The 71,769-nt window shown below is 44.5% G+C and overlaps 1 protein-coding gene and 1 pseudogene across 2 annotated transcripts; one reads left to right on the top strand and one right to left on the bottom strand.

Annotated features, from left to right (window-relative positions):
* The first annotated feature begins 27,264 nt into the window (after nucleotides 1-27,264).
* On the top strand, nucleotides 27,265-32,557 carry LOC104668595 (annotated as a pseudogene).
* A 23,835-nt stretch (nucleotides 32,558-56,392) lies between these two features.
* NRN1 (neuritin 1) lies at nucleotides 56,393-65,790 on the bottom strand. 2 transcript variants are annotated; one of them, XM_010371345.2, is made up of 3 exons: nucleotides 65,090-65,790; nucleotides 60,718-60,862; nucleotides 56,393-57,601 (listed from the first exon to the last, which is right to left on the bottom strand). In XM_010371345.2, the coding sequence occupies exons 1-3, from the start codon at nucleotides 65,142-65,144 to the stop codon at nucleotides 57,373-57,375; spliced, it is 429 nt and encodes a 142-aa protein (XP_010369647.1). In that variant the 5' UTR covers nucleotides 65,145-65,790; the 3' UTR covers nucleotides 56,393-57,372. The 2 variants fall into 2 exon arrangements, with proteins under 2 accessions (XP_010369647.1, XP_030785363.1); XM_030929503.1 differs by lacking the exon at nucleotides 56,393-57,601 and adding an exon at nucleotides 57,736-57,958 and having other exon boundaries at nucleotides 65,090-65,389.
* Between the last annotated feature and the right edge of the window lie 5,979 nt (nucleotides 65,791-71,769).

Below are 71,769 nucleotides of genomic sequence, written 5' to 3'. Positions count from 1 at the left end.
TCCAAAGGGAAAGAAATTTTAGGAGACCATAGCCAAGTGTTTGGAAATCAGCTTTCTTTGTGGATAGATTTTTGCTCTAGTTAATGGCCTTAGAGGATGTAAGGTTTATTTTTTATTAAGTACATTGGAAATTTCCTATGCAGAGATGAATCACTCTTATAGGAAATGTCAAAGAATCATTCTGCTTTCCAGCATCTATATTTTCATGCCCCAAAGTGAATTTCTCATTTTCGCTTCAAGCCTGCTACTCCTCTCATGTTCCTATCTTAGTTTTGACATCACCATCCAGTTAGTGACTCAGGATGAAAACCTCAGAGTTGTGGTCAACTCCTTCCTCTCTCTCCTTCATCCCCCTCTCTAACTCCTTAATACTGTATTCAAATATTTGAAGTTTTGATGAGCAGTATTTCAAACTGATGCTCCATGAAACACAGGAGATGTTACTGGAGGCATTACGAGAACAGTAGTCTTTGGCCAGTAAGTTTGGGAAACACTACAAGTTGTTTCTCTCTCTTTTAGAGATTTTCGGAGTACCTAATCATATTAAATGCTTTGAGAGGTTCTGCAATTTAGAAACCTGTTTAGCTTCATCAACCACAGAATTTTCCACATGTTAAAAAAATATAAAAATTATCAGCATTTCTGTTAGTGGTCTGCATAAATGTGGTTCAGTACTAACTGCAATTTGGAAAATTCTGTTAGAAATGTACCCCTGCAAAGTCTCTCCCAGAGGCATTTATTGCTCATTTTTTTTGAGATTCCCTTCTTACCTAGACACTTGCACCAGTATCTTAACTATTCTCCCTGCTTTCAGTCTCTACCTATTTAAGTCCATTTTTTCTTCATTTACAGTTATGTCCTCTCAAAATACAGTTGTGCTTAAACTTCTCTTCTACTCAAAAATCTTCCATGGCTTTCACACTGCCAGCAAAATAAAGTTCTAGCCACTTACCATTTTGAGGGCTCAGGTCAATGCAGACTGAAAACTGACTCCATTTGCCAAGTTCTGAAAGAGGGTTAGAAACCAAATTTCTTAGAACATCTGGAGTCAGAGATAGTTCAATATAATAAACAAGGAGAGAAACAAAGGCCAAGAATTTTCCAGTATTGATGAGAGACAACAAACGTAGATCCATGAAGTCCAGAAAACACCAACACACTTAAGTATATCAAATTGAACTTACTGAAAATGAAATACAAAGGGAAAATCTTGAAGGGGGAGAAAAGAGACTTTATTTATGGAGGAACGCAGATAAGTATTACAGCAGACTTCTCAACAGAAATCATGAAAGCTAAAGGCAATGGAACAACATCAAAATTCTATACCCAGTGAAAATATCTTCCAGAAATGCAGGAAAAATAAAGACTCTCTCATACAAACCAAAACTGAGAGAATTCATTTCCAGAAGGCCTACCATGCTAGAAATGTTAAGGCAGACAGAAGATGATAACAGAAGGAAGCTTTGATCCACACAAAGATATACAGAATGCTTTTAAATGGAATAAATAAGGAAAAAGAAATCCATTTTTCTATTATTTTTAATTACTTTAAAATATAAAGTAAAAGTGTTTGGGGAGAAGAAGGGAAAGAGTATGTAGCTCTCATTTTTGGATAAGGAAGGCAGATCAAGAATAGATTAGGCAAATAAGGATTAGGTTGGTGCAAAAGTAATTGTAGTTTTGGGGCATGAATTTTAAGTCATTATAACTAGGCCAAACACATCTTTATTAGTCAAAATAGGAACCATTACATTCAACACATTTTTCCCAATGAGAGAAATAAGTTTGTTTATTTCTGTAGCATAAAAATCCATTCTTCAGAATTTGGTGAACTCTTGGAAAGCATTTCTACCTTCTGCTGGTTTTGAAAATGTTTTCCCTGCAAAAAGTTGTTGAGGTGCTTGAGGAAGTGGGAGTTGCTTGAGGAGAGGTCAGGTGAATATGGCAGATGAGGCAAAACTTCGTAGCACAATTTGTCCGACTTTTGAAGTGTTGGTTGTGTGATGTGTGGTCAGGTGTTGTTGTGGAAGAGAAGAGAATTGGCCCTTTCTGTTGGCCAATGTTGGCTGCAGGTATTGCAGCTTTCAGTGCATCTCGTTGATTTGCTGAGCAGACTTCTCAGATGTAATGGTTTTTCCAGGATTCAGAAAGCTGTAGTGGATCAGATTGGCAGCAGACCACCAAATAGTGACCATTGCTTTTTTTTGATGCAAGTTTGGCTTTGAGAAGTGCTTTGGAGCTTCTTCTCGGTCCAACCACTGAGCTGGTCATTGCCGGTTGTCATATAAAATCCACTCTTCATCGCATGTCACAATCAATTGAAATGGTTTGTTGTTGTTGTGTAGAATAAGAGAAGATGTCACTTCAAAACAACAACTTTTTTTGATTTTCACTCCGCTCGTGAGGCACCCACTTATGGAGATTTTTCACCTTTCCAATTTGCTTCAAATGCCAAATGACCATAGAATGATCGAGGTTGAGTTCTTTGGCAATTTCTCGTATAGTTGTAAGAAGATTAGCTCTGATGATTGCTCTTAACTGGTTGTTGTCAACTTCCGATTGCTGACCACTATGATCTTCATCTTCAAGGCTCTTGTCTCCTTTGCAAAACTTCTTGAGCCATCACCACACTGTATGTTCACTAATAGTTCCTGGGTCAAATGCATTGTTGATGTTGTGAGTTCTCTTTGCTGCTTTATGATCCATTTTGAACTTGAATAAGAAAATCACTCCAATTTGCTTTTTGCCTAACATTATTTCCATAGTCTAAAATAAATATAAAATAAACCGCAAGTAATAAGTCATTAGCAAAAAAAGATAAAGTGAGAAATGCACATTAAAATGATGTATAACATGACCACATTTATTTAAGACTGTATTCCAGTATCAAATGGCAAATTTCAACAATGCAGAAACTGCAAGTACTTTTGCACCAACCTCAAAACTTGGGACAATTGTCAGGTCAAGATTTTGTCTCAAACAATGGCAGAAGCTGAGGGATCATAAGCATTTGTGTGAGGACCGGTAGGCTGGTTTAAAGCCAGAGGACCCTCTCTCAACAAGATTCTCCACTTGTGAACTCCAGCCCTTCTTCCTATCTATGCTTCTTGCCACTTCTCTTCCTTTACCAGCCCATGATTTCAGACATAAGGATACCCTGTTGGAGCCCACATAACTTGCCCTTTTTTGGGTGCTACATATTACTCACCTGTTTCCCTCCACCTCCATCTCTACCTATTATATTCCCTTCGTTTTTCAGCATCCAGGTAAAATGATGTTTCCTCTAAGAAGCACTTTGTAGTCTGCCCAATTAAGGTAGATTTCTCCCACTCTTGCGACCCATGACAATTTTATTGTCAACATAAGCCATAATAATCTGACTTATGTTGAACTTAGTTATTTATGAGGTTATCTCAAGTTCACTGTAAGCTCCACAAAGCTAGCCACCATGATTTAGTCATGTTTGAATCCTCCCTTCCTAAACGCTCCCTATATACCACCTAGCCCAAGTACTAATTATTGATGGTTTGTGACACAGACAGGCTCAGCAAAAGTTTCTTGAATGCGATTAAGACTAAGGAACTTTGGTTTCTTTGATGCCTATGTTCTTTGAGGTAAGGTAAAAAATGAAACTGATTTGGTTGCAGTCACTGGGGCTTTTTTTCTCTGGTGTTTGATCTAAGCAGGGTCTGTCCTCCAAGAGTTTTTTAGAACCAGTCAGAGTGTCATGGCCATTCCAGCAAGGGAACAGAAGTGCTAGTCAGGAACCAAGGGAGACTTGTGTAAAGAGTCCTGAACCCCTTCCACATGGTAAGAGACAGGGATAGCCTGTGGCCAGACCGTTCCTTCCAACTGTCCAGCTCCTGGACTTATAACCACAGTGGACATAGGGTCCTCATGTTTTCCTTCCCTGGACTGTGTGCTCAGTCATTTGGCAAGGCTAAGGCTAACTGAGATGGCTCACATTCAGCAAATTTCACTCCACAACAGAAAAACAAGGCAAACAAAATAAAACAAAAACAAAAAAGAACGAGGTTAGGAGATCGAGACCATCCTGGCCAACATGGTGAAACCCCATCTCTAGTAAAAATACAAAAAAAAATTAGCTGGGTGTAGTGGTGTGCGCCTGTAATCTCAGCTACTCAGGAGGCTGAGGCATGAGAATCGCTTGAACCCAGGAGGTGGAGGTTGCAGGGAGCCGAGATCACACCACTGCACTCCAGCCTGGTGACAGAGTTGAGACTCCGTCTCAAAAAAAAAAAAAAAAAAAAAAAGTGTCAAGGTGAAGCAACAGTTAACAGAGAAGGGGAACAAGAGTTGGGAGCAGGAGATTTGAGGACAGGCAATTGAGCTCAGTCCTGAAGAGCGAATCAGTCTCAGCATGGCAGAAAGTATACATATTCCAGGAGCATGACTAAAGTTCATAGACCAATGAACTCAATGTTCGGACTGGTAAGAAAACCAGAGTGATAGGAGGAGCTGTTCTGTCATGCAGGAATCAGAGAAAAATAGTAGGCCCTTGCTGTGGAAGTGATAGTGCTGGTGCTAATTGGATAGGAGTTGCTATGGAGTGCTGAGGACCTCAGTCCTTGAAAAACCTTCACCCTTCAGCTTGAGCACTGACTGACAACTGGAAAGGGCTGTGAGTATCCACACCCTTATGAATATAAGGTCAGCAATGTCACTGTCTTCCCAGGATATAGGCACAGGCCATCATGGCTGTAGAAATCTGCAGTGACTTGATGCTGAAGCAGAAAGTAATATATATCTTATTGCTTTGAGAAAATAATCAAATCATTTTCTACCCTGGATTGTTCTAGATAGAATTTTAATGTGAACAGAATCTAAATGTGTCCACCAATCTTACTCCCCTTTTCTCACAAGAATATGGTTCCAATGATCCCTGTTTTAAAGAGGATTTCTAGTGTAATTATGGGAGTATTTGCCCAACTAATCCTTTTCTTTGCTTCTTTGGCAAGGTGCTCAGTTATCATTGTTTGAGTTTAGTTCAGCTGTGGAATTGTCTTCTAACTGTACTTGGGCCCTGGAGAGGCAGAGCCTTAATGGGGGCTGCCTTCTCCACATCCTGCAAGGATTGCAGAGATCCAATAAGTCAACTTTTACAGAATGCTTGGGGATCTGAAGGGTCTATTTGGGCTATAAATGTGCCAGGAAAAAAATCCTTGGATGTTCATTACTAGTGTGGTGGCTCAATGTACATCCCATTTTCTACCTTGATACCTTATTAAAAAGTTGGAAAATCTCTATTGGGGTGAGAAAGACAACTTTTACTTGTTCGGTGGGTGGTTTTTAAAAGCCTTGGAGATTCATTCCTAACACAGGTCTATTCCAACATGTCAGAGGCATTTACCATTCACCCACACATGCAGGGAAGGCAGGAGACAGAATATAGAAGAAATTAGAGCCTCCAGGGTGAAAGCAGAAATTTTTCTTTTTTGACTGTAAGGAGGTCCTTTAAACACAGCAGCTGTGGGTGATGTCAAGGGACAGCTATTGCAGCCCATCTCTCTACACCCACTCAGTGCGGAGCCAGATACAGCTCAGGAGTTTTCAAACGTTCAAGTTTTCACTAAAAATCTTTATTAATTCAAAGCATTCAGCATGACTTATATAGGGCAATCACAGTTACTGATTGTTTAGAACTTGTAGAGAATTCAGGATTTGCCACTCAAAACCAAAAACTATAAAGCAGTTGAATAACTGTTCAATTACACAGGAGGAATTCTGTCTCCAAACCCAAGCACCTACTTTGAATTTTGACTCTTAGGACTGATAAGATGTTCAGGTTATGTTAGTATCATTGATGTCCAGTCATTTGCATTTCCAGCTAACATGGTGGGGTCATGGAAACGCGTCTATGAAATCATTGCCTTAGTTTTTTACCTTCTTCACATTGCTGGGGACCCTTGTGGGAGGCATCATCAAACTCTCCATCTACTGACAAGCTGAGGTGATGGCCCAAGGCAGACCTTCCTTCCCAATCAACACTTCACCAGTTTCATTCCAATTTCATTCCAATAAAACCCAACTCTTTTCTCCAGACTCTTGATCTCCACTTGTTGCTTTCCTGGAGCTGGTGTTTGAACTCAGCTTTTCTTCCCTCACATTTTCACTTAGCTAACCTTTTTGCCCTGAGCATCACTTGTTACCTGTAAAGGTAGAGGATTCCCTGCTTTAAATCTGGCCCTATAGAAAAAGACCTTTGATCTTAGCAGCTGTCTTAATCCGTTCGTGTGGCTATGAGACAATACCTGAGACTGGGTAATTTCTAAAGAAAGTAAGTTTCTTTGGCTTATGGTTCTGCAGGCTGTACAGGAAAAAATGGCACCAGTATCTGCTTCTGCTGGCAGGCTATTTCCACTCCAGTGGAAGGCGAAGGGAACCGGCATGTGCAGAGAACACATGGAGAGAGAGGAAGCAAGAGAAGAGAGGAGGTGCTAGGCTCTTTTCAACAACCAGCTCTCCTGGGCACTAATAAAGTAAGAATCCATCTCCACCCAGGCAGGGTATTCATTGATTCACGACCCCTCCCATTAGATCATACCTCCAACACTGGAGATCAAACTTCAACATGACATTTAGAGAGGTAAAAAAGCAAAAACAAAACAAAACAAAAAATTATAGCAGCCGCCCAGCCTCCAGCCCAATAAAGAAGGAAGAAGGACAGTGGCTATGTATGTACCCGAGTAACAGAGGTAGACCCTCTCTCTTTTCCCTCCACTGTCTCAGAACATCTTCTTTTGTAGCGACTAACTATAAAATCGAACAACGAGACTGTAAATACTGAGACCACCCAAACAGGTTGCCTCATCCTGACTTCGTCAGTGAATAACCCCAAGATTCTAGTGTAAGGCATCATTCAATGCCTTTATGCTGGTATTGTCACCCACCAAAAGGAAAAGATAATCTAGATTTTGTCAAGCTTTCCATACAAATGTACCTTTATGCTGAGGAGACATTTTGTTCCCAAAGGGTAATTTATTCAAAAAACTGCAATTGTCTAGGAAGAGGGACTTATAATGATGATGCCTTTGTAACCATCACTACACTGTGTCCTGACATTTATAATGAAGCCTAGAGCCAGAAATAGATTCTTCAGGAGCATGGGATGTGTCTAAATGATAGATTAAGTCTATTCTTCTTGAATGTACCTCTGCCTAGGAGGAGTCTGGGGGCTTCCATGTCAGGGGGATTCAGTGGGCTTCTGGAATTGCCTTTGGTTTACTCATGAGCTCTCTTGATGATGCAGCAGTGGCCAAGCTGAGACCACAGACACATGTACTTCCTTTCACAGGCAACTCAGAAAAAAAATAATTACCTCAATTTCTAAGCAAGGCAGAATGCTAACCTTTCGCTATCTGTTTTATTCTCCCTTGAAATTATATTGATCTGGTCTTTCACTTTGTGATGAAGAGAGAATTTTGTTAGGAGCTGAGATGTGCTGCTCTTATATTTTTCATTGTTATTGAATCCACCTTGAAATCCTTGGGTAGAGAGTTGGAATGTTTTGGAAAATTAATTAAAGGAAGACTTAAAAGTTTTTACAGCTTGAAGAAACTGAGAAGGGTCACCGGGGGAGATCGTAGGCCCTTCCATATTCAGTAGAAAACTATTAGACATTTTCAGAGACAGAGAATTGTAAAAAACAAAACAAAACAAAAAAAAAAAAAACACAAAAAACTTGTGAAGTAGGTGTGAAAAAAAAATCATTGTATAATTTTGCTTAAAAATTGTGCTTTTCCAAATGTCTTCTAAAGAAAACATACCACTTCAAGAAATCATTTAGTATAAACTGGAGATGCTAGGGTAGAGAATAATCTTTAGAAACTTGAGTGTATATGCAAAATCATTTGAAATAAACTGAGATTTAGAAGCCACAAAGAAAAGTGGATGGGAAGGTGGCTGGATGGTGGCCAGAGAGACATTTTTCTGCTTGAAAAGCAGCTACCACAGGGTTTTATGCTGACACAGAGAGCGGTCTTCTCACCTATGAGGACATATGGAATGAGCTGCCACAGAGATGGAGGGAAGAGACACATCAATTTCACTTCTCTTGGCAGAGGGAAAGCTGTGCACAGACAACAATTACACGGGGTAGAGTGAGGCCATCATTCATGCAAAGAGAGTGCAAAGATGGAAGGCAGGATGGGGACTAAGTGTCTCCAGCCAAGCCAGCAGTATAAGCGAAGGCCCAGGCCCAGGGGTTGTACTGGAGAATTCATGTCCAACCTGCATGGGGCAGCATAGCCAGATCCCCGCCAGTCATCATAACCTACAAATATAGGGTTGGAGTAGCCAGATCTGACATTCCAAGAAAAGCCAGAAAACTGGATTTTGATTTGAAATTTCCCCTACTTTAAGAGGTCAGCAATACAACTAAAACTTTTTTAAAATGTTGTTCTGAGGGCATAGAGATTTTCATGAATGCAATAGACGAAGGGAACGGGTTTCTTACCATTGAAGACAGAGGGAAATTGCAAATACAAGGCACTGGCAAAGGCTTTTATGGGAAAACTCTTCTAAAGCTTCAGTGTTGAGACCAAATACTGACAGTATGTGTGCATCCCTGAAGTTTCTAACCTTAAATATGGAAGTTAAAACCAGAGTTACATTAACTAGTGATTAATAACAGTTGAAGCTGAATACAGGATGATCACTTCTACACAGCAAGAGGTTAAATATGTATGCTGTTGTTTGAATCAAAAGTTATACTCTGGTGGAAAATTCATGAATGACTGAATTATGTGTTTTGTGTCTGGTCTCTGTGATTTGCATGCTTAACCATGTGATCCACATGATCATAAATCAGGTAGCACTGCTCACCTGGTGGCAGCTGTAGAAATTTTGGACATAACGTCTGGAAGGAAATGAGTCCTTGTAGGGCAAGCCTTGCAACCTCTAACTTAACACAATGAAGGAAATTTTCAGTGCAGTTGGAATTTCTTTCCACACTCTATTGAGTTCGAATGTTGCTTCATCTCACAGCAATTGTGCTTGCTGTAGGAAGTTTATTCTTTCTGTCTAACTTCACAACCTATGATAATGTACCCTGTAGAGTTGTGTAGCAGGACAAAACACTTCCATTGTATCCTTCTATTACAGCCTCCACTCTCTCTCCTCCGATCCATGTTGCATCTTGCTTCTCCCCCGGTGGCCCCCCCAGCTTTAAAACATTTCCACAACTTCCTGTTTCCTTTCAAATAATGTCTAGCTACCCTACCAAGGCTTACATGGTCTTTGTGATCTGGTCCCTGATTCCATTGCTAACATCTCTCATCACCTCTCCCCTAACCTACTCCAACCTTTACATGCTGCTCTATCAGCTGCAGCCCTGTCTCTCTGGGCCTTCACACTGTTTCCCAGGTGGGGCACCACCCTCATGGCACCCTTCTCTCTTTCTGTCATTGCAATTCTCACACTCACAATGGGTTTATGAAGTGGTCTGAACTCAGAAGAAAACAAGAATGGAGGTTTTTTTCTATTGCCTCCCCAATTAAACTATGCTAAATATCCTTTCCTTCCCCATATTGACAAAGTGGGCAGATCCTATCACTATTTAATAAAATTCTGTTATCAGAAACCCATTCAGGTTAAAACTCCAATCTCAAACCTAATTCCAATTTCTTTCCCCTAAGACCCAGCAAGGCTTCAACATAAAGATTTCAGAGTGTGGGAAACCTGTTGATCTGACCTTAGAATGGAGTGGGTGGAGTGCATTGTCTGACTGTCTGCAAAGGCCCTCTCTTTTGGGACTCTGGGTTTTCCAGAGTATTGGGCTGGGGCTGATGAAGACAAGGAAAGGGATCGGTATGTCTTACTTAAATGGCATTACAGTCAATGCCCTCATGTAGCAGACATCCAAATGCTGATATTTTTGTGGCACATAGTGTGGATCTATGGGAGGCTCCTTTAGGGGAAATATCTACCACACATTTCCCTGACAGGGTCCATATCTGGTTATTTCCTTCTAACTCCCTTGGTCTCTGCCCCATTTCCCTCCCCACCCCCACCACTGAAGTACCCATTGCTTCTGGGGTCTTCTCACCAGTAAGCTGCTCTACTGGATGGGGGCACCCATAATTTTAGCCAAATATTTAAGCAACTCTACTGAAGTCATTTTTTAAAAGGCAGCTAGACAGTATTGTTACAAATTGTTTTTGAAGAGTAGATTCTGCTTTTAAAAAGTTTGCTGGTAAACTGGAATAGCAACAATCAAATCATTGATAAGTTAATGGCTCTAGTTGTATTTTTAAATCAATTCTAGAATAATTTGGTCATTCATATCTATCCCTGCCCACATTTAAAAAGTTTTCCTGATGTAAATGAATGGGAATGAGTATTATGGATGGTTTGTTTTGTTATCAAACATTCTTTAAAATACCTAAAGTAGTGAGTCCTAATTCCAGCAGTCTCTGTAATCTCTAAAACGCTGTGAAAGTAGGACAGGGTGTTCAAGCCACCCTACAATGGCAGCCACCTAAGTCATAAGATCCCTGGCTGGGGAAATAATACCTGGCTCTTCGCCTCTCAGATACCGGCAGATGAAACAAAATACAGCAACTTTTGAGTGTTTTGTTCTGTGCACAAGTGGAATTACACCAGTACAAATTGCCAGACCGCAAGGCCAACTGCTTCACCTGCAGGTTGAAGATGACGTTCCACTAAACCTGTAAGGAAGAGTGTATTCAAATCCATCTATCTGCCAATCCACTCTCTTTTCATCTGGCCAGGGGTCACCCACCTCCCAGCTACCCACATACTGAGATAGGCCCCTGTCTAACTCATGCTTCCCAGACGTGGGACATTTTGTCTTTATCTTTTGGTTCTCTCAGAGTGATAGACTATGGAGTCAAACCCCAGCTCTGTCGCTTACTACTTGAGCAATCTTGTTGAGCCTCAGTTTCCTCATCTGTAAAGGAGGTGTAATACTAGTGCTTACCTCAGTATTACTGTGAAGACTAAATGAATCAACACATGGTTTGCAAATTTTTCTCCCATTCTGTAGCCTGTCTCTTCATTTTGTTGATGGTTTTCTTTGCTGCCAACCCTTTTAGTTTGATGTAGTCCTGCTTGTTTATTTTTGCTTTGCTTCCTGTGCTTTTGGTGTCACTTCCAAAAAAATCATTGCCGTAACCAATGTCAAAAACCCTTTTTTCTGTTTTCTTCTAAAAGTTTTACCATTTCACATCTTAATTTAAGTCTTTAATTCATTTTGAGTTAATTTTTATATGGTGTAAGACAAACATCTAATTTTACTTTTTTGTGTATAGATGTCCAGTATTCCCAACATCATTTATTGAAGAGTCTTGCCATTTCCTATTGAGTATTCTTGTCATACTTGTCAAAGATTGGTTGACCATACACATGTGAGTTTATTTCTGGGCCCTCTATTCTGTTCCATAGGTCTATACGTCTGTTTTTATGCCAGCACTACATTGTTTTGATGACTATAGCTTTGTGACATAGTTTGAAATCAGGGAGTGTGATGCTTTCAGCTTTCTTTCTTTCTGAAAATTACTTTTGCTTTGAGGGTTATCTGTGGTTCCATACAAATTTTAGGGTTATTTGTTCTCTTTCAGTGAAAAATGCCATTGGAATTTTGATAGAGAGTGCATTGAATCTGTAAATTGCTTTGGGTTGTATGGACATTTAAAATGTTTAATGATTCCAATTCATGAATACAGGATTTATTTTCATTTATTTGTGTCTTCTACAATATTTTATAGTTTTCAAGGTACAGATCTTTCACCTCCTTTGTTCAATTTATTCCTAAATATTTTATTCTTTTTGCTGCTATTGTAAATATAATCATTTTCTTAATTTTTTGGATTTTTTTGTTAATGTATAGAACTATAATTGATACTTGTATGTTGATTTTGTGTCCTGCAACTTTACCGAATTCATTTATTAGGTTTAGCAGTTTGTTTGTTTGTTTTTCTTTTTGCTGGATATGGTGACTTCGCACCTGTAATCCTAGCCAATTGGGAGGTTGAAGTGGGAGGATCACTTGACCACAGAAGTTTGAGGCTGCAGTAAGTTATAATCATACCACTGCACTCCAACCTGGGCTACAGAGCAAGACGCTGTCTCTAAAATAATAAAAATAAATTAAAAAAATTTTTTATAGAGTCTTTAAAGTTTTCTATATTTAGTATCATGTCATCTGCAAACAGAAACAATTTCTAATTTGAAGTCCTTTTGTTTCTTTTTCTTGTCTAAATGCTCTGGCTAGGACTTTCAGTACGATGGCGAATAGAAGTGGTGAGAGTGGGCACCCTGGCCTTATTCCTGATTTTAGAGGAAAAGCTTTCAGCTCTTCACCATTGAGTGTAATGATATTAGCTGTGGATTTGTCATATATGCCCTTTATTATATTGAGACACATTCCTTCTACACCTGATATGTTGAGAGTTTTCTTTTTATCATGAAAATATGTTAAATTTTCATTAAATGCTTTTTTTGCATCTATTGAGATGATTGTATGATTTTTATTGCCAGTACTAGAAAGTAATCTCATGTATGTACCTGAAAATATGAGAAATGAGCTATGTTTTAAGCAATTCATTATTAGAGCATTGCTTGTAACAGCAAGAGATTGGAAACAGCTTAAATGTCCATCCAGAGGGAAGAATGTAATAAATTATGGTACATACAAGGGAATTGAATGGCAGGCATTAAGGAGAATGAGGCATCTCATTTTGTAGTGATACGGATTATTTTTAAGATGTCTCATTAAGAAAAATAAATAAGTAATAAATATACATATTTGCTTACATTTGCATAATATATATCTGTCAGAAGACCAAGCAATTGTAACAGTTGTCTTTAGGGAGGTGAACTGGGCTATAGGATAAGAAAAGATTTTACAATATGCTTTTCATTTTCCAATGTTTGAACATGTGAAATGTATTTCTTATTCAACTAAATATATAAATACATTGTTAATGAAACCGTGCAAAAGCCTGAGCACATCTCAAGTGAACACGTGTGATTGGACAAGATCAGAGAACTTGCTCATGACTCCAGCATGCAGTTTATGGCTTGGCTAAAATGTCTAGTTGCCCTGAGATTTTTTTGACCATTGTGCCATATCACTTGTTTGTAATCTTACTCAAACACTGTTCAGTTATTCACACAGTGGCCATGGGCCAGAAGGCATAAGAAACTAATGAAGAAATACAGCAAATTAATGAAGAACAGATATAATTATATACATTCTGCAAATGTGCCTCAAGAGAATCTATACCCGGTCTAAAGTTGTAGTCATCTTATCAAAATTCTTCACAATACATCGAGAGATACTAAAATGAAACAGAAAGCATCTAAGTGATGATCTTATCCGGTTTGGCTTTTCACTTATTGGGGTCTGACTGGGCTTCCTCATGCTGCACAGCAGAGTATTATCCATCATGAAATACATAAGTCCCTGCTGCTGATTACCCAGGAGCTACACTGAGTTCCCCAGGTGAGAAGTAGCTCCACCACAAATTAACTTTAGCAACTGGGTGCATTTGTTCTATTGATTTTTAATTTGGTGCTTATATCTAAAAATCATTGCTTTTCTATTTTCCAGTCCAGTACATCCTAGTGCTTACAACGTATTACTTCTGCCTGATGTCACAGGATCCTCTAACTTGACTTGTCTCCACTGCTTGGGAGAATGTCTGATTCTGTTAGTGGTTCTTAGGTGCCCACATAGAAAATGGTTTTGCCATATAAACTATATTTCAGGTTATATTATCTCAAACATACCCTCTATATTTGGTGAAAATCCATCTAGTTATTTGCATATGATGCAAGAGCAGACACCCCAATAAACACAATCTTTATTTGTATAGATGTCTACCATCCACCCTACAATGCATTATTTGTGGCAAAGAACTTATAAGCAGAAATCCATAATCCTTTCTCTTTTCATTTAGAAACAAAACAATAAAATTATATAAATAAACCCATTTTGTTTACTTTAATGCTGCACACATACATTGTAATATATGTTGATATGAATTCAGTCTAAAAACAAACATATTGCAGATAATTTCATAGTTTTTAACACATAATTGCATAATTCATGTAAAGAAGGAAGTACAGAAAGTTTGTTATTAAATGAGGAAAGACAGTATTTTTTAAATTGTAGTAAAAATCACTTTTCAGTTATTTACAAAAATATTTTGTATTAACAGATTAAAATCATTTTTGTGTTATTCTATGGAAAAAATGACAAAATGACGTTAAATTCCTAAAGATCATTTTCCTGGGATTACGTTTTTCTTTTAAAAGAATTTGTGAATCAGATACAAAAATGCACAGTGAAAGGTGCCTCCCTTAGGAAACCAAGAAACATGCCCAGATTCTGAATTTCTGACGACATCCATGGGAGATGAATGGCCTCCTTTCTGCCTCTTCTCTCCATTGTCTGCCTTTTTCACACCTGCTCAAAGCCAACAAAACACTCAGTGTTCTCCAAAGTAGTTCTTCGAAGTTTGTTGCTCTTCTAGGGTTTCACTCGTCTCAGACACTTATCAAAGAGCAATTATAGTTAAGCATGGGCTGTGTGTGAAAACACGCAATACGTGGGCAATAATATGAATAATCATATGAATGACAACAGTCCCTGCTATCACCCTTAAAAACCTCCCCCTTGTTAGGCCGGGTGCAGTGGCTCACGCCTGTAATCCCAGCACTTTGGGAGGCTGAGGCAGGTGGATCACGAGGTCAGGAGATTGAGACCATCCTGGCCAATACGATGAAATCCCTCTCTACTAAAAATACAAAAAATTAGCCGGGCGTGGCGGCATGTGCCTGTAGTCCCAGCTACTAGGGAGGCTGAGGCAGGAGAATTGCTTGATCCTGGGAGGCGGAGGTTGCAGTGAGCCAAGATCATGTCACTGCACTCTAGCCTGGGAGACAGAGCGAGACTCCATCTCAAAAAAAAAAAAAAAAAAAAAAAAACTCCCCCTTGTTAAATAGATAAATAAGCTGCTATGCTAGTTCAGTCACAAGAGGAAAGCAGAATTTGTGGCAAAAATGAGTCAGCTGAATGCTATCTTATGGGAATTAGCAGGGTCCATTAGAAGAGGAGTGACAGGTGTGTGAGCCTCTCCATCCTAACCTGCTTCAAGACCCCTCGGCACAACAGCTGGGGGTCCTTGGGCACACTCAGCTCTAAACATGACTGTGGCCACCCCATTCTAGAACTTCTTCATGGAAAGATGTCACACAAATGCCAAGCAACACTTTGTAGATCTGTAGACTTGAACTCTTAATGAGGAATCTGTCCTAGCTGCAGCCTCACAACTTCCATGTGACTTTGTAGGGGGCGGTGTTGCACATTTGTTAGAGGGCAGAACCTTCCATCACACCCTTAGGCAAAATGAACTCTGCTGTCATCCTCTCTGGGGCTCACAGAACTCCAAAGAGCTGGAATTCTGGCCCTCTGGGGAAATCTCTGTGGGTCCAGTCAGTAGACTGAGTTGCTGCTGTTTCTGGGTGAAGGGGAGGCAGGAGTAAAAAATGGGTTTTGCAACTGAAAAAAAAAAAAAAGCCCCAAAAAAACCAAAATCAAAAAACAAACTTAAAGCCTTCTTTAAGAAATGATTGTTTGCTGAGTTAATTATTTAAAATTGTGTGTACAGACACAAAACAAAGGGGAAATGTAACTCATCCTTTGGAATTATTAGTCCAAATTCTGAACACTTAGAAATGGCCTCATTTACTTCGAGTAATTTTCTCTAAGTGTACGTAAGCCTCAAAACAAAATTCTACTAAATGCAATGTGGGATCCTGGATAAGATCCCGGAACAGAAAAAAAAAAAAAAATACCTATTTAGGGGAAAAACTAGGGAAATCCAAATAAAGTCTGGAGTTTAGTTAATAGTAAAGCACCGACATACCATGGTAATGTAAGATGTTCCATTAGGGGAAACTGGGTGAGAGATATATGGAAACTCTCTGTACTATCTTTGCAACTTTTCTGAAAATATGAAATTGTTCCAAAATTAAAAGCTTATTTAGAAAATAACAGGGTAATTCTGGAAGTTGCTTTCCCCTTGTACGTGTGCAGTGAGATGCCTCACTCGCTCTGCACAGGGATGGGGGAGGCGTTCTGAGGCATCCACGGGCAAAGCAAAGCAAAGCAACTTCGGCTGCAGAGCGGAGAAGTTCGTTGATGTGAAGAGCCAGCCAGAACTGCTTAGTGTTGGCATTTTGGAAGATTTGGCTTTCTAGATCCTCTTTCCTTGCAATGATAGGACTTGAGTCTGCATGATTCTGAATGAGGCAGCAAACCTAGGTCAGTTGGGTATGTCTGTGGGCACAGTGCCGGCACACAGAGGGCTATCAATACATGTGTGCTGAAGCTATGAACAGTAAACTACGTCAATTGATTTTTTTTTTTTTTAGTGACTCCTGAAACACGCTATTGTTCTCTGTACGTACCTCTCTCAACTTTCTCTACCTTCATATTTGCCATCCTTTCCTCCCTGTGTGCTTTTTCTCTTTGAGAGCTTGGCCAAGCGCATTCATTGGTTCCCAGTGACCCCATCATAAACTGCAAAGAGGCTTCTTTGAGGATCTTGCATAAAAGAAATGCCTTCGTAGCGAGGCTGGTCAGGCTACACGGCCCTGTCGTGTCTCTGAGATACGAGACGTTCCCCTTAGTTACCAAAGTAAAACGGTGACAGCTGAGAGACCGAAGCAGAGAGGCAAAACCACACAGGGACAAGATGGCCAAGAGCTATAAATTCAGTTGAAGGAAAAGAAAGTATGGGTTGCCGAAGGCAGATGACAACCTGTCTGTCTCTGCCTGGCTGGGAAGAATTCAGCTTTTTCTACCAAACTGCTCGCACATTGCAGGTGGGGAGCTTGGGATCCAGAAAGGGACTCTGTGCGTTTGTTGTACTTCCCAGGAGGGGTGGTCTGCTCACAAGGTGTTCCTAACACTGGGCTAACACAGAATGTGATACCCAGGTACGCAATATATAGGAGACTAAGCTAAGCTCTGTGGAGAAAGCTGGGAAAGGTTCCGCAAAGTCACAATTCTCAGGCTGTAGTCTCCAGAAAATGCTTTAGAAAGGGTCCTGTAAGTGGCGGAGGTTGCAGTGAGCTGAGATTGCACCATTGGCCTCCAGCTTGGGTGACAGCGAGACTCTGCCTCAAAAAAACAAAAACAAAAACAAAAACAAAAACAAGAACAAAAACAAAAGAAAGGGTCCTCTAAGCATGGGGTAGCAAATTTTGCAAATCACCTCCCGTGACCTTCCTAAGCTCCTATAGAATGATGCACTCCTTCTCTAACGAAGGTGGTGCCAGTCACCACTTCCAAGGAGAGCTGCTTCCCCTGGAGTAAGAAATTTGTAGTTAATTAGATGAGCTCTGAATCATGACACATCAATGGAGTGGAAGGCGGGAGGAGGGATAGGAAAGGACCTGGATCTTCCTAATGGAACTGGGGTTGGGGGGCAGTGTCAAGAAAGGATTATCTAAGAACTGACATGTGAGAAGGTTCTAGAAGAAATTCCCCAGGTGGAGGAAAAAACAAGCCAGTGTGAATAGGAGAAGGGATGCCTCAACATTCCTTAGGGGTTAAGGGTTAGCGGTTTTGAGTTCTGAATCCAAGTTGTGCCTCTGTCATTGGAAACTTTAAGACTTCATGACCTCACTTGACTTCTTGAACATCTCTGTTTTCTCAGGTATAAAACCAGACTCCCTAAGGCAGCTTATCTTCTATTTCTAACATGTTATGAATGAATGTGTTGGATTGGACTGGAAATTAGATAACTTGGGTTTATGTCTGAGCTCTCCTACTAACTTGAGTAAGGCACTTTACTCTTCTGATTTCACTTTTTCCTTCCATTAAAATGAGCAGTTGAGTTTTTAGTCTAAGAAAGAGCGTTTCTGGGTTGATTTACCTTTGACCTTCGTCCAAGGCCACAAAAATGTTAATTTTAAAGGAAGGAGTACTTCCATTATTTTTTCCTGTTCTTTCTCCCTGATGCCATCTGAAACTGGGGCAACTGACTGGTTTCACAGGTGGATCCTGGGGATACTATTCCATACATAGGACTACTTCACAAAGTTCCCTAAATGCATTATTCTAAGTATCTAAAGTTCTTTGCTATTTTGGCCCTGCCGACCTTTTACATCTCATTCCTTCTTCACACCCTACATCCTAGCCACACTGAAGAATCTCCCAGTGTCTGTGTCCTGCCAGGCTTCTCGTGTCCCTGGCTTTCTTGTGCTCTTCTCTCCGGCTAAAGCATCCCTTCTCCTATTTATACCTGGCTTGTTTTTTTCTCCCCCTGGGGAATTCCTTCTAGAACCTTCTCACATGTCAGTTCCTGGATAATCCTTCCTTGATGCCCTCCACCCCTAGTTCCATTAGGAAGATCTAGGTCCTTCCTTATCCTTTCTCCCCCTTTCCACTCCATAGCTGTATCATAATATGTACCATAGAACATTGCAGCTCACCGCCCCCGGGGGCCCTTCTGACTGACTGTCAGTTCCTTCAGGGCAGACTGTGTGCCCTGGCGTTTATCACAGTATCTAGCCCCTCTACCTGTAATGAAAATATGAGTGAATACAACTTACAGTGAGTTTGAGAAAGTGAAGCTAAGGGACAGGGAAGCCAGGAGCCAACCTGCCCGAGGTGGAGCAGGGCTCCCACGGTGAGATTCCCCAAACGGTGCTGTAAAAAATCTGTCCATGAACCACATGAGCTCAAGTCCTTCCAGTGCTGCTTTTTTTTTCTTGAAGCAGTGCATTTTGGAACAGAGTAGTGGAGCAGATGCCTCTCTTCCAAACCCCAATATGGCAGGGGCAAGTGCTGGACACATCCCAGAAACAAGAGGCATGTCATGCACGTGCTGTTCCATGTGGTGGCTCCAGAGATGGTGTTGTTGTGTGGCTCATGGTGACATGGCCCTGTCTGTCACTCTGTGGCCCCAAACGGCATGTACCCAATGACAGACGTGTATGTCAAACCACGAAAGACAGCAGCCTGGGGGAGCCTGGGGCAGCTTCAGCAGATCTGAAATAAGATGTCAAATTCAGCCCCTGGAAGCTGGGTATGTTTTTCGCCTCACCATCCTGCTTCTCCAGGAGTCAGTTCTCAGCCAGCTCTGTGCCGCCACACTGGCAGGCCACTCTGCTAGGCCTGGCAGGTGTGAGAAGGGCCTCAGAGCCTTGTAAGGGGTCAGGACATAGGGCACCACATCCTCCAGTACCCCGCTGTCTTATCTGGATCCTCTGGGGGCTCACATTAAGGGTAAGATGGTGGAAGAGGAACTGTCCGCTTTGCAGTTACTCTGCCCAAAGCTCCCTACACCTAGGAAACCCCTACACATACACCTACACTCTATGGCACCTTCCCTTCATAAGAGTAATTACCAGTATATTGCAGTGGCTGAAATTAACTGAGAACATATGTGTCAGGATCTGTGCTATGCTATTTATAGGATTATCTGATTTAATTATCACTATAATCTTATAGAGTAGGTGCGCTATTTTTTTTTTTTTTTTTTTTTTTTTTTTTTTTTAGGATGGAGTTTTTACTCTTGTTGCCCAGACTGGAGTGCAGTGGCATGATCTCACTCTGGGATTACAGGAGTGAGCCACTGCGCCCTGCTGAGTAGGTGCTATTATTGCTTCTATTTTGAAGATGAGATGATCCAGTCTGAATTAGTTCAGTCACTTGCCCATGTTTCCTCAACTAATGAGTGTTGAGGCAGAGACTCAGACACAAGCTGTCCCATGCTTTTAGCCACACTATACTGCATCATGCAAGACCTGGAGAGACAATGGGAGCAAGGACAAGTGGGATCAAATGGAGCCAAGTGATGCAAGGGTACCTGTGGGAGCCCCATCACAGGGGCCTCCTGTTCCTCCCTTGACCCGGACAATAAGAAACCAGAAGAAACTAGCTGGGTCATTTCTCACTCCACTCCCTTAGACTGAGTGGAGGATCAGGCTCACATAAACAGAGTTCTCTTGGCTACTGAGGGGCACTATCTGAACTCAAGGAAGGAGTGTGTAACCATAACAATAATGATATAACCCAATCTCTACCCCCGTAGAAAGAAGAGAGCTTTATGTTAAAGAACTATTTATCTCAAATAACTATTGAACAGGATAGCTTACCACTAACATTCAACTTGGGCAGCAAAAAGCAAGTGGAAAAATTTGGTGGCTGAAATATTTTCCTTGACCACCCACAGTCTGGGTGTAGTATGCAAAGGGGACACCATGGGTCAGACAGCTCAGGCCCCCCACCGAGGAGCCATCAGGGCTGGGGTCAGTAGGTTTGCCATCTGTCAGCATCATTCCGTTCTCTAATACCCTTGGGAGGGTTGCCATGTCACATCTATTGAAAGCTACAATCTCCTTCCTCTTGCACTGCCTCACAATGTTAGTAAGCAAGCAATTTAAGAAATGAATTATACTAATTTTGCTTATCCTTGAAGTGTGAAATTTTAGAAGATGGTGCCAAATGAATGATCATGTATATTTCTCAGTTTGTTCATGACTTTTTAAAAATTTGTTCATTCTTAAAGATACTTCCACGCTGTGTAAATTTAACTAGAGATGAAAAATGGAAGATGAAAACAATTGTGAAATTATCTAAAAGTACAGGTTTCAGATGCTGATAACAAGAAAAAGAATTTCTATGGCCTTGAAACTATAGATCTTTTTGTCCAACGAAATTCTAGGCCTGTCATTCATTACCTAAATAAAAGCCAGGATATCAACTGCAACACATTGTCACAAATTTTACTTATGAAACAAGACTAAACAAAGTTGTCATTGAAGGCAGGGTGGGATCTCATTTCATTTGTGAATTTGAGACTAAAGCTAGTGCATGGATTGTAAAAACTGAACGTGGTCAAAGTGATCCCTGAAAATTATTTAATTACACCATAAAGAACAGTGTCTATGATTTGACATATGCAACCTGTATCAGGTAGCTATTGTTATAATTTTGCTGCATTATGAATAACCTCCAAATCTCTGTGAAAAACAATAAGCATTTATCACCCATGTGCCTGTGGGCCTCTGGGTTAGTTGCAGCATCTCTGTTCCTTGTGCTTCATTCTAGGGCCTGGGCTGGAGAGACATTGGCTATCCAGGGCATATTCTTCCCATGGTCATGGCAGACGCTCAAGGGGACAAGCCTAGCCCTGTTAGTGTGTTTTTAACCTCTTCTTGCAGCAGCATCTGCTAACAGCCCATTGGTCAAAGCAAGTCACATGACCAAAACCCAAATCAAGGGGCAGGGAAGTACATTTCTCATACCACAAGGCCGTGGCTAAATGTGGTTGTCTAGCACACTAGCAAAGACTAAAGAAATGGGACGAATCTGTCCCAAGTTAAATCTGTCCATGATGCTGTTTCCCCATGAAGACACTCCATTTACTTTATTTTTGAGGGGTCTGTTTCCTTGTTATATGTGCCATCTAATGGTCAGAGATATCTTTAAGAACTGACCCAGTAGTCCCAACAGTCAACACCCCCATGCGGAGACTCCCTTAAAGGATTCTTCTCTCTACTAGCAATTGTTTGATGACTTACTAGGATCTGCTTCTCCATGCTGTCCTGATCCTTGCAGACAACCCAAACTTGGTTCCATTCCTGCTCTCCTCCCCCTTCCCTTTGACCCCCTGTTTTTGGGCTGCCCAGGGTGCGACTTCCATTTACCCTTGGGCGTTGGACAGCTCTGTCACGACCCCGTATTCCAATACTGCCAGAACCCTGGGACTCAGGCTCATCTGGAGTGAGGTTGGTGAGGATAGTCTAACAGTCAGGGTTCATTCAGGCAAGAAAAGAAAAGGAGAAACCAAGCATTTTTAGCAGAAAGAGATCAAATCCAAGGAAGTACATGATCATTGAGTAAGCCTGGGATTGTCAAGGTCGGGAAATCTGCTCTCACTAAATCTAGAACAGTAGGAATTAGAGGAAGCTGCCACCCAGACTCCAGCTGCCCTGGAGTACTGAAGCAAGAGATTCTCAGGAGGGCACCTCAGAGCCAAGGGCAGCTGCTACCAATAATTTCAGCTGCTTGCCTGCAGTATGTGGTTCTTGGGGGCTATTCCCCCCAAAAGCAACAGCGCATTATCTCATCTGCATGACAGAATTATTTTCTTCCACTTTTCATTGGGAAGCCCTAACTCTGAAGCACACTGGGAAAAGAAGTTGCAGACTTTGCTCCAGCAATGCAGAATACAGTGCGGCAGGGGTCAGGGAGGATGCTGGGTTTACACAGACCAAGCGGAAAATCCATCACACCCCTTTCCCACATTTAAACTTCCAAACAACCACCACTACTACCCCACACTCTGCCTAATGTGATCCCTGTTACATTAAAATGCACCAATTCTGTCTACCCAATGGGAGAGGAACACAGTCTCATAAGTCATACTAACAGACTAAGACAGAGGGTGACTTTTAAGATATTATCCAGATAATTACATGAATTTTAAGATTTGCTTGGCACCAGTTGATTCATTTTATATTCATTTATCTAAATGAAGGCTCATATTCATAGTTGAGGGATTATTTTATTTGAATACTATATCTTTTAAAATATTTGCTGGGGTTATTATGTCAACAGAACTCAATAGAAGGAAAACTGAAGTTTTTACAAGTCTCTTCTTTATGGTAGAACCTGAAAAGACTCTTCAGTTCTACCTAAGTGAAGAAGAAAAATTCTTCTGGCATTTATTTCCCTCCCATATGGTTTCCTGCCTTTGTTCATGTACCATTTTCTTCCAAAGAAAGCCATATTCTCTAATCATAAGTCATACTGGAAACATCAATAAATATAAACAATTATTCTCATCCCACTCTCTTCAGTATAAGAAGAAACTATAAAATGTATACAATATGTTTGTAACATAAATAAGAGAAATATATGTATGTGTATGTGTGTGTGTGTGTGTGTGTATAGCCTTTAAGTAAATTCAGTGATTCTTATATAGTGGTTCTTATAAAGCTAAGAAATTTGAATTCAAAGGCCTTTGGGGTCCTGGAATTCAACCATTCATCATTTACTCATTTATTCAACAATCACAGATTAGTGCCTGCTGTGTGCCAGGCAAATTTGCTTATGGGTCCTCTCCACAGGGTGCTCCCAGTGGAGCAGAGGAGTTCACAGTTCTGTTACCAAAGGCTTGAAATTCCCATACTCAAAAAACAACTAGCACACAAAAATTCTCCTCCCCTAATTGAGTTGAAAAAACTACCCATGTCACCAAATAATTCTTAGCTTTCCTAAAAGAATCACTAAAGAGCTCTTTCAAACTGGTAATGAGATTGGAATTCCTAAAAATAAAAATACACTCCACTGCATACGGAGAGCAACACTGCCAGCAGGTGGCTCCGGCAAGGCCGTCTGATGGATGGGTGAGTCAGGTGCTGGCAGTCCAGGGCTGAATGTGCTTGGGTCTCCTCAAAGTTGCCTGGTTTTTTGTTTGTTTGTTTGTTTGTTTGTTTGTTTGTTTTATGAGACGGAGTCTCGCTCTGTCACCCAGGCTGGAGTGCAGTGGCGCGATCTCGGCTCACTGCAAGCTCTGCCTCCCGGGTTCACGCCATTCTCCTGCCTCAGCCTCCCGAGTAGCTGGGACTACAGGTGCCGCCACCTCGCCCGGCTAATTTTTTTTGTATTTTTAGTAGAGATGGGGTTTTACCATGTTAGCCAGGATGGTCTCTATCTCCTGACCTCGTGATCCGACGGGGTTTTACCATGTTAGCCAGGATGGTCTCTATCTCCTGACCTCGTGATCCGCCCACCTCGGCCTCCCAAAGTGCTGGGATTACAGGCGTGAGCCACCGCACTCACCCTTTCCTGGCTTTTTAGGGTGATCAGTGGAGTCTCCAGTGGTCAGAAATGCCTGAGTTCTGCTGATTTTGTTTTGTCAGTAACCTCTTATTGAATTGACTGTTACTTATTTTTATTAACAACAGGTTGATGCTAATGATTACCATAGACTGGGAAACACAGGTTCTGTGTAATATAGATGGGTTCCTATTTTAAAAGAGTCTTCTGTTGTATCCAACAACAAAGCTGTAAAATCATGGAACCAGACGACTCTTCAGAGAGTTGCTAGTGCACTGCCAGCAGCTCGCCAGAGACAGTCACAGAAGGCTGGCGCTGCAAGACATCTTATATTTCAGAGCAGAAAACAGAGGCCGGGAGCGAACACTTATCCCATGCCCCACACCGGGTTGAAGGCTGAATGAACCCTCAGTTGGTCACGGGCTGCCCAGGTGACCAGTATCCCTGCTGCACTACACAATAAGCAAAGACATAGCCATGGACATAGTGATGACATAGCCATAGCAATGATTAGAGAATCATTTCTTCTCAAGATCCCAAGAAGAAATGATTCTGTAATCATTGCTCCTTTGCTCATTAGCTGTCACTGAATGAAAATCTAATTGAAACATACCAGTGACGTCATTTTACAAAAGATAGAGTTAAATGGAAATATTACAATGCTATCTATAGGAAAAACCTGTCAAATATACAAATACAAAGCTCAGAGAGGCTGTTGCTAACAGATAAAATGTGTGAAGTGGTGGACATTAATATACACAGTAGACTACAATTTGTTACTGAGAGTCTTAACTACACAGATAATGGTTAAGAGCCTGGTGTTTTTGAGTTAGGCAGGCCTACTTTCAAGTACAGTTTCTTTTTCTATTTTTTCTTTTTCTTTTTTAACTTTTACATTTGGGGGTACATGTAAGGGTTTGTTACATGTCATGGGGTTTGCTGTACAGTACAGTTTCTATTACATATATATGTGTTTGAAACAGAGTCTTGCTACTACACCCAGGTTGGAGTGCAATAGCTTGATCTCAGCTCACTGCAACCTCTGCTTCCTGGGTTCAAGTGATTCTCCTACCTCAGCCTCCCAAGTAGCTGGGACTACAGGTGCACGCCACCATGCCTGGCTAATTTTTGTATTTTTAGTAGAGATGGGGTCTCACCATATTGGCTAGGTTGGTCTTGAACTCCCGACCTCAAGTGATCTGCCCACCTCGGCCTCCCACACTGCTGGGATTATAGGCATTAGCCACGGCGTCTGGTCCGTATTACATATTAATTTGGAAAGTTTGGCAAGTTATTTAGCCTCTGGGAGCGTCAGTTTCCTTTTCTGTATAATAGGGATGTCATAATGAGAGATAATCTATGTAAGGTACTATCACAGCATTTCCATATAGTGTGCACTCACTCACTGCTAATCATGGCCAAAAAGTATGTAACATGGATTAAGGAAATGGTACCGCCGGAAACTGATGGAGCCTTCTTAAGATATTTGTTCTCCCTATTGTGGGGGTAATTCCAGGCTGCTTTCAAACAGTGTTGGCACAGAAATTCTTAAAGTGCAACCCTTCTCTCCTTCCTCCTATGCCTTCTGGATTTCTCTAGGCATACTGGGAACCTGAACTCAAAGTCTTAACATAGGAACTTGTAAACTACTCACACCTATAGCCTGTAACTCTGATCCACTCACAAAGATTACGTTCTGTGGGAATACTATTTTCAAGAATTTTCTCTGAAAAAAAAAAAAGGTGAATTTATAGAGTTTCAATACTTTAGCACGTGAGAAACTTAAGGGACCAGGGGGTCTTTTTAGTTATGAGGAAATAGGAGTTGAAATAATGTAAAATTAGAACTCTTTCAAGAGGTTGGTCAATCCAGTCCGTGGAACCACAAGTTGGACCCTCTCCTTCTTGTGGGCACCAAGACTCCAAGGGCAGGCTGACCAGGAAGCCCCAGGATAGAAAGTTGGAAAGTGCCTGTGGGTGCGGCAGGTTCTGAGGCTCAATTCTAAAGGAAGTGGCCTCAGCCAGGGGAGAAGCACAGAAGCACCACAGGTAGAAGGGGAAATGGGCCGTTTACTGGTCAGAAATCTGCCTCTGTGTCCGCCTTCACTTCCTGCTGGCTGTGTAACCTTGGGCAAATCACTTAACCTCTCTAAGCTTTAGTCTTATTGGTAAAGTGAGACGTTCTGAGTGGGTGGCTGGCCCACAGCAAAAGCATAATTAATGTGAGTCATTATTATGAGTACGAAACAAGTCAGTGGAGGCACTGAGGCCTGCAAACAAAAGTCCAACAAATCACAAGGCAACAGGGAGAATGGGCTCAGCACAGAGAGGCCAAGAGTCCTGGGCCAGCACCACTGGGAGGAGGAGAAGCGCCCTCTTTCTTGTCCTCCATGCCCTGGCCTTCTGCTGTGGTAGCTGCCTTTCTTCAGGTTCTCACCTTCTTGCTGGGACCTCAGTGGTCTCTTGGCCTCCTGTGACCATCCTCACTCAGATTCATTTTCCTCAGTGCTGCCAGGCAATATTTCCTACAGTGCAAACTTGAACAACTTGCCATTCTGCTGAAAACTCTTGAACAAGGGTTTTAGCAAGAGCTAGCCCAGACCCTTTGGCATGGCTCATAAGCCTTCCATAACTTGGCAGGTGCTTCCATCTTTTGACTCACCTGTAGGCATGGCACACGGGAGAGTCCTGTAAGCCAGAGAAAAGTCAACTTCATGTTGGTGAGAGGCTGGGGGAGGTATAGCATTAAGAGAAATACCTAACGTAAATGACGAGTTGATGGATGCAGCGAACCAACAGGGCACATGTATACCTATGTAACAAACCTGTACATTGTGCACAAGTACCCTAGAACTTAAAGTATATATAAAAAAGTTGTCATGCAAGAAAAAAAAAGGCCAACTTTACTTTGTGGCTCACCAGCTGATAAGACACCTGCTTGGGGGCAGAGAAACTGCACTTACCTAAGCACTTACTTTTTAGCCATTCTCACCCTTCATTGCACATTAGAATCACTTGGGGGTATTTATAAAATACTCCAATGCCCAGGCCACACCCCAGACCAATTATGTCAAAGTCTCTGGAGTGGGATGTGGGCATCAGTATTTTTAAGCTTCTCTGGTCATCCCGAGGTGCTGTTAAGCTATGGATCACGGCTATACATTCATTTTTATCTTTCAAAGGAAAGAGTCTTATCACTTGTTTGAAGTCCAAAGACATCAGCCTCATATCTGAATATCAACCACCTGCTAGTTATTGCTGACTTTGGGAGAAACATTGATCAATTTCAGAAAGAGGATGTCAGGGAAGTAAAAGTGCATGACCAATTCAGGAAGTGGGAGATCAGCCCAGTCTCCTGCAAAGCCCGTGGTTTTACAGAAACCCTCCTGAATGTCAGCGAGCATAAGCCCTCGTGGCATGGGCAGCTCTCGGTGAGCAGCCTGGCCTTGGTCCAGCTCGGCACAGAAGGACCAGCACAGGGAGGGAGGAAGTGACTCAGGGCTGCCCTCTCCCCGACAACAGGACAGGACTGTAACCTTTTGTGAAAGGACAGGTAAAAATAGCTGCAGCACTTTAGGAAGAACTCAGAATTTTTAGATTCTGAACCATCTGATTATATAACTGAGGGTAAGTGATCTGGGAAAGGGCAGGAAACTATTATTTATTGTCTTTTAGTGTCCTGGGCTCGGTGCTGTATGTAGGTCCCACTTAATCTTCACGATGACCCTGTGAGGTTATTGTTTTCCTCTCCTTTTTCTGTAAATGAGGAACCTGCAGGCACTGAGGGGGAGAGGATGAACTTGAAATCACCCAGCTTGCAAATGACGGAGATGGGACCAACCCTGGTGCTGTCGTGTCCCACACCCCATTCTCTGGCTTGACTGTGGCTCAACCCCAACCATGACACATATGGGGTGGTCATGAACTTCTCCAGGAGCTAGGGCTGCCTGGCTGTATCCTGTATCCTAGTGTTCTTGCAAAGCTGCAGAGAGACAAAAGCAGGGCCGGGTGCAGGAATGTCTTAGCTGATCTGAATGGCTTGTATTCTGTTGGCCTCATAAGGTCGCTGAAAGCCGCGGGATGATCTATCCCACCAGGGGTCCAGGAGTTTTCATCTGGCAATGCTACTTATTATGGTAGACCTGTGAGGGGGTGAGCAGAAGCTAGAAAACAACTTTGAAGACTTTACAGGCACTCAGATAGTGAACTTTATATACCTTTCACGAAAAGGAACCAGGGCTCCTTAGAAAAGTAGCCATTTCCAGGTCTGGGGCAGGAAATGCATAAATTGAGACAGAAAGAAAAGAAGCAGTCAAAGATGAGATTCCTGGGGTCATGTTGAAAGGACACGCATCAACTTGAAATGATACTCACTGGCTAGAGATGGATGCTTTGGATAAAAAAGAATAATGGCTGAAATGGATTGAAAATGTCAAACATGGCCGGGCGCGGTGGCTCAAGCCTGTAATCCCAGCACTTTGGGAGGCCGAGGCGGGCGGATCACAAGGTCAGGAGATTGAGACCATCCTGGCTAATACGGTGAAACCCCGTCTCTACTAAAAATACAAAAAACTAGCCAGGCGAGGTGGCGGGTGCCTGTAGTCCCAGCTACTCAGGAGGCTGAGGCAGGAGAATGGCGGGAACCCGGGAGGCGGAGCTTGCAGTGAGCCGAGATCGCGCCACTGCACTCTAGCCTGGGTGACAGAGCAAGACTCCATCTCAAAAAAAAAAAAAAAAAAAAAAAAAAAAAAAAAAAAAAAAAAGTCAAACATATAAAAATTCAAGAGTTTATAATAATACACCATACCACCCTCTCAAAAAAACCACAGCATGCAACTCACTGGTTAACTACCTTTGGGAGTTGCTTGGGCGCCAACTCATTATTCTGAAGACTGATAAATAGAGGAAAGGAATAAAACATCTATCCTGTTTTTCCTATATTCTTTTTTTTTTTTTTTTCAGAGAAACCAAGTAGCTGATGTAAGAAAAGTTTTCATGTATAGAAAAATCACAATTGGCCAGGCGCAGTGTCTCATGCCTGTAATCCCAGCACTTTGGGAGGCTGAGGTGGGTGGATCACCTCTAAGGTCAGGAGTTTGAGACCAGCCTGACCAATATGGAGAAACACCATCTCTACTAAAAATACAAAATTAGCCAGGTGTGGTGGCGCATGCCTATAATCCCAACTACTTGGGAGGTGGAGGCAGGAGAATTACTTGAACCTGGGAGGCAGAGGTTGTGGTGAGTCCAGATAGTGCCATTGCACTCCAGCCTGGGCAACAAGAGCTAAAACTCCATCTAAAAAAAAAAAAAAAACACGATCAATAATAGAGGAGGAATGTTAGAATTAGAAAATTACCAGTTTGCAACTCTGTTGAAATAATGGTATCAGGAATGATCACCAATGGCTATTAAAACCATGAAGTGAAGGCTGAGTGAGGCCTTGCTAATAGATGGGTATCCATGAACCTACTGATCAACCTTAGCCTACTGGAAGTGGAACAGTGGAACAGGCAGGCATGATGTATCCCAGATGTCACAGAATACACAACACTAGCACCATCTAGATGGACTCTGAAGCTAATCAAGCCGCCAGATCTGAGTATAACCCACAGGAAATGCAGAGAGTAGAGATATGTGTTAAATGGCAGTGAGTCCTCTCCCCTCATGGTATAGAGGAATGAGGTAGCTAGGCTGAAGGCACATGCCTCAGCCCCATTCTGTGACAATCCTACACAGGCCCTGGGACCTTTACAAGACAAGCCAGTAAAGAACCAGCTAAACTTTAGTCATCATTCACTATAATTCAATGTGAGAAAGACGATCAAGTTAGCGTGTAAGACAGGCAGGACCTATCGGAGGATGAGACATCTAAGTTAGTTCTCTTGTTTGAGGGCCCTAAATAATATTTTTAAAATAATGAAGAAGCACGTACTGTTATCTATTTCAAATGTTTAGGTTTGAAACCTTTCGCACACACTCACACAACAACCATCTCACGATCCCATTTGGAAATCATGTCCTTCATGAATTGCATCACCCCACGACCTTGGCCCATGCTCCATTATGGCCTCCTGGGCACACTGCAGATTTCCCAGCTGAAGAAAGAATAAAGTCAATCCCTGCCTCTTATTCTGTTTATTTTCTATCCCATCCCAGAGTATAGCTATAGAGATAATGAGGGCACAGAGAAGTAATGATTATCTGGCAGCAGTAATTGCCCCCAGATTTGCTCACCTATCCGCACCCACTTTCTCTGCCTTCCCACCCAGGACCTCAGATTTCTTATCGATGCTCTTATCAAAGCCATCCTACCACTTCATACTAAATGACACCTCCTCTAACAAACCCAGAAACATTCTTCCAGAAGTCCTTTTGCTACATCATTAATTTTTCTTCTTTTTGGGATCATTGACATTAGCATAAAACATGTTATTATCTCTCTCATTAAAAATATCTTTCCAAATACCTGTAGAGTATACTATGTTCACTATTTAGGTGATGGATTCACTAGAATTCCAAACCCCAGCATTATGCAATATATCCATGTAACAGACTTGCACATGGAACCCCTGAATCTTTAATAAAATAAAATACGATAAAAAATAAAGTCAAAATAATAAAATAGATTCCAACTGCATAAGGATTTAGAGAAGAAGAACAAGATGATTTTCAAACACAAACATTTGTGGAGATTGAAATTTTTAAAAATAATTTTGTACAGTATTACCATGTGCAGAATAAAACTTTCATAATTAGTAGCTAACAATAAAGAAAGCTAATTTAATATATTTTAAAAAATACATTTTCCTTAAAAAAGAATAAAACTTTCAAAGTTAGTAGCTAACAATAAAGAAAGCTAATTTATGTTTTAAAAAATATATTTTCCTTAAGAAAAACTCGAACAGAGATCAATGAACTAGAAAATAGAAAAATAATACAAAAAATCAACAAAATCAAAAGTTGGTTATTTGAAAATATCAACATAATTGACAAACTTTGGCTAGATGAATTAGGAAAAAAAGACCACTTAAATTTCTATAATTAGAAATGAAAGTGGACACAGCAGCTGCGCATTTCGGGGCTCCTGACCTGTCTGTTTTCGCAGCGTAGCCCAAGTCGGTCAGCATTGCAGGACCTCAGAAGCCATGTTCAAGCCCTGTAGTGAAGCCAGAGCTTCACTATGACCCAGCAGCTGCACGCAGCCATGGCTGACACATTCCTGGAGCACATGTGCTGCCTGGACACTGACTCGCCACCCATCACAGCCTGGAGCACTGGCATCATCTGTACTATGGGCCCAGCTTCCCCACTGTTACAGATGCTGAAGAAAACAATTAAGTCTGGAATGAATGTGGTTCATCTGAACTCTCATGGAACTCATGAGTACCATACAGAGACCATCAAGAATGTGGAAAGCTTTGCTTCTGACTCCATCCTCTACCAGCCCATTGCTGTGGCTCTGGACACTAAAGGATCTGAGATCCCATCTGGGCCCATCAAGGGCAGCGGCACTGCAGAGGTGGAACTGAAGAAGGGAGCCACTCTCAAGCTCACGCTGGATAATACCTACATGGAAAAGTGTAAGAGAACATCCTGTGGCTGGACTACAAGAACATCTGCAAGGTGGTGGAAGTGGGCAGCAAGATCTACGTGGATGATGGGCTAATTTCTCTCTAGGTGAAGCAGAAGGATGCTGACTTTCTGGTGACAGAGGTGGAAAATGGTGGCTCCTTGGGCAGCAAGAAGGGTGTGAACCTTCCTGGGGCTGCCATGGACCTGCCTGCCATGTTGGAGAAGGACATCTGGGACCTGAAGTTTGGGGGTAAGATGTCGATATGATACTTGCGTCATTCATCTGCAAGACATCTGATGTCTATGGAGTTAGGCAGGTCTTCATCAAGATAATCAGCAAAATCGAGAATTGTGTTGGGGGTTGGAGGTTTGATGAAATCCTGGAGGCCAGCGATGGGATTATTCTAGCTCGTGATGATCTACCACAAGCCGTTGAGATGAGATTCCTGCAGAGAAGGTCTTCCTTGCTCAGAAGATGATGATTGGGCGGTGCAACCAAGCTGGGAAGCCTGTCATCTTGCCACTCAGATGCTAGAGGACATGATCAAGAAGCTCCACCCCACTCGGGCTGAGGTCAGTGGTGTGGCCAATGCAATTCTGGAGGGAGCTGACTTCATCATGCTGTCTGGAGAAACAGCCAAAGGGGACTATCCTCTGGAGGCTGTGCACGTGCAGCACCTGATTGCCTGTGAGGCAGAGGCCACCAGCTACCACTTGCAATTATTTGAGGAGTTCTGCCACTGGCACCCATTACCAGCGACCCTACAGAAGCCACTGCCGTGGGCGCTGTGGAGGCCTCCTTCAAGTGCTGCAGTGGGGCCATAATCCTCCTCACCAAGTCTGCAGGTATGCCCACCAGGTGGCCAGATACTGCCCATGTGCCCCTATGATTGCTGTGACATGGAATCCCCAGACAGCTCGCTAGACCCACCTGTACCATGGCTTCTTCCCTGTGCTGAGTAAGGACCCCATCCAGGAGCCTTGGGCTGAGGATGTGGACCTCTGAGTGAACTTGGCCATCAATGTTGGTAAGGCCTGAGGCTTCTTCAAGAAGGAAGATGTGGTCATTGTGCTGACCTGGTGACACCCTGGCTCTGGCTTCACCAACACCACGCATGTTGTTCCTGTGCTGTGATGGACCCCAGAGCCCTTCCTCCAGCACTTGTCCCACCCCCTTCCCCCAACCCATCCATTTAGGCCAGCAGTGCTTATAGAGCTCACTTGGCTGTAGTGTGGCACTGGTGCGCTGGGACACCAGGGAAGAAGATTTATGCCTCGCTGAAACATAGCTGTTTTTAGAGACTGCTGTGGTGGGACAGACCAGAGTTTGGCTGTCAATCATGTGGCCCCACCCAAGCAAGGGAAGAAGGAGGAATGCAGAACAGAGGCCCCCGGAGTGTATGGCAAGTGTACAGCTTCCTTTCCTGTGTGTACTCTGTTCAGTTCCTTTAGAAAATGAATGCCCAGAGGACTCCCAACCCTGGCCTGGGGTCAGGAAACAGTCAGCGAGAGTTAGGGACCTTAGGGCATGGGGCAGTAGTTCCAGTTTAAGCAGACTCTGGCCCTGGCCCTTACTTGCTTCCCCAACCCCCTGGGCCTTCCTCACTGGCACCTGTCCCCACCCTCCACTCAGCTGTCCTGCAGCAAACACTCCCCCCTCCACCTTCCATTTTCCCCCACTACTGCAGCTGCCTCTGGGCCTGTGGCTATAGAGCCTACCTTTATGTCAATAAACAACAGCTGAAGATAAAGAAAGACAGTGAGGACATTAAGTACTGACTTACTGAAGTAAAAAAGATTGTAAGAGAGTACTAGGAGCAATTGTACACCAACAAATTGGATACACTACATGAAATGGACAAATTCCTAGAAACACAAAACCTACCAAGACTAAACCATGAAGACATGGAAAACCTGAATACGCCTATGACTAGTAAGGAGATTGAATCAATAATTGGAAATCTCCAGACAGCCAGGGGTGGTGGTGAATACCTGTAGTCCCAGCTAGTTGGGAGGCTGAAGCCAGAGGATCACTTGAGCCTAGGAGTCTGAGGTCAGCCTTGGCAACAGAGTGAGACTGTATCTCTAAAAAAAAAAACTGCAGCCAAAAAAGTCCCAGATTTGATGGTGTCACAAGTGAATTCATCCAGTGTTCAGACCAGAGACCTAGGCTCACTCTATCCTACAGTCACAGGCCACCATTTCTCACCAGATCCACTCTAGCTTCCCCTACCCCCTCTTGCCTATTTTCTGCAGCCACAAAGATTTTTTAAAAATTCAAAAATCTGACTCTCTCTTTTCTATATTTAAAACTCTTCAATGTTTCCCTTTTCTTTCTGGATAATGATGGAAATCTTTTGTGGAGTCCTAATTAGGGAAAAGGAGTCAGGATGGCAAGACTGAGGGAAAGAAAAAAGAAAAAGCAGATTGGGCTGGGCACGGTGACTCATGCCTATAATGCCAGTACTTTGGGAGGCCAAGGCAGGTGGATCACCTGAGGTCAGGAGTTCGAGACCAGCCTGGCCAACATGGTGAAACCCTGTCTCTACTAAAAATACTATATATATATATATATATATATATATTATATATATAAGCTGGGCGTGGTGGCGTGCACCTGTAATCCCAGGTACTTGGGAGGCTAAAGCAGAAAAATCGCTTGAACCCAGGAGGTGGAAGTAGCAGTGAGCTGAGATTGCACCACTGTACATCAAAAAAGAAAGAAAGAAAGAAAAAGAAAAAGAAAAAGAAAGGAAGGAAGGAAGGAAGGAAAAGAAAGAAAGAAAGAAAGAAAGAAAGAAAGAAAGAAAGAAAGAAAGAAAGAAAGAAAGAAAGAAAGAAAGAAAAAAAAAGGAAAGAAAGAAAGAAAAAGCAGATAAGTTGTGTGTGACTTTCTTCATGGTCCAGGACACATAGCCCTCCTGTGCAAATAACTCACTATCTTCCTACACCCAGTTATGGTCAGACCCTTGGCTGACAGAAAAATGCAAGCGAGCTCACTGCCACCTTGGTGTTATCAGTACTGCACAAAGCCCTCTTCAGCACACAGCATAAGCACTATTCTCTAAAATCCCCAGCAAGCCTTTGTCTCTTTATAGTCAGCTCCTCTCTTACTAACTGGTCATTGTTCCCTTACAGTGTATTTTCATACTTTCTCTAATAAATCTGCCTTTCTTTACCTACAACTGTCTTGGTAAAATCTTCTCACCTCCACACCACTGGTCTCAGATAGTGTCATCTTTGACATGGTCCTCTGTTTTCAGGACCTTTGCATGAGCTGCTGATTCCTAGCTGGCTCCCTGTCATCCTTCACAGTGTAGCTTAGGGCTATTTCCCTTAGGGAGCTTTTCTGAACTTCCAGAGCAGTTCCAGGCCCCCTGCTACATACTCTTCTGAAGCACTTTTATTTCAGTGTATTTATGTACATTGGTGCTATTGTTTAAAGTCTGACTGACCTCTTAGATTCTAAGCCCCATTAGTATAGGAACAATGCATGCTTTTCTAATCATGGAATTTCTAGCACTAACATAGCACATGACATAGTGGAGACTCAATAAATATCTAATGAATAAAAGAGGGAAAAAGGAAATACGGAAGGCAAGTGGGAAGGAAAAAGCTAATAGTCTCAGCCAAGCTCAGTGACTATGGTAAATCCTGTGGGACATGGAAATATTCTGTTATACCAAACCTTCTTTATGTACTTAACTACTGTCCTGAATCTGCATTGACCAGTGTCTGCTGTATGTGATCTGCACACACAGCATGGGTATAATTTTCAGTCACAGCTTTTTTTTGTTTAAAAAAAAATGAAAACGTTAAATTTAGAAGTTAGGTCTATCCACACAATGTCTAACAAACTTACTAATCAAAATATTTACAAATGCAGCTTCCAACTGCTGAAATTAGATAATTTAATATTTCCTAGTTTAGGCAGAACACTCAAGAACACAGGGAAAGACTGAAAGTCTAAGAAAAATGGAGTGAAGTTTTTTGGAATTTATGTTGTTCATTTCATCCAACAAAAGTCGTGAAACAGTTACACATTGAGTAGTACTGGGGGAATGTCATGACACCCAAGCTTCAGATCCAATGGGACTCTATTTTCAGAAGAGCTTCCATTTTAAAATTCAGTCTTCCCACAAAAGAGGAGTGGAATATAGCCTCTGTGTGGGCAGAAGGCATGCTGCAGACACGTCTGGAGGAGGAACATTCAGACACAAGATTGCTGCAAGGGCCCCTGAACAGAGAGGTGCCCTTGTCTGTGATCACCACCCTCAACCTCCACTTCTGCCTTTGAATCTTGACTCAAACAAAGCTGCAACAGCATCAGCTGACTCACAATTACATTTCTCGTTTTAAAAGATGTTTTTACTTTAAAACATCTCTACTTAGGGGCTGGGTACGGTGGCTCATGCCTGTAATCCCAGCACTTTGGGAGGCCGAGGTGGGCGGATCACAAGGTCAGGAGATTGAGACCATCCTGGCTAACACGGTGAAACCCCGTCTCTACTAAAAATAGAAAATATTAGCCAGGCGTGGTGGCGGGCGCCTGTAGTCCCAGCTAGTCGGGAGGCTGAGGCAGGAGAATGGCGTGAACCTGGGAGGCGGAGCTTGCAGTGAGCCGAGATGGCGCCACCGCACTCCAGCCTGGGCGACAGAGCGAGACTCCGTCTCAAAACACCACCACCACCACCACCACCAACAACAACAACAAAAGTTATATTCTGCTTATATGTAGAAATCCAAGTTTCAAATATTTCATTTAATCTGGGCCTATTTGGTAGAGAACACTGGATCAAAGTTGTATTCCTTTTCTATTGCTGCCATAACAAATTACTATCAAGTTAGTGGCTTCAGCAACACCAATGTATCCTCTTACAGTTCTCTAAATGAGAAGACCAATATGAGTTTCTTTGACTAAAACCAACAAGTCAATAGGCTGTTTCTTTCTGGAGGGTCTAGGGGGAAAATCCATTTCCTGCTGATTTGGGTTGTTGACAGAACTCAGTTCCTTGATGGTTGTCAGTGAAGGGCCATTCCCAGCTTCTGAAGGCCCCTGCATTCGTTGGCTTGTGGCCTCTCCCTCCATCTTCAAAGCCTGCCATAGTGGGTTGAGTCCCTCTCATACTGTGAATCTCTCTTCTTTTTTTTCCCCTCTCATCTTTTTACTTGCAGCTGGGAAAGGTTCTCCACTTTTAAGGACTTGTGTGATTATATTAAGTCCACCTGGATAATTCAGAGACACTCTCTATCTCAAAATATTTAACCTTAATCACATCTGGGAAGTCCCTTTACCATGGAAGGTATCACATTCTGGGAGAGAGAAAGTAAACCAACAGGGTTTCAGCCTGACCAACAGGGTGAAATGCTGTCTCTGCTAAAAATACAAAAATTAGCCGGGTGTGATGGCGTGTGCCTGTAATCCCAGCTACTCAGGAGGCTGAGGCAGGAGAATCGCTTGAACCCGGAAGGTGGAGGTTGCAGTGAGCCGAGATCGCGCCACTGCACTCCAGCCTGCGAGCCAGTGACAGAGCGAGACTCCGTATCAAAAAGAAAAAAAAGAGACATATTTGTAAGTCCATTATTCTGCCTACCTCAAAAATATTCATTAATTGAGAGGTTGGGGGTGGTGGTGGTGGAGATTTCCTTTAGAACTTTGAGTGAGCTTCTCTGTGAATCAAAAAGATATTCTTGTAAAGTCTCTAGCCTTATGCTTCTGATATTTAAGAGCTTCAGTGATTGCCATTTCTTGGAGAATTCCTTTATACTTTAGCAAACCCTCAAAGAACATTATTACCCTTCCCCACTGAGTCTTACGCAGTCTCAATGTCATTATTTTATCCCTTGCACTCCCTTTTTTTCTTAGAGTCATCAACTACAATGTAAGTTGCTTTTCCTTGTTGTATATCCCTTCTTCCGTTTGGAGATGGTTCAGATTATAAATGTTTCCTATTTTTTCAGAGTGGGGAAAACATCTCCAGGAGAGGAGAAAGAGTTTTCTCACTTGCCTTCTATTTCATTTCCCCAGGCTTTCAAATTTATACACACAGTCCTTGTATTCTGATTTTTCCACACAGACATTTTCTAACAGAGATGTTTGTGCAATTTCTATGCATCTTCACTTCATGTTATGAATATAGCCAAATTCAAAAAATATACCCAGCCAGAAAAAAATGCTTGATCTTGTATCACTGGATTCTTGCATATAGCTGGCCATTAAGAAACTAAAACAACTGGACTTCAGAACAACTGAATTAACAAATATATTGATAGTCTGATCAATTTTTTGGTTGGATAAGATCCAAACATTTTAAGATCTGACATTAAAGAAAGAAAAAGAATACATCATGCATTTTTCAATCTAGTTAATTAACAGCTCCTAAATTTAGTGTCCTATTTCTGGTTATGTGTTAAATTTACCCATGGTGCTGCCCTTTACATTTGAGAAAAATTTAATGGAATCTTTCTACAGAGAAGTGTTAAAAGTGTAATGCCAAGTAAAAAAGAGATTATAAAATAACACATACAATGCAATTTATTAATATATATTTTACAATATAAATTTTCTATAGTACACAAAATAAAAATATAAAACAGATATACATATATATATACACAAATGATATTAAATCCAGTTGACAGTGCAATCTTTCACCTTACCTCCAATCCTGAGTCTATTAAAATAAAAAGCTGTATTTTAGAAAGAATAAATTTACAGCATTCTAGGAAAACATGAAATGAAACCACCATTAAAAGAGCAGAACATTTGAGACATTCCTGGAAAGAAGATAGAAAATGAATGGGAGGAGATTGATAACAGGTGTGAACAGAAAACTACATTCCAACACACCCGTAAGTGAAAGGTCAATTGATGAAATTCCAAACTTAGAGAGAATAAATGGAACAAGAAGAGAAGGGGCCATGGAGCAATGCTTCTAGTGAGTAATAAAGAGCTACATCAGATCAGAGAGGACAGTCCAGAAACCATCTCTCTCCTGTCTCCTGGTTTATACACACAACACAGTGTTTGATTCCAGGTTAAAAGTGGAGAACTACACTCTGAAGCAAGCAAACTTCCTTCCCTGCAAAGGCGTCCTGGTGTAGGGGCCTAGAATAGAAAAGCAGAGCTTGAGATAACTCCAGACTGTTACAACAATCAGGGAGAGAAAAATGAAAACACAGCTCTGTCCAAGAAGGAAATACATGAAAGGCCTAAGGTGGGAGGATCTTTTGAGGCAGGAAGTTCAAGAACAGCCTAGATGATATAGCAAAACCCTACCTCAAAAACGAAACAAAACAAAACAACAACAGGGCTTCACCACCAACCCACTGAACTATTGCCATGGTTTGCCACATAGTTGACTAATATCCATGTTGCCATGAGAAGTGTGATGCCAATTTTTTGTCTCTTTTCATTGTAGTTAACTGGCTTTCTTCCTTTCTTCTCTCTGCAGATGTCACTCAGCAGGCTCTTTCAATCTGACAATTGGTGCTTTACTTCAGCTTAGGAAATTTTATTTTATTTCTACAATTACTTCCCCTATTTTCTCTGTTCTCTCCTTCTGGAGTTTCCATGAATGAAAGTCTTTACATTTTCAATGTCTTTCAACTTTCCTATCATATTTTTCTTTTAATTGATTTTTTTTTCTCTTCCTTCTTGGACCCTTGCAAGGGTGAGCTCTTAATTTGATCACTGTTATGGACTGGATGTTTGTGATCCCCCAAATGTATATGTTGAAATTCTGACCCCTCAGGTGATGGTCTTAGGAGGTGGGTTCTTTGCAAGGTGATTAGATCATGAGGGTGGAGCTCTCGTGAAAATGATTAGTGCCCTTGTGAAAGGGACCCCAGATATCTCTCTCACTTCTTCCCCTTCTGCCATGTGGGGACACAACAAGAACATTGTATTAGAATTAGGAAAGTGAGCCTTCACCAGAACCTGACTACATTGGCCACCCAGGCTGTGGTATATTTGTCATAGCAGCCCATACAGACTAAGACTGACACCTTTGTGAGCAAATGCATCTCAATGCCAGGACCTTCTTAGAAAATGTGTAGAATGTGTCTCAGAATTGTCCACCCAAGGAAGAGAATGGGGAATATTTACTCACCAGCTTTCCATCACTTTCAAATACAGGTAAGCATTTTAGATGTAACTCAGGGTGAAAAATCCATTTATGTGCTTTGCAAGTTGAAATTCCATAGTCAGTTGATACATAAATATTTATTATTATAAAATACTGTATTATTAATTATTCTTATGGAAACTCTTAATTTTGCATACTAAAACAATTATTAAAGAGCTTTCCAATTAACCAAGCTGATGTATCTGGAAAGTGTAAGTATTTTTTAACGGATACTTGCTGCAAATATCCCCCCATCAGCTGTTTGAGATTAAAGGAGACTAAAGAGGCATGACAGCTACATGCAATGCCTGATACTATGTTGGATCGTGGCTCAGGGAAAAAAGTTCTATGAGAGACATTATTGGGACACTTTGCAAAACTGGTTTCTCTCTTGTGTTGAGTCTCTTAACCTGAGATTGTTGGCTGTTTCTTTGCAGAGACCTCCAAGGTAACTGTGATCCCTAATTAGAGACTCGCTAATCGTGCAAAGGTTTATCACAGAGGAAAAACTAAGGCTAAATTACTGCCCACAGGAGAGGAGTTTGGAACTACAGGATGATAGTAATGCTTGACACTAATAAATCACTCTGGAAAAGAAGTTTATAAAAACTAGCAGCTCTTAAAAATCAACATGCTATTTATAGAAAAGAATAGGAAAGACAGAACTGTGGAACAAAGACTTTTTTGCCTCCTTTGAGCCATTTGAATCATCACACTCGCCGTATTACTAACTTACACTACTTGCAGCATTCATCCTTTGGTGGCAGAGGGCCAAAAACATTCTTAGAAAGTAGTTAGGAAGAGAGAGGAGTCATCACTTCCTCGGCTTAGGTTCAGAGTTCTGCTGAAAACCACTGTCTCTAGCACTCAATCTGTACTCTTCACCTGACTCCCAGGGAGAAGGTTCTACAGAGGAGGAGCTGGAGCATAGAACAAGGCCCTTAAGCTCACCATGCATTCTGAAATATCCTCTCTAGTAGCATGCATGCTTACTAATTTTTTCACAGTGGACATAGGAATATTAGTATTGTTTGCCCATTCATTTATATATTAATTAATTCATTTATTCATTCACATGCCTTGATTCATGGTTTCAGAGATCAGTTGTTGAGTTTCCTGCATATACAAAAATCTGGGCCAGCTGCTATAGATATAGACACATACACGAGAGATGGTTTCTGCCTATAAGAAGAAACAGGCAGTAGCCAACTGTCTGAATTCATTCATTCAGCAAATATTTATTGAGTGTCTACTCTAGAGCAGGCAATATTCTAGGAGCTTATATCATAGTTGGGGCAGAAAGTTATTAATTAAACAAATTTAAAAGGTTGTTCCACTTTATGATTAGTGCTGTGAAGGAAATGAACAAAGTGATGTATGTACCTGCTATGTGTGAGCCATGTAATTGCTGTTATTTGACCAAGTGAAGCTTAAAAGATATTATCTAGTAGAGACATGTAGCAAGATATTAAAGTCAATCTTGGCCGGACTCAGTGGCTCATGCCTGTAATCCTAGCACTTTGGGAGGCCCAGGCAGCAGGACTGCTTGAGCACAGGAGTTTGAGAGCAGCCTGGGCAACATAGCAAGAACTCATCTCTATAAAAAATTCAAAAACCAGCCAAGCGTGGTGGTACATACCTGTAGTCCCAGCTACTCAGGAGGCTGAGGTGGGAGAATCACTTAAGCCTGGGAGTTCGAGGCTGCAATGAGCCATGTTGTGTCACTGCATCCTAGCCGGGGTGACAGAGGGGGACCCTGTCAAAATAAATTAATGAATAAATAAAGGAAATCTTCAAAACCTATTTAAGCCACTATGGTTGAGTTATTAAGCAAAATTACCAAATACATCATTGGTCTATGACATAGTTTCTCAGCCTTGGCACTACTGACATTTTGGGACAGATAATTATTTGTGGCGGGGGCTGTCCTGTGCATTGTAGGATGTGCAATGGCACGCCTGGCCTCTACTCAGGGATGCCAGTGGCACCCCCTCCTCAGATGTAACAAGTAAAACTCTCTCTAGGCATTACCAAATGTCTCTTGGGTAACACAGTTACCTCTGGTTAAGAAACACTCGTGTATGGGGAAAAATGTTCTGAACGCCAACTAGGGACCCTAGAAATATATATTCTGTCCCTCAATGTCCTCGCCCAAGAGTCTCAGAGGGCTTCTTTTCCTCCTTGTCCTTATGTTTACTGTCTAACCTTAGCCCTGCATCAGATACTTCATTTTTCTCCTCCCCTCAGCTTCCTCGGGGAGAAAGGGCAGGAAAAGCAGCTTCAGGGAAGCTTCTTTCCAACTGGAGCAAGTCAACCCCAAAGACAGGAGAAGCGGGGGACCTGAGTGGTGTTGCCATCACAGGCAAAGTTTGCCTCTTGATTCATTTTGCTAAGGATCCACACACCCCCATTCACACTCCACACAGAGCCCTGCGGCGACATTTACTGGTGCAGTCATGGGTTCATGTGCCCCATCGCAGGCCATGAAGAATGCGGTTTGTATCAGCTTACTTTCTGCTCCTCTGGATGGTTGAGGGCAGCCACATAGGATCCTCTGGAGGTGCCCAGCGCTTGCTTCTTGTTCCTATATTGAGGCCTGCTTACTGTTAAGAGCAAAAGAGACCAAGATGTTGGCCAAGCATGGTTGCTCACACCTGTAATTCCAGCACTTTGGGAGGCTGAGGGGGGCGGATCACCTGAGGCTGGGAGTTTGAGACCAACCTGACCAACATGGAGAAACCCTTTCTCTACTAAAAATACAAAGTTAGCTGGGAATAGTGGCGCATGCCTGTAGTCCCAGCTACTTGGGAGACTGAGGCAGGAGAATTGCTGGAACCTGGGAGGTGGAGGTTGCGGCGAGCTGAGATCGTGCCACTGCACTCCAGCTTGGGCCACAGAGCAAGACTCCGTCTTCGAAGAAAAGAGACCAAGATGTGAGCTGAGTGGTGGAGATAAAATCTGGATGTGGAACTGTAGTGATGCAAATGCAGAGGGGAACAAGGGAGAGGCTGGAGGTGACCGCTCAGGATTTTTAGGGACAGAAAACTGCACAGAAGACTGTCTGCCCAAGGCCTAGGGCCCAGCTTTGCCCAGGGCATCAAAACTTATAGTATGAAGCAATGTTATAAAGTGATTTTTTTTTTTTTAAATTGTGCAAGTGTCAAATGCTGTAAATGAAACAAAATCAGGCAATGTGATAGTGCCTGTTTGCTGGGAGGGTTTCCGGGAGAAGGTGGCTATCACTTTACAATGAAAGGTCAGAGAAGGTATCTCTGAAGAGGTGGTATTGATGTTGAAATAAAATGACAGGAAGGAGCCTTCCATGCAAAGATTCTGGGGAGAGGCAGAGGAAATAATGAGTTCAAAGGCAGGAAGACTGAATGAGTGTGGGGCATGCAAGGCAGAGAAACAGCAGATAAACAGTGGGGTAAGAGAAAAATGCAGGCCTTGGATCAAGTAGGGAGAGACACATTACAGAAAGAGCAAATGATGATCCTTACCCTGATGGGCTCTCTCAGCTCTTTACAGTCCCCCTCAGTAGCAGACCCCCACCTGTGCTTGAGAGTTGTCACCGTTTCGTAACGTTGCACCTACTCAGAAACCACTGTCTGTATCTGTGGTCACTTGGAGTCCACCAGCTTGGTGCTGACCTTCTTCTCTTCATGTGGACGGCTGTGTTATAAAAAGACCCAAAGGGAGAGGGACAAAACCGAAAAAGGCTACTTTGGGGTATATATGAGCTTTGGAATTACCCATCCCCCTGCCAGGAGGTGAGGAGGGAAGAGTTCACAGTTGGTGTGTCCCTTGAGCGAGAGAAGATGACTCGCTCCTGCTGGGTGTGCAAGGTTTCAGCAGTGATGGTTGTTTTGTAGTAGCTCTGAACTTGCCAAGAAAAATGCATTATTTGACACAAGCCATTCATTTTGAGAAAGGCTATTGTGTAATAATTTATTTTTCTTTATCCCTTCATCTACAACCACTCAGAGGCCATGGTCATCAAAATAATAGGTCTTTTTTAAATTTTTACTTAGAAGGTTCCAGTTTTTCTCCTGTGGCCATGAACAAGGGAAAATGTAGCAAAGGGAATGCTGATTGGTTTATTATGCAAGTCTGTAGGTGGGATGACTATGAAATAATGAACATTATTTTCATAAACTACATGAAAACCAGTGTCTTATATTAAGCTTACATAATTACAGCTATGTCATTCTTTATGTTTCCATGTCAATGTTCTCTGTTTCAGATGCCCATTCAAGAGGACAGGAATTGGACCCACATTGGGTAGCCTTGTACAATGCAACCCAGCACCCAGCAACATCCTAAAGAGCCTGTTGACTGCTCTGGACCAAATGGAGCAGAGCCCTTCCTCCCTTCACTGGAAGGTGGTGGGCAAGAAGCATCAGTGCTTCTGGTATTTGGCTCAGTGAGACCCAGGTGTTGCAGATCTGCCATCAAAAATATTTGAAAAGCCATATGTGCCACTATTATCCTTCTGCTCCTTTTAAAACCTAACAGGCAGGCCTAACTTGGAGACTTCCAAGAATGAAACACCACCTTTAGAAAACGTGCTAATTGATAGAAGAGTCTGGTTCTACTACATGATGCATTCCACACCTCCTGGGCTCCTCTCTCTAGCTCTTTAGCCTAGTCTCTCTCAAGCTATGATAAGAAAGGCACTGATTATTTCAAAATGGTACAAATCATCTGCTGTTTAAAAAGCAAGTTAAATTCCCCAAACATGAAAAAAATAAAGTTGTCAAAGACACTGGAGTGAAATTTCTGAAGAACCAGCCTTTTCCCACTGTGTCTCTCCATTAAAAGGAAAAGCTAGGCAAGCTTGTTGAAATGATCAGCTTCCTGTGTTCAGCCTGGGAATAGGGTAGCAGGAAACTGCACCCTAATTCTGCATGGACTTTTGTTAATGCCCAAGCACATGACTCTTGCGTGAATAAGTCCTTCTTAAGTACTGGTTACTAACCCTCCTCCACACTTGGTTTGCAGAGGGTATTTCCAGAGTTAGAAGATCTTCCAGAATTTCAGAAAAACAGCACCAGATACTCAAAAAACCATGGTTTTTCTAAAATAATTAATGGGTTGTCTGTCAGTCAACATTTGGACAAGCTGAGTCTAAGGTTGGCCCTGTAGCTCAGGGCTTGGGTTTCTACAGTGTCTGTTCTCTAGTTCCTTTTTGTATTGTTCATCTTTTTAAATAAACTTTGGGCATAGGTTCAACTAGTGAGAGGCAGGATAACAGAATGGTTAAACACATGGCCTCTGAAGCCAGGCTATCATGTTGGGACCTGACTCTCACTCCATCTCTGTGACTTAACTTCTCCAGGACCTAGCTTGCTCACCTGTAAAATGGATCACAATAGGGCCAACATCATGGAGATGTTGATGAGCTAAATTAGTTAAGGAAAAGCAGTTAGAACAGCGCCTGACCCATCATGTGTCCAATGTGTTAGCTCTTCTTAATAGGGGTGCTCTACTACAATTACTGAAAAGGGCTTTATTGTGGCAGCTCATTTGAAGAATTTGGAGGCCTATACCTACGGTGGGTTCCCAGTCTTTTGGTAGACTCCTGGGATACGTCTTGGAAGATGAATGTGGGAGCATCTGAATTCCTCTTTCTCTAACCACTCAGGTTGGCTACTTCATTTTTGAGTAGCCCCTTCAAACACATACATTTTTTCCTCCATTATGTCTGTTATTGTTCCTGGTGATGAGGAGTGTGTTTTAGGCTCAGCTCCATGGTTGCCCTATCTATTAATAGATCTTTTCTCCATTGCCAGGGCAAGAAGCCTGAAAACTACACTTCCCAGACTCCTTTGCCTACTGATTCCTGTTAGCTTCTGCCAATGGGAGGCTCTGGCAGGAGATTGGAAGGTGGGAGGAAAGTTGAAGCAAGGTTTCTCCCTTCAGCTTCTGGGGGTGTCTCCAGCTATGCAAAGGGCAGCATTGTGTCATAATGGCCCTGTTGTGGTTTTCATTTTCCCATTTACTTGTGTTTGAGTAACATTACTTCTCTTTATGACTCTTCTCCTGTTTATATACTTACTGCTATTTTCCTAAACCATTTCCTGATTGACAGGAATCATTGTTTAAAGACTTTAGATGCTCAAATAATTTTGCTATTTGCTATACAAAATGACTTAAATCTCTAAACTCCTTGTTTTAAAAAACCTTAAAGGCTGGGTGCGGTGTGGCTTACTCCTGTAATCCCAGCCCTTTGGGAGGCTGAGGCAGGAGGATCACTTGAGACCAGGAGTTCAAGACCTGCCTGGGCAACATAGGCAGACCCCTGTCTCTACAAAAAAATTTAAAAATGAGCTAAGTGTGGTGGTGCACATCTGTAGTCCCAGCTACTTGGGAAGCTGAGGTGGGAGAATCGCTTAAACCCAGGAGATGGAGGTTGCAGTGAGCTGAGATCATGCCACTGCAATGCAGCCTGGGTGACAGAGCAAGACTCTATCTTGAAAAACAAAAACAACAACAGCAAAAAACTTACGAACAAAACCTATCAAAACTCACACGAACACACATGGACAAGTGAACAAACATTACAGATTAAAATGAAAGAATATGTGAGACACACTTTATTAGTTATCTGTTGCTGCATAACAAATTATCCTCAGACAGTGGCTTAAACAGCAATCATTTATTATTTCTCATGGTTTCCTGGGTAAATAATTTCAGAACAGCTTGGTTGGATGGTCTTGGCTCAGGGTCTTCATGAAATTACAGTTAGATATCAGCTGGGGCTGCAACTGTTTCAAGTTTTGACTGGGGTTGGAGGATCTAGTTTTCAAAATGGCTCACTCATGAGGCTGGCAAGTCAGTGCCGGCTGTCGGCAGGAGGTCTCAGTTCCTTTCTACGTGGGCTTCTCCACAAGGCTGCTTAAGTGCCTCATGGCATGGCAGCTGGCTTCCCCCAAAGAAAGTAATCCAAGGGACTAAGGAGGAATACCTATTATGACTTATCCTTGGAAGTCAAATGTCATTACTTTATTCATATTCTATTGGTTACACAAAGCCAGCCCTGATTCATTGTGCAAACTGACTATACACAGGCACATATACCAGGAGTCAAGTTCACTGGAGGCCCTTTTGGAGGCTGGATCCCATGTACATAGTCACTGTGTATGCATTAGGTGATAAGCGCATAGTCTGAGTGAAGATGAGACATGGAAAACTCTCCTCTTCAAACAAGGGGAAAATTACAGATGTCAATAGTTCCTCGAATGAGAAAGAAGGAATGAAAGAAGGAACATAAGTCCTTCAGGTTTCCCTGTAGCCTATGAGAAAATAAAACAAGCTGATGAAATGTTGAGCTAGTTGTTCTGAAAGGCATGAATAGGACTTAGCCAGTTGCTTCTTTTCTCTTTCCCTTTTGTTTTAGCCATCATTTTTTCATTCTCTCTTATCTACATTGCTATGGATGTGTCTGTTCCTTTGTTTCTAACCATTGGTAGGTACTCCATGACATGCAGCCAACAATTTTATGCCTCTACTCACCAGTAATACACACCCATGCTGCTGAGGGGGAGTTTCTGAGGGAGAAAAGGCATTAGCAAGAAGTGGCCCAGAGAAGTGTTGGCATTAGCAACACCTTTATTTATTTAAAATTAGAACGTGCAACTACATATGTGTGAGGTGGTAAGGACTGGAAATGTTCTTTACTCAGTAATCATCTGTGCCAGGCACAGTGTCAGATACTGTGGGAGGTTCAAAGATGGGTGAGACATAGTCCCTGACCTCAAGGAACATATGGTTTAAAGACAACATGGATCAGCAGTCATCTAATTGTGATACAAAATTAAGAACAACAAGAGGTTATTGAGGGGCATCCCAATAATTCTGACCAGGGAATCAGTGAAGGGCTCATGCAAGGTTGAGCCTGAGAAGGGTCTTGAAGGAATACAACATGCAAAGGTGGATGGGAGGCATTGGGGTGGAAGTGCAATATATTTTAGCCTGGAAGAACTAAATGATCAAAGGCATGGTATAGAGGAGGGGATACGTCCATTGAAGGAGCAAGAAGGAAGTCAGTATGACTGCAGCGCTTGAGTGGGAAACACAGAGGGCTGTGGATGGGGAGGAGGCTGGCAAGATGAGATGGGACCAGATCCTGGTGAGTCTTTGGTGCCACGCAGGGAGTCAGAGTCACTCAGCAATGATTCAGCAATGGGAAGGAAATGAAGGTTCTTAAAGAAGGGAAATGACATTTTCACACCCATGTGGGAATGGGAGAATTAATACCAAAGACACTGAGACCAAAATGTGTGTCTCTGGCTGAAGAAATTATGACTATTTTAAATTTTTCCCCTTTGAGTCACCTGCAGTTTCTAATTTTCCCAGTGAATGTGGACATGTGGTGAAAATTTTAAAATAGAATACATAAAATAGTTTTTAAAGGGTAAGATACACATGGGGGAAAAGGAGAAGGCCAATGAGAGTGGAGTGTCTGCCATTGGTAAGGAAGAACCTGGCTCTGGAGGCCACAGGCTGGAGACCAGCCAGGAGGAAGCTGGCAAAGAGGAGAAGGAGAGGATCTCATTCATGTAGTCTCCCAATATCTGCTGAGTGTTTGCCTTGGGCTGGGCACTATTCTAGGAACTTGCAGTTGCAGTCATCTAATTGTGAAATGGCTGAGAAATGGAGAAATGGCTGAGTGGAGTAAAAGGATGGACAGGGAAGGGTTTTTCTTGTTTGTTTGTTTTTTAGGCTATAAGAGATTTGAGTGTGTTTATAAGCTCAGCGGAAGGAGCATGTGGGGAATGAAACACAAAATGGCAAAAACAATGGAAAAGATAAAAGATGAGATCTAAGAGCCAATTAGAAGGAATAAGGTCAGGGTTGCAAATGCAGTGTGTGTGTGTGTGTGTGTGTGTATCTGTGTCTTAGAAAATATGTAATTTGGAGAATATATTAATATCTGTATAAATGGGTACACACGAGCACATTTTGGATCTGAATTTATAAAGACTCCTGAAGATAAAGATTTGGGCAGAGTTGGAAGCATTTTTCCCTGATATCTGTAAAAGTGTCCAAGGGCTCTTCAGAAATAGGAAACAATATACAACAACCCCAATAAATAAAGCAGTGAGGAAATGCAGTTTTCCCCATGTTATGTTCCAAAGAGCAGAAAATATTACAAGAGGATGGGAGAAGAATGGATACACAGGAAAACACGCTGCACAAACGGTGCGGTGTGAAAGGTAGAGGGTGTACATGATACCAACGTGACTGCCAGGTCGGTTGAGAGTACAGAAGCCTCCAGGAGGCCTGGCCGCCGCATGACTGGACCGTCCGGTCTCTGGACAGGGATTGATGGATGTGCCTCCCGTGTGCTTTGATGCTCCTTATCCCCTTCAAAGTTGCCTATTTTGAAGAATTTGTGTTTGGCCAGAGGTAAGTGACCCCACTTTGCTTGGGATTTCTCTCCCTGCCTCAGGGAGAACACAATCCAACTTGTTTCAGGTGACAACCTGAGGAGGCAAGCAGAGGACTTTGAGGACTATGAGAGCCATTTTTTATAGTCACTTGCTGAATCTCAGCTGACCCTCCCAGGAAATGGAAAGATTGAGGCAGGCCCAGGCACTGCCGTCTGTGGCAACCAGGTCAGGAAGGCGCTTTGAAGTTAATTATCCAGCCTGGCATTCCCACAGGCTTGCTTATTTGGTGTTGCTTCTTTCTTAATCAAGAAGAGACTCCCATGGTGGTGTCTTAATGTAAACAAAGCAATTTGTGACTTGATTAACAAATCAAGGATGGACAAACATGTGCTTTTCTCCCTTCTCTTTACTAGGGACTTGGACTATTCTAAGGAGCGTCTCTCGATGTGAAAGGTAGTGGCTGCCTGAGGTTTTTCTGGTTTGGTGTTTTCCTTTGTTTCTCCCTTCTTGCCACATCCACAGCAAGGGATTCATTCCAGGCATTCCATAGAGACTGTGTCCTGGGAAATGTAAAGGGTGGAAATGCCATTCCCGTTAAAAGCAATTCAACATGTGATTTGTCCAGGTGATGAGGTATGTAGCTAATATTAGTCGCTGCGATTTATCAAGAGAATAACTACCTGGTGATAGATTTTTCATGAATGTATCTCAAGTCATCCATCACCGTGACGATGGACTTTTCACATCTGGGCAGGCCTATGATGATTACAGAAACTAAGAACTCCTTTAATAGAACTGCATGTCCATTAAATTACTGGAGGGAAAGAAAGCAAATAGGAAGCTCTTGCAGCTAAAAAGAGCACAACAAGCAGGAAAAATAAAAAAGATTCTATGACAAGACATTGTGAAAAATCAACACACTTTTTTTTTTTTTGTCCTTAGAAATTCATTCTCCATGTCTTCTTTTTCTCACAAACACCATCACCCCAGATTGAAACGAAGCTGCTGCCTCCTCTGAATACACACATGGACAAAGAAGGGCCCTGAGAAATCCCTAGTACACGTACATCCTGAACGCCCAGGCCTCGCTAGTGTGATGTATTCCCTTAACTAAATTGGTACAGTGCAAACAATGACTTGTACTAGTTTTCTATTTGCAGTTTTAACAAATCACCACGAATTTGGTGGCCTAAATAATATGATTTTATTATCTTGCCATTAGTTCTGAAGGTCAGAAGTCTGACATGGGTTTCACCGGGCTGAAATCACTGGGGTGCATTTCTTTCTGAAGACACTAGGGAAGAATCAGTTTTCTCGCTTTTTCCAGTTTCTAGAGGCTGCCCAAATTCCTTGGTTTCTGGCCTCTTCCTCTGTATTCAAAGCCAGCAAGGGTGGGTTGAATCTTCCCGTCATATAACTCTGACCTCTTCTTTTTTCCTCTTCCACTTGTAAAGACTTTTGTTATTACATTGGCCACTAGGGACAATCCAGGATAAACTCCCTATTTTAAAGGCAGCCGATTTAGCAGTCTAATTCCACCTGCAATCTTAATTCTCTTTTACCATATTAACTAACACATTTACAGGTTCCAGGGATTGAGTCACGGACATTTTCGCAGGGACATTTTTCTGCTCACCACAAGACTTACAGTTCTTTCTTGTTGTGTTTTTTCTTTGTGTTTCTTTGCCTCAAAATACTAGTAGAATAAGCAAAGGGAAGGGATCTCTTAAAGCAGGTTCCCAAAACAGATTAGCATTCAAAAGTCAGCTCTCGCTCTTGCTACTTGCTGGTCTTGGGCAAGTTACTAACCTCTCTCCAAGCCTCAGCTCATCATCTGTAAAATGGGAATAATACAACCCTCTTACAGAAATTGCAAAGGAGATGGGATGATGTTTGCAAGGCTTTCCATAACACCTCACAGGTAGTAAGTGCTCAATGAAAGTTAAAGTTTTTAAAAAGTTAGAGTAAATGTGGTGAGTTGGGAGTGATGAGAGAGAAGAGACAGTATGATTTGGATCTCTGTACCCTGAACCCCCCCAGATGGTTCAGCCTTCCTTATTGCTCTCCTTGGGTTGGATCCTGCTCATAGAAGCCTCTCAGGCTCTCTGGGTGGGAGAGGAAAAGAAAAGTTCAGCTGTCATCTTTGCCGCCCTTGTTTTGTGGTTGCTGTTTTCTTTTCCTTTGCTGCCTCCTTCCATCGCTGGCCCTCCACTGCAGACAGGCCAGGGGATCGCAGCCTCAGTGCAGAGCTGGCTCAGGCTGAGTGTCCTGAATGGAAGCTGCAGGAGCAGTGGGGAGACACGCAGCTGAGCCCCACCTCTGCCAGTTCACAATCACTCGCTCAGCCAGCCCAGCAAGGTCCAAGCCCTAAACTCCTCAAGGCATTTTTATTAGATTAGCCGATGAGAGCCAGGGTCTTCCAGTACTAATTAGGCCTGACTGCACAAAAGTCATTCGCTGTGCAGCCCTTGCCACTGCTCCTGGGGAGGGAGACCCAAAGTCCAGCTGGCCCTTCCCCACCAGTGCAGGACACTCTGGTGGTGATCAGGGCCTGAGAGGGACCCAAGGAACCTAATGCAGATGGCAGGACAGCCTGACCTTCCAGAGCAGCAAGGCTACTTACTGGATTGACAAAAAAGGCAAAAAAGTGTTAGCATACAGTGTTGATAAGGATGCAGGGAAACTCCACATCCTTTGGAAAAATAAACAAACATCTTTTCAAATTAAAAGCACACATGCATACCTTTCTGCCCAGCAATCCAACTTTGACCAAACCTATTGTATTGAAGAAATTAAAATGCTGGTACATAATGTTGTTTGAATAGGAATATTTATGAACACAATACTTACACAGTACCAAAAAAAAAAAAAAACCTTGAAAAACTTAAATATCCATCAATAGAAGGAATTATGTAACCATTTAAAAGGGGATATTTAACTATTGCTCTTGAGGAATTTGGTTGCAGAGAAATACATATTACAATTTTGCAAAAATGAAGCAAAGCAAAACCCAAAGCCAACCTCCATATATGTATGTGTGTATATGTGTATAGCAGCATGGGGAAAGGCATGGAAGAACACTTATCAACCTGCTACCATTTATTAGTGGAGGGAAGATGTTTTCTTCCCTCTCTATACTCTGGAATTGCTTCATTATTACAATAACTTCCTTACATTTTTCAATGTTGGGAGAGGAATTTAAGATAAATGGCGGGAGTGAGGGCGGGGGCGGGGAAGAGAAGTTGTGAAGGAAGATAGAGAAGAAATCCTGTGCTGGAAGAACCTGGCCACTCCAGTTGGGGGTCTGCAGAAAGAAAAGCCAGGAGTCTGGCCTGGACACTGAGCAGGGTGGGGTGGAATAGAGTCAGGAGGCAGTCATTGCTGAGCGACCTAGCTATTTGAACTCAAGGAGCTTATCTAGAGCATCCTTTGAGAAGGCCAGAGAGGACCATGGAGCACTGGGTAGTAGCCTGTAGTAAGAGGAATTTAGAATGCTTTACCATAAAGAATAACTGCTCCCAAAATATTAAAAGAATGAGGTTCTCAAGGTTATTTTGAAGAATTCGGTGAGCTAGCAGGAGGTAACTGGCATGTTGTCCGAAAGAACTTTACCTATACTGTCTCATTTGATACAAGGTACAATCCTATGAGGTAAGTGTGATTATCCTTATTTTACAGAGGAGGAAACTGAGGTAGAGCGGGATTCAGTAACCCGCCCATGGTCATGCAGGTGGGAACAGAAGCATTCCGGCTCCGAAGTCCTGGCTCTTGGAAGTCACACTAAAGGCTGCGTCCTTCCAGGGCTCAAATCTGGACAGAAAGATTACACTCTCCTCCCCTCACCCGGTGGGGGTGGAGTGGGGAGAAAGCGCCTTCTCTGTGCGTGTGCCAGGATCGCCGGAGTTCGGTGGGGCCAAGCTGAGCTTCCTCTCCTGGGGCTGGGCAGGGTTTGGGTTCGCTTTTCTCACGCCGGCATTCGGGTTTGGGGGCGGAGGCTGCCCAGGCGTTAACCTCCAAAAGGGCCCCTGCAGGGGGTGCTTTCTCTACACTGTTCTTCTCTTGGGTAGTGGAGGGGTTGGTGGGGGAACCACAAGCTACAGGATTACAAAGTTCCTAGACTCCCTAGCCTAGGGAGGTACAATGACTTGGGACCCGGTGTGGAGATGGGGGTGGGGTGTCTTCCGGAGCCCGAAACTGGCATCCTCAGCCGCTCCTTCCCATTCCCTCCCCCACCAACTCCCCCCTCACCACTTCGTTTTCACCTCTGGGAGGGGGGCGGGGGGCGGTGATAGGGAGGAGACCAACGCTTTGATTTCCCTTGGTAGGTGTTCTGAGTGGTCAGGGATCCAGGGGTCCTTCCCTCGAGTGCCCCCGGGTCGGGGCGGTAGACCGCTCCAGAGGATGGACAGCCAGCGAGCAAAGCTAGAGCTCGTGTATTGTAGAGAAAAGTGGGGGTGGCGAGGGGAGAATGGTTGAATACCTTCCTGATATTTGAGGGAGAATTCGGCAAGGGGGAAATCTCTGGTTCCATCTTTGCCTGACTCATCGGATTTCCTGGGGTGGGTTTCGGGAAAGGGCTGGGGGCTGGCGCTCCTGCCTCTGTCCGTCCAGCACCGAGACTCCAGACCCCTGTGGCCCTGGCCCTCTGGGGTTCTGATTACAGTGGAAAGATCTCTGGATCCGCTGAAGGAGAACCTGTGTCGAGATTCTTGTGCTCATTTGCTTCTCTGGGGGTCCTGAATGAAAATAAGTACCGAGGTCATCTTTGTTCCTTAGCTCTGGCCCAGAGCTACATCTCTGTCTCCAAGTTTCTCCATCATCTCCTTCTGTGTTTCAGGTGATCGCCCACCTCTCTTCCCTTCTAACTCTACTTCCAGATCTTTTTCCCCCTCCTTTCTCCCTGTGTCCCCCATTTTCCAGGCTCGAGTCCTTTTTCTCTTGCCAGTTTCCTCCCTCCCTCCGATTTCCTTTCCCAGGGGCCCTGTAGTTCCTTGGGCCCAGGCCGGGCTCTGGAGCTGGCCTGCATGTTCACAATAAGGATCGTAAGACACTGCACTCAAGTGAACTGCGTTGTCTTGAACCTACTCGGACAGGGGATGTGATGAAGGAGGTCCTTCTCTAATCCCAACAGCTCCTCAAAGGCCCGAAGCCAGCCTGAGTGGACCACTTGAAGAGCCACGGACGGTGGGAAGATACTGAGAGGCTGCTCCGACGTGGGGAGGAGATAGGTATGGCGATGTCCTCTGCGCATCAAGCCCACTCCGTCCCACTCCCAATACTCCCACCACCTCATCAATGGGGCATGCTTGCCCTGGTTAATGTCATCTCCCTGAACTGCCAACATGGCTAGCCGCTTTGCTGCTTAAAACAGATAACATCAACGAACATACGGAGATGTCATCATGATTAAACAGCAAATTATAGTCGAAGACGGCGCGATGATAATCTAAACAATCACCACAAGAAGAAGAAACGTTCTCTAACGCTCCAGTTGCAGAAGCCTGCTTTTCCAAGACTAGCGGCCCTGCATTCCTAGGGATGTCTCCATGCTCACGTGAGCGTGGTCCTCGGTTTGGGACAGGCAAGGGAGCCCCAGACAGGACAACAAGGTTTGGAGATTCCCGGGGCGATCTGGGACTCCGTGGCGTGGGGGCTTGGAAGCGCGTGGAGGGGCTGAGAGAGGGGAGAGCGCGCCCTTCCTCTAGGGCGGCCCCGCCTGGGAAGCAGTCGGAACCGCAGTAGGAGCCAGGGGTTCCTAGAGAAGAACCCTGTTAGGAGAGCAAAAGAGCCCGCGCTCCCAGTCCCCGCCCCCTCGCCCCTTCTGCCCCGCCCGCAGCCTGCCTCTTCCTAGATCTTCCAGGAGATTGTTCTGAGTGGGAAGCCCGCGCTGCTAGGGGAGGGGCGTCCTCTGCGGGTCGTGGGGGTCTCCCTTCTCCCCACAGTCGGAGCAGAAGGGCGCCTGCCTTTTATTTTGACAAGCAGTGGGCTTGATTGTGAGCACTTGTTTGCCCCCAATATGCAGAGGAAAAGATAGCGATAGGAAGCGGCGTGCTATGATGGCAAAAATGGAGAAGACCCTCCCTCTTTATCCTGGTTCTCCTCCCCCTCAGTACATAGATTCGTATTTAAGATAAGCACAGACATTCTAATTTGAATTCCAGGGGTTGAACTCAAGTTAGAATCATCCTATTTATACGAAGACCGAAAATAACCATTGAAAGGAAACCAACAAAATGCAATTATTTTCCAAAACCCCGAGCGTTTGCTGGTGGGTGACCACCCCGCGCAGGTAGCGCGGTTCTGCTTTGGTTTTGACTGAGAACCCGGGATCGACCGAGGAGGGGACTGAGTGGGAGAGAGCGGGCGAAACGATTCCCCAGAGAGGCCCCGAGCGGCGCGTGCGTGAGCGCGCGGCCGTAATATATGCTGCCATTAAGAATCGTTGCAGCTTCCAGCGCTCCGGGCGCAGGGACGCATGTGTTGCTGGAATTCATTTGGTGAGGGGAATGCAGATTGGGCTGCGACCCACTGGGTTTGATTTATGAACTGTTACACTAGCGATTGTTTACACATTGCATTTCAGAGCCCGGGCGCACCCTCCCCGCAGCGGACGGCGGGCTTCTCCGTGCGGGAACCTGCTGCAGCCCCCTCGGTCTCCGTCTATTCTCCTCCCTTCCTCCCACCCCCGGGGCCCCCGCAGCTTCCTCCCACAGCCACCTTCTCCAAGAAAACAGATTTCGATTTCGATTTCTCTGAACCCAGAGACCTACATGCAGTTCTTTCTCCCCCCCCGCCTACTCCAGGCCTACAGCCCCCGGACCCGGGTCGCCTCTGCCCCTGTTTACTCCGGAATGTTTACTTCCCCGTAAGGCCATGCGGGGCCTATAAATAGGAGAGGTGGAAGCAGCCCTACTTCCAGATCAATAGGGCCCGTCTCCTCGCCATTTCAGCTGAGCTATCTTATTAATTATGAAAGGATTCACCTGATCCCTGCCAGGGAACACAGCCTCTCGGCCCCTCTGCTGGAGCCCTTAATGGCGGTTCATTCGCAAGCTGCCTCTGGCCACCGCAGAGGAAGAGGCGAATCGTGGTTAGGGCCAGGCCTGCAAGGATGGTGGTTAGGGCTCCGACCCGCCTGAGGCGGGGGCTGCCGGCCGGCCACTGGCATTGTCTGCCTGTGCGAGCAAGCCCAATTCCTGTAAACTTCAAATAGAACGAATCTCTGCTTTGTAATTAATTTAAAAACAACTTTCATTTTCTCTTTTTTAAGGAAGCAGGGTTTTGGGGAAGTGGCCAAGTGGCTTAAGTGAGGAGGGTCTGCTTGAAGGTGGCAGGTTTCCAGCGGCTTCCTGAAGAGGTGAGCTTGTCACTGGCATCCTGTGTCCCTTCAGGTACCCTGAGAACTGGGCCAAGAAAGCAGGTTGGGGTACGAAATAAACGACACCCCCATTTCAAACAATAACTTTTATTTTATACTTCTCTATACTTTGTAGCAAATCTTTTTTTGCTGAATTTAATTTATAATAAACTTTTTAAATTACATCTCTCTTTTTTTTTTTAAAATCAAGGCTCTTTTATGTCAAAATCTTTTTTTTTAGCTATATTTTAGATTAACATTTAACATCCCCCCCTTGTGATCTATACCGTTGGATATTCAGGTATTACTGTGTGTGTAACAGCTAAAACAAGAGGGAGGAGGGAAAATTAAAGGCAGTGAACTTGGACGGATGCATCAACAACAGCAGATAAAGCTAACCCCTCAGTGACCATAGCAGCATGTCTTCTGGAAGCCTTTACTCTTACCCCAGAGATTTCCTCAGCCCCTTCCCTCTCTCCCTCCTATCCTCCAAACACAAAGCCAACAGTCCGTCCTTTCGCTTTTCTTGAGGAGAAATGTGCAGTGGAAATGATCAAAACAAGATACTGTGGAAGAACGACGTGAGCGTGAATTATTCACCGTATGCTTCGTCCGTGGACATCTCTCTTGAATTCATTCCCCTGGCCTTCTCCTCTCCTCGCCTTCCTATTAGGAGGAGCCCATCATTTTTCATGTTACTAGCATGATTAATATAGTAGGTGGCCCAGGGCCGTTCCTGAGATTCTTTTGCCAAACAAAAAAAAATTTAATAATAATAAAATTTAAAAATGGGGTGGGTTTGCCGTTTTCTTATTTGTGTGTGAAGACGGACTAAAGCTGAGGTCCGATTTTGGCTGTGCTTGCTTGCTCACTGATTGGTAACATTTGGCAAATAAAACACAAGAAATCAAACGAAATAAAAAAGAGAATCGGGATTTCCCACAATCCTATATGAGTGTTTTCAGCATCACAGAGAATCACAACGTCCCCAAAGAACGAATGGATCTTCCTGTCGATTTCCGGGAGCATGGAGTGAGTGTGGGTGGGCGCGTGGGGGGAGCTGGCCCCACGCTCAGAAGGAAAGCCAGGTCGCTAAAGCTGCCGAGAGAGACACCAGGAGCACGGGGAACGCCGGGAGCAGAGACCCCGCCGCCCCGTTGCCGCTGCCGCAGAGTTCGAATAAGCTGCCTTGGATGTTGAGGTTTTTGGATTCTTTTCTCAGTTTATCCCACATATCTTTCGCCCCTTCCTGGCAATCCGTAAGGGCTGTGACCGTGCAGCTGTGGAAATCCTCCCAGTATCTGGTGAGGAACAGAATAAAACAGAAGAAGCAGGTTCACTTGGGGCGTTGGGAGGACCCCGGGCCTGCACCCCTGCGCCTCCCCGCTCGCAGCCCCGCAAACTTCCCAGGGTGTCCCCTCCCTACCTTCTCTTCACCGCCCTGGCGCCTGGGCTGCGCAAGGTCGGGACTCGTGGGACCTCCGCCTACGCCAGAAGCGGCTGTCTAAAGCGGGGGTGGGGGGACGCCCCCTCCTGCTTGGTTTTCCCTTCCAGATGCCAGGAGAGGACTCGGCAGCCGGGAGCCGGGTCGTGAACCCGCTGCGGCGCGCTGGCACCTCGGCCTCCGCAAACAGATTGCTCGCCCTCCTCGGGGAAAGCTAGGAAAACAGTGCTAAGCCTCGCAAGCTGCCGCCCATTAATGCCTCTTAGCTTGCAAGACGGGTTGCTAGCTCTGAGCACGGCCCTCCCCTCGGGGCTTCTTACATTCTCCTCCCCCTAGCCCCTTCTGTCTCCCTCCTCCACGCCGCGGTACTCTCGCCTTCGCCGTCATTCTTTCCCTCCACCCACTACCTCTTCCTTTTGTTTTCCATTCTCCTTATTTTCCCTTTCTTTCTTTTTCCATTCCGTCTGCTTTCCTCTCTTCTGTTCCCCACTTCCTCTTCCTCCTCCCCTCAGCCTGCCTCCATCCTCCTTGCTCTCCACAGTCCCCGGCTCAGATTCGGCCTGGAGACTCCTGCCTTCCTCTCTTCTCCCCCGGGTCGGTGAGTGTTAGTGGCCAAGCACCTGGGGCCGGCTTCGTAGCCTTCATCCGCTCTTGCAAATCCCAGTGCCCCAGGCCTGCGCGTTGGGTCACTCCTCTTTCTCCCTCCCCAGTCTTTTCCGTGGGCTTGGGCCTCATGGGGCTTCCTCCCCACAGTTTTCAGGGTGTAGCGCCAGCTCCCAAGGCCGGAACTGCGGGGAGGGCGTGGTGCCCACCGCTGCCAACCCTCGAGGACTCCCCCACATTCTGTCCTCCTCTGGCGGTCAGTTCCCGGAGACCGGCGCCTAACTCAACCACTTCCTCCTCCCAGGCTCAGCTCCTAGACCCGCCCCCACAACCTTCATCCAACCTGTCCCTTTTGATTGTCCCCCTTTCTTCTGAAAACCCAAAATAGATCCTGAGACTAAATATAATCCCAACCCGTGATCGATTCCTGGGGCGCTGTCTCCTTTCAGAGCTGGGTCGATCTGTGCCTCTCTGTAACTCCGGGCTGGTCCCCACCTCCCCCGAGCCTTGAGCACCAGGTTACCGGTGCCTGCCCTACACACAGTTTGGTTGTATTTTCTCCTCTCTTTCCCTTCTGCTGGCTGGCCTGGACTGTAAGCACATTGAAGGCAGGTACTGTGTTAATTTATGAGTACTGGAGGGACACGGGGCTTCCAGGTTCCTCAACTTGTAATAAACAGCAATATTTGGATATGAGGAGGCCCAGGGAGGACAGCTTTCCTGCAGAGAGTCTGTGGAATCACCTCTGCTAAAGGATGCCTAAATTGCTCTTTTCTTTATGCATGCCCAGATGGGGGCAGAGTCCTGAGGGACCTGGTAGAGAAGGTCCCTGGGACTGGGCAGAGGTGGGCTTCAGCTCCGTGTTGAGCAACCAGCTCCCCCAACTGAGTAGGGCCGGGACCTAGCCTTGGCCTGTGACCTCAGGGAGGAGTTCTCACTTTCCTGTTTTCCAAGACAAAAGTTCTGCTTAAAATTAAAATAGCCTGGAATAAATAAGTTCCAACAAATGACAGAGGATTCAGGAGCTGCTCTATATGCAACCTTTTCTTATCCTTATAGATACATTCTTATCCATCACGAGACTTTTCGAATTAAATGCCTTTGTTCCTTTCATGATAGGAACGCACTAGCCACTTAGCCGCTGTGGCTCCTAGTAGGCACTGGGGCATTTAGGAAATAGAGTAGCAAAATTGACACCCATTTAAGTTATCAGAACCTAAACAAACATCCCTCCTTCCACCAGTCCCCTTTGCCCCAGTTGGGGAGACAGGAGAGCCTTCACGGTATACAAATGATGCCATAGTAAATGGTCACTCTAACCTCAGGGAATAAGGGGCACAACCTGCCTTGGCTGTATTGGAAGCGTTATTGTGGTGGTGGGGAAACACAGCTGTTTTTTGCAAAAAAAACAGTGTGTGTTGCAGAGAATGGGGGTGTTTTCTAAGGTCTGCAGCAGCTAAATTGCTGCAGGTCCACTGCAGTAGTGCTCTGCTGGTTACCTTATTGCTAGTGGGAGCAGTGCTTTCCAGCCAAGCTCTGAGAAAACACCACTGGGCCTGGCTATGAACTCCTACCCATCTCTCTTTACCTTTGAAGCTGTCCAGGTCTGGGGACACCGTGCAGATGTGCAAGGGGGCAAGGGAAACAAGGAGAGTGGCTATTCCAAACCTCGGAATCTGCTGTAAACTCAACAGCGGCTATCACTGGACTACTACCTGGACTTACTCTTTTTGGGTAAAGTCACTGGCACACGATAAGACAGTGTTTCAGCCTGTCTGCTAGAAACAGGAAGGGAGACCCGTGTCTCCTTGCCTGTGCTGGCATTTCCTTGATGTGTATTACAGGGGCGTTATGTCAGGAGAAATGGACAGATGAGATGAGTGACTCTCCCTTCAGGCAAATGTAGTATTACCCCCAAACAATCCTCAAATCCAAACTAACTGTTCTTCAGAGAATACCTGGCTCGCTCGTTCACGCAAGAGAAAAGAATGATAAAGATTGCTACGAGGCAGAGAGATTTTGCAGCATCAAGAACTGGTAGCAACTCTTCATGCCCCTTGCCCTGGGTCCCAGCACGTTGAGCATGCGCACCTCTGTGCAAGCCTGTGAGGCCGCGTAGAGCTGGGACTGGGTCTATATTGAAGGATCCTCCTCTATATCCCACCCCGAGCTGTGGGATCCCCTTGGGAAGTGCAGGTTCTAACCCGGGGGCCTGGTCCTAGGCCTGGGGGTTGGAGCCAGAAGGCAAGAGTGAGCAGATTCGGATTCGCGCTGGCGCTGAACGCTGAGCGCAGGCGGGGAGGTTCGGCACTCTCCGACCTCAATAGCTCCCTCAAAACCGAAGTCCAGGCGGCCAGAAAGGACACTTACGTGCACACGGTCTTGATGTTCGTCTTGTCGTCCAGGCCCTGCGGGTAGTTGGCCATGCTGTCGCCCAGCTTGAGCAAACAGTCCGAAAAGCCCTTGAAGACCGCATCGCACTTGCCCGCTGCTCTCACGGCCTGCACCAGATACGCTGCAGGGAGGAGGGAACACCGGTCAGCAGCGCCACGACCCCGCCCTGCCGCCCCACTGCCCTTCCCTGTGCGACCCAGGCTCCGCGCGGCCTCGTTGCATCGGGCGGCCTCTCCCAGTACCCAGCCTTGGGGCGCGCCAGTGTTAAAGGTGAATGAAATACTTGACCCAGGAATGCCCGACCTGCGGCTAACGCTGCGACTAGTGCAGATCGTCAGTGTGTGAGCAGGTGTGGGTGGGTGGGAGGTAGGTGAGTCCATTCCTTTCATCCAGCTCCCTCCCGCATCTCGCTCCATATCTTTTTCTGTTTCCATCGCCCCCTCTTCTCACCTCCCTCATCTCTTTTATTTCTCTTTCTCCTCACTGCCTCCTTCGTCTCCCAACACTTCCCCAGCAAGCCCTGTCACAGCTCTCACAATGCGATCTTCCATTTTGAGGTGTCAGAAGGGGTCTCGGCTGCAGCGTGCGGGGGCGAGAACGGGGTGGGGAGACGGCAGGGCGTGGGGTCACGCAGCTGAACCCAACGCCACATCACGCGAATAAGCCTCAGGCTTGGAGCTCTGTCCTTGGTGGGCGCTCAGCAAACGCTGCTGAATGAATGAACGAATATAGTTCCTGGAAGCCACCAGCAGTCACCGAAATGGATTGTTTCATTATAAAACCGATTGCCTACCGTGGACTCTGTATTCCGAGTAAGACCCTCGGATGCACCCTTTCCCGCCCCACTGGAAAGAGGGCAACCTAGGCGTCCTGAGACCTGGCGCGGGTGATGAGTGGTCTGGAGCGGACAAGGCCAGAGGCCGGGCGGGGTCACGGATGAGTCTGCCCGGGTCACCTCCGCAAAGGCCAGATCCACGAACCTCGGGTCTCCTTCTCTCCTCCTCCTCTGTCAGTCGCTCAGCTCCCCAGACACCCTTAACAATCCACCCGCCCGCCAAAAAGCCAGCCTCCACTCCGGACAGCAGCGGGGAGAGGCTGTTCTTCTCCGGGTCCCAGCCAGGCTGCTGAAAGTGAGCTCGCCGCGGCCCGGAGCTCCTGGACCCAGCTCAGGACTCCCTGCAGAGAGCTCGCCGGGATAAAAGCTGAGCGGAGGGAGGAGGAGGAGGAGGAGGAAACACAGGCCGTGCGAAGGTCCAAGCTCCAAGCCCCTGGCCTCTGGGTGGCCAAACCCCGAGGCGCGGGACTGGAGAGACAGGCACTAGGCTGCGGTCGCGCGGCTGTGGCCATCTCTTTCCACCGAGGCCGACGAACCCGGCTGGAGGCTGAGTGCCTAGCGGCCCAAAGCAGCCCGGGCGCGGGGAGGGCGCCGGGGAAACACAGCTTTAGGGCGGGGAAGAAAGGGTGAATCTCAGAATCGAAATCCGCACTGGCGCCCACGACCCTGGGCTCCGGCCTGGTCCTCAGCAGCGTTCTGGCGGCTGCGTTTGTGTGTGAATGTGTCCCGGGAGGACCAGATACCTCACTCTCCCGGTCCCCCACGCGGGCCCCTGTCCCCGAGCGCCGGGCCAAACGCCGAAGAAGAAGGTGACCGAACCCGCAGCAGCTTCCGAGAGCGTACCATTTGCAAATAGCTGCAGGAAGAGCGAGGCGGGCCTTGCGCTTTTTAATCCGGAACGGGAAGCGCCGGGGAAGGGATCAAGGTTAACTTCGACCTCCCCTGGGGCAGATACGTAAACCTTCTTAAACCTCCGGGTTCACCTACAGCGAAAATTAAGTACCCTTGCGACTACAATACTAACAAATCGAACACTGACATAAAATCTTAAGAATAAACGAACCTTTGTTCTAATAGAACTCGTTCAAAGTGGAAATACACTCCACACATCTTCCTCTATAACGCATGTCACAAATACAGCTTTGAAGCGAAGAAACGAAATAAAATAAAGTCCAGTCTCCCCGTCCACGTCTCTCCTCACCCCTTGCCTACACCCCCAAAACTCAATGGCGAAAGAAGCCCCTAAAATGCACTGACATTTTTTAAGGGGAATTGGGGCTCGCCGGGGGCGGGAGCTCTCTTGTCACGTTATCTTCCCAGGAGCTGCTGGAGAAGACCCTGCACACCGCGCATGTGTGAGTGTGTGCGTGTGTAAAATAAGAAGTCGTGAACATTTCTGTCTTTTAAAACTGTGACTCCTTGGACTCTAGCCTTCTCTGGGAGGCCGGGAGGCTGTGCGCGGGACGGGTTTTGCAGGCGCACGCGTCCCAGCAGGTCGCAGCCGGTGTGTCCCTCGCTGTCCTCGCTGTCCTTCCTGAACCCCGCTTAGGTGAGGCTCTGGCGGGTGACCCTGGCTCCTTCCCTGTCCTCTCTGCCGTCCCTTTCTTGTGCGGTTTCCATCCGTTCATTCATTCGTTCGACATCTCATTCATTCCGAATTTCCTCCTGCTGAGTCTTCTTTCGTGTTCACCACACTCTTCTACCTCCCCGCCCCCCCAATCCCCACTTTTCTTGCCAAATGTCAATGATTTGGGACAGCTCCCAGCCATGAATTAATAAAGACTGAGGTTCTGGTGCAGGAAAGGGCAGACATTCGGGAACAAATACGCTCAATTTCAATTCCGCAGCCAACAAATAGTCATTTTTAGACCGAGGTTAATGTGTTCAAAACGCGTCCCTCAGGCACGACCACCGTCTTTTTTTTTTTTTTTTTTTTTTTTTTTTTTCCCTCCAAAGGTCTCAAAGTAAGGTTATTTCCTACCGGGAAAACAGAGTCCCAAATCTAGTCCGATTAAAATTTCTGTCTCAAAAACAACCCTGTCTCCTGCTCTCTAAAGATTCAAAGGTTTATTGCAAAATGCCACATTCACTTATTTCCAACATTTAAGAAATTTGCTGCCATTAGAAATATTATTTATAGCAGCAATTTTCACTAATGTCAAAGACTCAAAACAACCAGATTGAAAGCATTGTCGCTTTTTAGAATTAAAGGAAAACACCAATATCCTGCATTCACACACTCTAAAATCCTTATAATGTTTCTGCAAAAGAAGATCAGATACTCAAAATCATGTCAGTTGCATAAAAGCCCACTGTAAAGAATCCATTTCAATGTCTAGAGAACTCCAAACCTTGTTTTCCTGCACATTTCTTATGGAAAAAACATGTTATGCATTCTCCTTTCTTGTCCCAAACCAATTACCTAAAGCACCCCTCCCCCCAATACTGCAAGGATTTGTCTGCAAAGAATGCCACAGCCTGAACTGATAGGAGGCAACAATTCCGTTTCAGGAGTTTCTTTTTTTCCCCCCGTTGTCCATTCTATTAATAACCTACTTCACTTTCACTTTTAGGCCACGTTAATTAATGTTCTAACCTCATGTCAGAGAAGGGGGTTTTCTAGTGCCCTCTTGTATATCTTTTCTTCATTCTGGATGGTAAAAATGTGAACTTTAAAAGACCCTTGACAGCATAACTACGACTCATCATTCCTTAACATAAAATGGGGAGTGAATAAATCCTTCCACAACCAACCCCAAACAAACAAAAATAACAAACACCCGACATGACATATTCCAAATACTTCTTAACCCTTTCCTATATATATAATACAGACACCAATGTGTAAAGTAGCAGACAAATGCGCCTAGAAAAGTATATCTACATAAATTTGGCTGAATTCATCCTCTTCAATGGTAAGCATATTAAAACATATGGTCTGGAGTTCCCTATCACTCTCGGTTTGCCCACCAGCAGGGTCTGCGGTGCCGGTGCAAACACTGCAGCTAGGATATAGAGGGGAGGAGGGGCGGGAGAATGACAAAGTTCTAAATGCAGCAGTCTGAGCCCTGGAATATCTTTGCTTTCTGCACATAAACTTTCCAGTCCTGGCTGCCTAGCCATTTTGTTCCTGCATTCACCTTTAGACTCTTCAAAATAATACCTTGCAGTATCGCAGGAGCCAGTACATTGCCCCAGAGCGCACCAAACCTGGTCTAAACCCAGAAAGGGAAACAAAAATGGATGTGTGCTTTGGAAGAAGGGGGAAAAAAAACCTTGTCCAGAAAACGTCCGGCCGTACATATTTCCTGGCGAACATTTGGAATCTATAGCTTTAGGAAAAACCGATCTGGGACGCGCTAGTCCCCAGGAACTGATGCCCCCACCCTCGGGGGTTTGCCGGCTTCTTCGCACCCTGGGGCAGCCTCGGGCCCGCCAGTCCCCCTCCGCGCTTCGGGCCGGGGCAGGCTGCCTCCCGCCTCCAACCTCCAGCCGGGCTGAGCGGCCACTTACCTATTTGCACCGCGAGGATCAGTGAAATATATCTGCCGTTCAACTTAAGTCCCATCCTACGTTTAGTCAAACCATTTGCGACCGCAGACCTTTAAATAGTTAGTTTAGAGAACGCGGGGGAAAGCCGAAAAATAGGCATTGCCAACAAGTTCCGGGAGCGACAGAGACTTTATGCACGGGGAAGGCAGAGGGAGGAGAGAAAAAGAGGGAGCGAGGAAGAGACAGAAAGAGAGAGAGAGAGAGAGAGAGAGAGGCTTGGGGGGGGGGGGGAGAGCTGGGAATGGTTCACTCCATTAGGAGGGGGCGGAGGAAGTACAGCCTCACGCCCACGAGCAGGCCTGACGTGGGGGATGACACGGAATGATTTTTTTTTTTTTTAATATAGACACCTTGGTAGAGAATCGCCATTTATAGTCATCAGAAGCTGGAATTAATCAGATATCTCCAATTAATGTGCGATCTGAATGAAATTTTGCCCCCCGGGGGTGACCACTTTCCTGTTCTAACGGTCACCCCTGCCTCTTCCTCGTTCCGGGGGCCCCCCAACCCCGCCCCCTCCCTGTGCAGAACAGGGGCTCCCCCTCCCTTCCCCGCCAGGAGCTGGGGAGTCCTGGCGCGCCCACTCGATTGTTTCAACCTGCTCCCCCTCCTCCATCAGCACACAGAGAATTCAGCCCTCTCTCTACGACGCAGGGGGGTTTAAAGGAGCGGGAGAGGGAAAAACAGCTAAGCTAGCTCGATTAATTCGAAAGCCCTCCTCGGCCGCCCGCCCCCTGCGCTTGCCTACCCTCTTTTTCTCCAACCCAGCAGCTGAGCTCTGGGCGCAGCCTGCAGCGCGTGAGCACGCAGTCCGGCCCCCCGCACGAGCACACACACACACTCACACACGCGCGCGCGCACACCCGCCAGCCGCGCCGAGCGCCCCCATGCCCGCCCGCACACAAGGCATGCGAGCGCGCGCACACGCCCAGGCCCCGGGGGTTTGGTTTGCACACGTGGGGCCCCAGAAATATACACCGAAAGTCCTCTGTGAATTTTACCACCTCTGACGCCCCAGCGGGCCACAGGCCTCTTCAAGGGACACAGCGACACCTGTTTTAGGGGGCGAGTAGGGCACCGGGGAAGGAGTCTCTGATACGACAATTTTCGGATACTAGTGATTTACCAATCAACTCTCAGCGCTTTAGGAAATTTCCAAGGCAAGCACTAGTGTGCGGACTTCTTTCTAATCTTGATGCGCCTCTTGGGGTTATTTGTTGGGCTACACACACGTACCCACACGCACACACGTATATCACGTACGCACACGCACACCCGGACCCACACACACCTGCACTGTCTTTTGATGCTCGGCACAGACCCTGTGTGGGTGTTGCCTACCCTGCAACAAAATACTTCTGCAGCTGGGTTTGTGCTCGGTGCAAGGTGCTATTGACGACAGCTTGAGTCAAAATCGAAAAATTAACAGGGCTATTTCCTTTCTAAACGACTTTAAGCTCTGGTTTTCTTCCCTTCTTCTGCACCAAACAGAAAAACAAAAGTCTAAATCGTAGGGTCTTTAATAAAATGCTAAAGAAGGCATTGGCCAACTTTAATCTTTAAGCCTGTGGAGAGAAAAAAATGAAAACGATCCCCAAAATTTTGCCAAACTACACTAGAGGACGTCAAGCTGTCAAACTGTGGAAATGCAAACGGATTAAGGAGAAGCATTGAATTTGCTTCTCCAGGCAGCGTGCCCTCCAGGGCCAAATTTGCCGTCCCCATACTCAGACATTTGGAGATGCATAGACAGAGAAAGGGGGAGAAAGGTGCAAAATAACGGGGGTAGGACAGGCTGTGGAGGGTAAGGAGCTGAGAGGGAGCCGCGGGGGTCCTATTGCAGCACTTGGCGACGTGAGGTGTCTGCAATGTGCGGCCTCTTACCCACGTCCCGCGGGAGCCGCAGACTCCCAGGCAGCCGCCCTGGCCCTGGAGGCGGAGCCACGTCGCCCCGCCCTGGTTATGTCACCCGCCTGGTGGGGGGGGCGGTTGGGGGCTCGCCTTCCGGCGTTCAGGGGCACAGTGGCGGCCCCGGGTGTTTCCTTTCCCCGAGCTCGGAGGCTCCGGGAAGAACCGAAAACGTGGGCGGACAGGGGGCGGGGCGGGGGCTGGTGGCGAGAGGGGGGCGTTTCTCGGACCCGCCCCCGACGTCTTCCAATGGCAGGGCAGGAGGCTTTCCGAGGGGCGGAGCCTCAGGGGGTTGCCACGCGGCCCTGCCCACGGCTCCGCCCCGCCCCCTCGGGGTTCCGCGTGGGGCCGGCCCAGCTTTCGGGGACCTGGCCACCAGCTGAGGGTCCCCCATCTCTCTCAGACTCGTGCAGAGCCCAGGCTTGGGGGTGGCTTAAGGTTTTTTGCCCTCAATGTCCTTGCCTTCCTCCTGCTTATCCACCTGGGATCTTCTCAACATCATTTTCTGGGATCCTCTCCAACCTCTCCCCTATAACTCTGAGCGTGGGGCGCTGGGGATGTGGAGTAGGCAGGGCTGAGGGCCTCAAAGAAGCAGGTCAACCCTCGCGCGTGCGCCCTGCCGCCAGCGCCGCGCCCCGGGCCGGTCCAGGTCTTGCCCTTGGGATTTGGCTGCGCCGCACCGCCCTACCCCGGGAGGGAACCCCCGCTGACTTTTTCCTCTCTTCGGTTTCCTCCCCAGGCGTCCCAACCTCCCCTCAAGGGCGTGAGTCTTTTTTAAAGTGAAGAAGAGAGAGGCGAACAGAGTTAGTACTCTACACAAATGATTTTCTGGGTAGATAGATGCACATGATATTTTCTTTCTAAAAATTTCTTGTCTTTTAAATTACAGGTCGTTCTGCAGTAAGGCTCCATGCAGGGTTGATTCTTCGTAGTTCTTTAATTAAAGGATATTGCAGTTCATGGTTGTCAACGCATGCTGTCTGGGAACGGTAGCATCCATGGTTGGAGGTGGCTTTGGAGAACGTTCCCTCCTTTATCAATGTGAAAAGCTCATCTCCCATCATATTTGAGGTTGAAGGTGCAGTGGGAAGAGCAGTGAACAGGGGCAGGGAAACCCAGCTCACAGGCTGACCTCCACACTTTGGAAAATGAAGGAGAGTGGACTATGAAGTATTTTCCAAGGCTGTTTTCACCTTTGAAATTTTGTGAACTAAGGATTTTCTAGAATTCTGTGAATGGGATTAGGAGTGGAAATTCACAATCCAAAGAATAAAATCCGTGCTAGAGTGCTTGTTATAAGCCACCTTCTTGCAAAGAACGTATTTCCTTTTGATAAGCAGTTTTGTTTCAAGAAACAAATACAGTTCAGGAGAGGGAAAAAGTCACAGGTGCTGTTTGGGTCTGCATGTTGAATTGAGCCAAAGTAACCCCCCAAAGTAAGTCTGCATAATTAAGACAATAAATCTGCAAAACTCCTCATCCCTACAACGGCCAGAAAGAGACTCTGTCTAATTTTAAGCCTGGTGGGCACCAACTTCCTTTCTCAGTTCATGCCACTACAGCCCCAGTCTGGATGAGCAGTATGCTAGTTGATTCCCCAACTCCTTGTATGAATCCATCACAGGTCGGCTTTCCAGAAGCTGCCATCTCCACAAACAGCCCTTTGAAATTATTTGCAAGAGCAGTTGTCGAGGCCACTGGGAAACTCCATCTTTGTATTCTGGGTCAGAAAAAAATCTGCTGCTCTATTAGAACAGATTGGTCTAGCAATACATCTCTCTCATAAATTTAGTCAGCCATTTAAATATCTTCAGCTAAAACTTTAATCAAAATGTGAATTTATATGTACATAACTCTTTTCATTAAAATGATAAAAACTATACCGTATTTAAACAATCAGATAGATGATGAGAGGAAGGAGATTTTTGTGGAGGTATATACATTGGTAGAGGTCCCAATAAAAGTCTACTTCAGGAGGCCTGGGTCTACCCTTGCATCTGTGACTTGGTAAGGTGATTTTTTTCACTCTCTGGTCTTGAGACTCTTTACAAAATTAAGATGAAAATTACTCACACTTCTACATTTCAAATATAGCATTTGCTCCTGGAATTCAAATTTCTGCATTAAAATCAAGATCCATTTTTTAATTTTTTTTTTTTTTTTTGAGACAAAGTCTTGCTCTGTTACTCAGGCTGGAGTGCAATGGCGTGACCGCAGCTCACTGCAACCTCTGCCTCCGGGGTTCAGTTAGTTGAAACTTCAAGGCTTTGCTGGCTGGGCGCGGTGGCTCATGCCTGTAATCCCAGCACTTTGGGAGCCCGAGGCAGGTGGATGACCTGAAGTAAGGAGTTCAAGACCAGCCTGCCAACATGGCAAAACCCCATTTCTACAAAAAATACAAAAATTAGCCAGGCGTGGTTGTGGGCGCCTATAATCCCAGCTACTTGGGAGGCTGAGAGAGGAGAATCACTCGAACCCCGGAGGCAGAGGTTGCAGTGAGCTGAGGTCATGCCATTGCACTCCAGCCTGAGTAACATAGCAAGACTTTGTCTCAAAAAAAAAAAAAAAAAAAAAAAAAAAAAAAAAAAAAAATTAAAAACTGGAACTTGATTTTAATGCAGAAATTTGAATTCCAGAAGCAAATGCTATATTTGAAATGTACAAGTGTGATTAACCTTCATCTTAAAAATAAACACTTTATTTAAAACAAATCGAAGTTTTTATTATGAAATATACGCACAGAACAATGCATAAAACAAGCATGCACAATTCATTGATTATGACAAAGGGAATGCCTATGTGGTCCCCACTCACACTGAAACAACTGGAAGAGGCATAACAACTAAATGCAACCTATATTCCTGGATACGATTCTAGACAAGAAAAGACAGAGATATTGTTGGAACAGCCAGCAAAATTTAAATGAAGTCTGTGAAGTAGGCATTAGTTTTGCACCAATGTTGATTTCCTGATTAGAGAATTGTGTGCTGATTATAAAAGACAGTGTCCTTGTTTGGGGCAACATATACTAAAGTTTTTAGAGTGACAAGACATCATACCTGTAGCTTGCTCTTAAAAGGTTCAGAAAAAGGAATACTGCTAATGGGGATAAATACAAAGCAATGGAATACATGTAGCAAAATGCTACTAACTGGTGACTATCTAGGTAAAAGGGTATGCAAGTTCTTTGTATTGTTCCAGCATTTTTTCTTTAGGTTGAAAGTCATTTCGAAATAAATTATTTGAAAAAAAATCAACTCCAGGTGGGTTAAGGACCTAAATATTCAAAAGCTTTGAAATACAAAGTGAAGCACTCAGGTGAATAGTTTTAAATCTTTTAAAAAGCATGTATTGAAAAAGATTGATAAATTTGATCAGAATTAATGAAAAACTTTTGTCTGTAAAGTAATATGTTAAAGTAAATGAAAGAGCAAATGACAAACTCATAGCAATTGATCTCAAGAGCTAAAGAACTTCCCAAACCAATTTTGTTTTAAAGAACACACACACACACACACACACACATCCTAAAATAAGTTTCACAGAAGAAAAATCATATATGATTTATTCCAGAAATATGGTCCAAACTGGTTTAATATTCCAAAAGTACAGTGTGTCCCAGTCTTTCATGTCCTGGATGCTTTCAGGGATTGCAGGGCTTACATTCTATGATAACCTTACTGTGGTTCATTTGATTTTTCCTCATGACCATCCTCAGACCCTGAAAATCAGGATGGGATTCCCTCAGAGACGAAGCTGTGTTCTTTCCAATGCATCTCATTGGGGGGAATTATGTCACGTTGACCCGTCTCGCCACAGGTGATGTTAACTTGGTTTGGTGTCTGCCAGGTTTCTCCCCCTTAAATTCACAGTTTCCCCCTTTTGTAACCGTATGTGGAAATAATTTGTATTTGGAAGTGTTCTGGGATTATGCAGATATTCTAGCCCTCATCAACATCCCCACCCTACAGCCCTGGCATCTATTCACCACTCCAGTGTGAATCAACCACATCTATAGTGGTTTCCAAATGGTGATTCTTCACTTCTTTTAAATGTATTATTTGGCATTTGACTGTAAGGACAAGCTTTCCTTGTTCATTTATTTATTTATTTGTTTGTATCAGTAGAAACTCATAGATTTCTATTTTATTTAATGTGCTGTGGTCCATTCTTATTATTTCGCTGCTCATATTTTTCCCTATTTAGCCAGTAGGAGCCCTGCCAGCTGATTTCTGTGTTCTTTCGGTGTATCCTGATTGTTCATTGAGAATTCTTACTTTTTGATGCAAAAAGATATTCTAGGTTCATTTTATCCTGACCTAGCCCTGGGTCATTTCTCCAAAAGTTTCAAAAACAAAGTTTAGACCCTGGTAGTGCTCATCGCTACCAGTGTGTCATCGCTCTAGGCCCTCTCAGAAGATAGAAGTAGGAATACAAACATGTATACGTTCCTACCCCCTCCACCCCCTCTCAGAAGATAGAGATGCACGTGTTCCTACCCACTCCTCACACTTCTTTATTTCAATACCTGGAAAAGATATTACAAAACTGAGTTTATGTGGGTACTTTGTCTATTGGTCAAAGCCACCACCCAATGACCACACGTTATAACACCCCCTGTCACCTCAAGGATTCTCAAAGTTTTCTCATTAGTTTCTTCAGGGTTGACCTTGGGGTTGGGAGCAGCAGCTCACCTGTCCAGGACTGTAATATTCTGGTTATCATTTTGATAT

This window comes from Rhinopithecus roxellana, chromosome 4, assembly GCF_007565055.1.
Source record: "Rhinopithecus roxellana isolate Shanxi Qingling chromosome 4, ASM756505v1, whole genome shotgun sequence".
NCBI classification, from domain to species: Eukaryota; Metazoa; Chordata; class Mammalia; order Primates; family Cercopithecidae; genus Rhinopithecus; species Rhinopithecus roxellana.
The sequence above is the reverse complement of the archived record's forward strand: the minus strand, read 5'-3'. Positions and strand labels throughout refer to the sequence as shown.

Bases quoted from the DNA above. Each gene is read 5' to 3' on its own strand.
- NRN1 (XM_010371345.2), bottom strand. From the start codon at position 65,144: ATGGGACTTAAGTTGAACGGCAGATATATTTCACTGATCCTCGCGGTG. The intron at 60,863-65,089 runs GTAAGTGGCCGC...TCCTCCCTGCAG, and splicing joins GATCCTCGCGGTGCAAATAG to CGTATCTGGTGCAGGCCGTG. The intron at 57,602-60,717 runs GTAAGTGTCCTT...GTTCCTCACCAG, and splicing joins AACATCAAGACCGTGTGCAC to ATACTGGGAGGATTTCCACA.